This window comes from Trachypithecus francoisi, unplaced genomic scaffold (genome assembly GCF_009764315.1).
Source record: "Trachypithecus francoisi isolate TF-2019V2 unplaced genomic scaffold, Tfra_2.0 Lachesis_group8, whole genome shotgun sequence".
Taxonomy (NCBI): Eukaryota; Metazoa; Chordata; class Mammalia; order Primates; family Cercopithecidae; genus Trachypithecus; species Trachypithecus francoisi.
Window position 1 is genome coordinate 9,727,758 of NW_022681473.1, and position 61,906 is coordinate 9,789,663.

Consider the following 61,906-nt stretch of genomic DNA (forward strand, 5'->3'; position numbering starts at 1 on the left):
TGATGACTCACGCCTGTGATCCCAGCACTTTGGGAGGCCAAGGAGGGCAGATCACCTGAGGTTGGGAGTTTGAGACCAGCAAACATGGCAAAACCCCTTCTCTACTAAAAATACAAAAAAGTTAGCTGGGAGTGGTGATGGGCACCTGTAATCTCAGCTACTCAGGAGACTGAGGCGTGAGAACTGCTTGAACCCAGGAGGTGGGAGTTGCAGTGAGCCGAGATCGTGCCACCGCACTCCAGCCTGGGCAACAGGGTGAGACTCCACCTCAAAAAATAAAAGACTCTCGAGACATCTTTTCATAGAAACTGGGCTGAGGCCCTCGTTTCCACCCATGGGACCCCGGGGAGCGCATAGTTCTCTCTCTGCTTTTCTTGTGAGGATCAATGGTGGAGTTTCTGGTGAATGAAACTGTCTACCTGTTGCATCCGGTCCGGGTCAAAATCGGTAAGACAAGGAGGTGTTGCCTTGAGCCGTGCGATCGGGCTGTTTTTGGACGGTGGGACTATGAGTGAGTTTTCCCTTCCCCTTTCTACCTCTCTGTACTTTCCATGTTTCCACCAGGGAGTGCCTTATTACAAAAATGATGAGAACTAGAAAACAAAAAAATCATCAAAAGGGAAATAATTAGGCTTGAATTGACACGTAAGGTCCTGTTATTGGCAGTCAGGGATCAGGCTGGGAGTTCAGCTGGTAGGTGGCCATTCTTCGGTGCAACAACTATTTATTGGATGGCTTAACGAGGTGCAGGAGAGCTTGGGATGAGAATGGACGAGATCCCTGTCTCGTGGAGCTTCCCCACCCGAGGTGCAGGCGGCCACCAGCCAAACTCCCAGACAGATGGAGGCGCCGCCCCACTGGGATGCCTCAACGAGGCAGTGAGTGTGGAATACGGGCCCCAGCCTGGGGTAGGGGGGATGGGAGGAAAGGGTGGGGAGGATGAAACACACAAATCCCAATCGAATACAGCAAAATGTTTGCAGTTGTCAAATCTGGGCTGTGAATTCTCTGCACTCTTCGATATGCTCAGATTCTTTCACTTAGATTAAAAAGTGGGTGTGAGGTGATAGAATAGAGACAGCAGGAGCGGACAGCTCTGCTGAGGAGTTTGGCGCTGAAAGAGAACCGAGAAATGAGTTGTGGCTGGAAAGGGTGGTCAAGGAAAAGACTGGAGTATTTTTGGTTTGGTTTTGCTTTTAATATTTTGTTTCTGAGGTAGCAGAGGGGGAGAGACCGATAACTGAGAGGGAGAGGAGGTCTGAGAGAAATGCTTCCTGCATTGTAACCTCAGAGGCATTCGAACCAGAGCGACTCCATCTTGAATAGGGGCTGAGTAAAATGAGACTGAGACCTACTGGGTGGCATTCCCAGGAAGTTTGGTATTCTAAGTCCCAGGATGAGATAGGAGGTTGGCACAAGATACAGATCACAAAGACCTTGCTGATAAAACAGTTTGAGGTAAAGGACTCGGCCAAATCCCACCATAACCAAGATGGCGACAGAGTGACCTCTGGTTGTCCTTGCTGCTCATTGTATGCTAATTATAATACATTAGCATGCTAAGAGACACTCCACCGCCATGACAGTTTACAAACGCCATGGCAACATCCAGGAGTTACTCTTTATGGTCTAAAGAGGGGAGGAACCCTCAGTTCCAGGAATTGCCCACCCCTTTCCTGGAAAACTCATGAACAATCCACCCCTTGTTTAGCATATAATCAAGAAATAATTGTAAGTGTAATCAGGGAGCAGCCCATGCTGCTGTTTTGCCTATGGAGTAGCCATTCTTTTATTCCTTTACTTTCGTAATAAACTTGTTTTCACTTTACAGACTTACCTCAAATTTTTTCTTATGTGAGGTCCAAGAACCCTCTCTTAGGATCTGGATCGGGGCCCCTTTCTGGTAGCAGTAACAGTGGGGAAGCTGAATATTTGAATTGGAGGCAAACTTTGATGAGACTCTTGCCACCCTGCCGCCCAATGCCCCTTTAAAAATAGTATTTCTCTACAGTGGCGTTCGGACATTTGTAGGAGCCCTTTGGTGGTTGCCATGATTGTGTCTGGCATTTGGTGCCACAGCCAGAGCAACAGGTGCCCCCATTGTCCAGGACAGCCCCTCACTGCAACACTCAGGTTCCTGTCACCTTGCAAATGTTCTGTGGGACATTCGTGTGGTGCAAAGCCTGAACAATTGTTCGTGCTTAGAAATAAGAAAGATTTGTGCCTATTTCCATATAAAACCAAAGTTCTTTTTTTCGTCCTTTTTTTTTTTTTTTTTTTTTTTGAGACAGGATCTTTTTCTGTTATCCAGGCTTAAGTGCAGTGGCATGATCATAGCTCCTTGCAGCCTCAATCTCCCAGGCTTAAGTGATTCCCCTGCCTCAGCCTCCCAAGTAGCTGGAACTACAGGCACACACCACCATGCCAGGCTAACCTTTAATTTTTTTTTTTTTTTTGGTAGAGATAGGGTCTCACTATATTGCCCAGGCTGGTCTTGAACTCCTGGACACACACAGTCCTCCTACCTTGGCCTCCCAAAGTGCTGGGATTATAGGCACGAGCCACCACGCCTGGTAATTGTTTTGGTTTTCGTAGAGATGGAGTCTCACTAAGTTGCCAGGTCTGGTCTCGAACTCCTGGCCTAAAGCGATCCTCCTGCTTTGGCCTCCCAGAGTAATGGAATTACAGACGTGAGCCACCATCCCCCAGCCAAAACCAAAGTTTCTTTTGTGTATATTTAACATATGCTAGATAACACTTGCTCCTAGTCTCTTAAAATAATTCTCCAGGCCTGTCTGGCACATGTTTTCAAGGGACAGCTGCAGAGGCCAATGGATGGAAGCCAGCACCAGTGGTGGTGTTCTCAGCACTGTGAGGCTCTGCCATGGTGAACAATTCTTGGAGAAGTCCCCAAAAAACAAGGAGCCATCTCCCTTGCTTTGTGTGGTAGCTGCATTCCTGGAAAATCCAGTGTCACATCCGTGTGCCTGTGGGATCTGGAACTGCCACGTGCATGCCCTTTATTTTGTGCCCTGGATGTCTGTGGGCACACAGGAGATTTAAAAATAAAGAATTACTTTTAAACAGAAATAGTTCTGTTTGTTTTCTTTTTGTAAATGCCTTTAGATTTTCTAGTGAACATTAAATATGCATATGAAAAAGGGAGTTTTTAGCAAGTGGAATTCCATTCAGGTTTTATAATGATGACATGGGGGGAGCAAGATGCAAAATTTAAGGAGGTGTTCAGTCTTTTTAAGTTTGCCTTGCCCTTGCTAAGAGCAAGAGTTTCCTAAATGTTATGCCTTAGGAGCCTCTCTCTGGCCCTGCATAAAGATTTACCCTTAGTCTCTGAGGGCAATGAAATGGAATGACTCTATGGACAAATCTAGGAACAACCTTACATCTGGAGCACTGCCTGGGATACTGTGTGTGTCCCTCTGTGGCCAGGGGTAAACACAGCATCCAGTCTATTTTGCTAAGAAGTTAATTTGGCAGGGTTGCTGGATACAAGGTCAACATACAAAAATCAGTTGTATACCTAATCTAGCAATGATGAATGAGAAAATGAAAAATTTTTCATCAAACATGTGAAGAACTTTGGGGATAAAATTAATAAAGTATGTGCAAGACTTGTACATTGAAAACTTCAAAGCACTCCTGAAAGAAATTAAAGAAGACCTAAATAGATGGAGGGATATATCCTGTTCATGGATTGGAAAACTCAATATCATTAAGATACTGGTTTTACTCAAGTTGAGCTGAGGTTTAATGCAACCCCAATTAAAAGCCCAGTAGATTTTTTATAAAAATTTATAAGGTGATTCTAAAATTTATATGGAGACAGAAAAATCCTAGAAGAGCAAAAATAACTTTGAAAAAGATGAGAAAATGTGAAAAACCTAAAATAACATAAAAACAAATGTTTATTTTGTTATATATATAATATTTCAATGAGAAGACTTACTGTAAAGCTACAGTAGGCCAGGCATGGTGGCTCACGCCTGCAATCCCAGCACTTTGGGAGGCCAAGGCAGGGAGATCACCTGAGGTCAGGAGTTAGAGACCAGCCTGGCCACCATGGTGAAACCCTGTCTCTACTAAAAATACAAAAATTAGCCGGCATGGTGGTGGGTGCCTGTAATCCCAGCTACTTGGGAGGCTGAGGCAAAATAATTGCTGGAACCCGGGTGGTGGATGTTGCAGTGAGCCGAGATCACACCACTGCACCGCAGCCTGGGTGACAGAGTGAGACTCCATCAGAAAAAAAAAAAAGCTACAGTAATCAAGGCAGGTAATATTATTATAAGAGTTAACATATACTTGTGGAACAGAATAGAGAATCCAGAAACAGATCCACATACATGGTCTGTTGATGTTTTACAAAACTGCCAAAATAATCCAATGAGGAAAGGATAGAATAGTCAATAAAGTACTGGACCAATCATATATGGAAATGACCATTTCCTCCTACGGTACACAAAAATGAATTTGAAAAACATCATAAGCCTAAACATAAAAGCCAAAACTATAAAGCTTCTAGAGGGAAACAGGAGAAACTCTTCACAACCTTGTGGTAAACAAAGATTTCTTAGGAAGCCCAAATCATGAGACAACAAAGTTTCAATAAATTAAACCTTAAGGAAATTTAAAATTTCTCCTTTTCAAAAGACCCTGTTAAAAAAGAAATTAGACAGCAAGCCACAGACCAGAAAAAAAAAAAAATTTACAATGCATATATCTACTGAAAGACTGGTGGTATACAGAATATAAAGAACCCTTACAACTCAATTTGAAGACAACCCAATTTTTAGAAATGTATAAAAAGTTCAAAGATATGTCACAGAAGAAGATATACAGATGGCCAGTAAGTGCATACGTAAAAGTTTAATATCATTGGTTATCATACACATTTAAGTTAAAACCCTAGGCTGGGCATGGTGGCTTATACACGTAATCTCAGCACTTTGGGAGGCCAAGATGGGAGGATCACTTGAGCCTAGGAGTTCGAGACCAGCCTGGGCAACATAGCAAGACCCCGTCTCTACAAAAAATTAAAAAATTAATTGGGCATGTTAGTGCATTCCTGAAATGTCAGCAACTTGGAGGCTAAGGTGAGAGAATTGCTTGACCCGGGAGATCAAGGCTGCCATGATCGTGCCACTGCACTCCAGCCAGGGCAACAGGGCAAGAACTTGTCTCCAAAAAAAAAAAAAAAAAAAAAAATCACGGACACTACTAGAATTGTTGAAATTTAAAAGACTGATAATTTCAAGTGTTAACAAGGACAAGAAGAAATTGGAGCTCTCATACCTTCCTGGAGCAAATGCAGAATTGCACAGCCACTTTGGAAATAATTTGGCATTGTCTTATAAATTTAAACATATACTTATCCATGCAAACCAGAATCCCACTCCTAGGTATTTACTCAAGAGAAATAAAAACATATATCTCCACAAAAATGTGTACTTAAATGTACATAGTAGCTTTATTCTCAATAACCAAAACATGGATAAATCTCACAGATGTTACACTGAGCAAAAGAAATTAGACACAAATGGCTGCACAAAGTGTGATTTACATTTATGTAAATTTCCAAAAAGGCTAAAAACTAATGTACCGTGACAGAAAGCATTGATGATCAGCAGGGACCAGGGAGGTGGTGATGAAGGTAGTGGTTACACAGGTATACATGTTGGTCAAAGCCAAAGCCTATTGAACCGCACATTTAAAATAGGTGCATTCTATTGTAAGCAACTTATAGCTCAATAAAGTTGATTTTACAGAATTTTATAAACTTACTATTCTTGTATAACAAGCCCAGACATAGCTCCTATCTCATGCTCACAGTCATTAACTCTAAAGTGAGAATTTAGGAAAACGTTTGATTGGGTTGTGAAACAACATCAAGATAAAAGATGTGGATGGGCCTGAAAAATGGTAACAGAAAACACAAATGTTAGTTACAGTTGGTTTCTATAAATACAAGATAATACAAAAGAAAATGGCCTAGCGTGGTGGCTCACACCGGTAATCCCATCACTTTGAGAGGCAGAGGCAGGTGGATCACCTGAGGTCAGGAGATTGAGACCAGCCTGACCAACATGGAGAAACCTCGTCTTTACTGAAAATGCAAAATTAGTTGGGCATGGTGGTGCATGCCTGTAATCCCGGCTACTCAGGAGGCTGAGGCAGGAGATTCACTTGAACCCAGGAGGTGGAGGTTGCAGTGAGCCAAGATCGGGTCATTGCACTCCAGCCTGGGCAAAAAGAGCAAGACTCCATCTCAAAACCAAACAAAACACGCAAATACAAAACCACACACAAAAACAAAACAAAACAAAACAAAACAAAAACAATATAAGTCATTGTTATGGCTTGAATGTTTGTGTTCCCTCCAAAATTCATGTTGAAACTTAGTCCCCGATGCAACGATATTAAGAAGTGTGGTCTCCAGGAGGTGACTGAGTTAGGAGGACACCACCCTCGTGAATGGAATCGGAGCCGGTCTGAAAGGCTTGCTGGAAGGAGTTCATCTCTCTCTTGCCCCCTGTCCCTTCTGCCACGTGAGAACACAGCCTTTGTCCTCTCTGCAGAATGCAGCAACAAAGTGCCATCTTGGAAGCAGAGAACAGCCCTCACCAGGTGCTGACTCTGCCGGCGCCTTGATCTTGGACTTTCCAGCCTCCAGAACTGTAAGAAATAAATTCCTGGTATTTTTAAATAAATTACCAGGTCTCAGGTATTTTGTTATAGCAGCATAAATGGACTAAGACATACATCATCAGGAATAATGTTACCTAGAAGTCACTGTTATTAAATCGGCTATGATTTGCTAAGAGAGGAGTTGGTGTTGGTGAACAAGACTTGTGGAAGACTTTGGATTGCAGAGCAGGTGAGGTGAGTGCAGAGGAGAGAGGTGAGGAGGGAGCCCTGTGTCCCTCGCTGGGAGGACAAGAAGAGCCATGGGGAAGCAGGTGCAGAACAGGAGAAGCTGCTGGTGCCTTGCCCAGATACTCTGAGCTGGAGAAAACTGCAGTCAGCTAGGAGACTCCTCCCTGGAAGTGCCTGGGCGGTCACAGCATCCCTCAGAGGGCAGCCTAAAGCCAATGTCATCCCATACAGGACACAGCGTCTCCACCTCCTTGCCTGTCTGTGGGAAGGGCTCCCCAGTGGGATGGGGCTGAGGCTAGCAGGCTGTGGTGGAAACACCATGTCTGCTGAGCCTCCTCCTGTCTTCCTCCTGCCTCCTCCACTTCCCTTCCCCTGAGAGTCCCTCTCAATAAACCTTGCTCCAGAATCATCATCTTGGCCAGGTGTGGTGGCTCATGCCTGTAATCCCAACACTTTGGGAGGCCAAGGTGGGTGGATCACTTGAGCTCAGGAGTTCAAGACCAGCCTGGCCAACTTGGAGGAACCCTGTCTCTACTAAAAATACAAAAATTAGCCAGGTTTGGTGGCGCATACCTACAATCCCAGCTACTCCGCAAGCTGATGTGGGTGGATCGTTTGAATCTGGGAGGTGGAGCTTGCAGTGAGCCAAGATTGTGTCACTGCACTCCAGTCTGGGTGACAGAGTAAGAATCGGTCTCAAAAAAAAAAAGGAATCCCCATCCCAGGCTCCATCTCTAAGAAATCTGACCTAGGACATCAGGGAACCCCACTCTAGAGCTGAGGGAAAAAAACAGGACAAAGCCAAGGTCTAAGGAGAAGAGTCTGTGGAGGAGAAAGGGTTCATGGCCTCTGAGGCCATGGGCAGGGAGGAACGGCAGCATGGCTGCTCCCTCACTGCGCCCTCAACTCACTGTACGTCCTCGGCTGTCACACCTGCCAGGCCCCTCATCCCCTGCAGGATCAAGCCTTGTGTCCGCGGCTTGCCCTTAGTGCCTCCCACAACATTGTAAGCCTTGTAGCTCCTACCCATGGGCTGCTGCATCCGCACAGCCCTGAATGTCACAGCCACCCTCCCCGACTCAAACCTCATGGAAGCTCAGGGTTGGTTCAATTCCCGAATCCTGCATGGAGCCCTGCCTGCTGCCTTCCCGTCACCTCGGCCTCACATCCTCTCCTCTCATTCCCATCAAGGGAGCCCTTTGAGGTCACCTCTCTCTCTGAGTCACGCCCCCTAAGCCTCGCGAGGGCAGGGAATGTGTCTGAATAACTACAGCATCCATTTATCAAGGGCTTGCTATATGCCAAGCCCTGTGCTAGCGCTCGACGTGGGTAGCAGGGTCTCCCACTTGAGACTGACTGAGGCACCAAGACACCAGATCTTGGACAGAGCGAGGAGTGAGACGGGACTCCCTACTGGCTGTCAGGGCAGGGTGGCCAAAAGGAGGTGTCACAACTCTTCAAGGGCTAGAATTTAAAAGGATCAGGGCAGGGCGGGTATTTGAAAAAGGATTTATTTAGAGAGAACTAGAAGTCCCACCTCCCCCAAGTGCGGTGAGGGTAAGGGGGTGTCTGCCTCCCGCCTCTAGCTTGGAGAGCCTGGACAGCCCAAAGAGCCTGATGGGGGACCCCACAGTTAGAGGCACAGTGATGAGTGGAGAGACTAGGATGGGCTGAATCTGTTAACCACAAGATTCCCCACATCAGAGGCTGGTCATATGATCCAAGGATAATTCCTCCAGGTTCTCAAAAGAGTGGGACGGTGAAGAGAATCCCTGGTGACGTCGTAGCTTCTCCCCAGCCGAATGAACAGAAGCACAGGAGCAGTATTGGCCACTGTATTTGCATTCCATCCCACATCCCCACCAGATTCTCCTCTCTCAGGAGGGTACACCAGAAATCTGGATCTCCCCAGTATTTTTTTTGTTTTTGAGACAGAGTCTCACTCTGTCACCCAGGCTGGAGCGCAGTGGTGCAATCTCAGCTCACTGCAACCTCCACCCCCCGGATTCAAGCAATTCTCCTGCCTCAGTCTCCCGAGTAGCTGGGATTACAGGTGCATACCACCACGCCCAGCTAATTTTTTTATTTTTAGTAGAGATGGAGTTTCACCATGTTGGTCAGGCTGGTCTCGAACTCCTGACCTCTGGTGATCCACCTGCCTCGGCCTTCCAAAGTGCTGGGATTACAGGCGTGAGCCACTGCGCCTGGCCAGGACCTCCCCAATTCTGCTGTTAACTCACTATGAGGAGCAGAACTGTGCCCACCCTCAAAATTCGTATGTTGAAGTCCCAAGCCTAGTCCCTCAGGATGTGACTGTATTTGGAGACGGGACCTGTAGTCAGGCAATCAAGTTAAATGAGGCCATTAGGATGAGTCTGATCCAGTGTGACTGGGGTTCTTATAAGCAGAGGAAATGTGGAGCCACAGACACACCAGGGAGGTGCTTGCACAGAGAAATGGCCACGCGAGTGGTGCAGGACAGGAAAGCCTCAGAACTGGGGCTTAGCCTGGGACAGTGCTTGGCTTTACCCAGGAAAGAATTCAAGGGGAGCTGATGTTCTGCCCCTTGCAGAGTAGGCCTGACTCACAGGCAGTGTGCCCAGAGTCAACAATGCATGGGCTCTTGGCAACTATATTTATGTTCACATAAGCCCACTTTCAATTGCATGCAAATTAAGGGGTGGGTCAATGCAAATTGAAGGCTGGGTAGCAAAGGCGCAGTAACTTCCAGGTCATTGTAGAATGACCTGGGCATTTGTAAACTGTCATGGTGCTTGTGGGAGTGTCTTATGCTAATGAGCCCTGAGGGCAGCCAGAGATTGCTTTTGCAACCATCTGTTGGTTTGGGCCAGTTGGTTTTGGTTTTTCACTTTATCCTGTCTGGACCAGATTCTGTTTTGGTCAGCAGGGTTGTGACCAGAACACAAGTCCTGCTGGTCTCCTACCTCATTAGGACACAGCAAGAAGGCAGCATCTGGAAACCAAGAAGAAAATTCTCAGAAGAAACCAAACCTGCCAACACCTTGATCTTGGGCTTCCAGTCTCCAGAACGGTAAGAAAATTAATTTCTGTTGTTTAAGTCCCGCAGTCTGTGGCATTTTGCTATGGCAGCCTGAACTGACCCATACACTTACTGACTCAAGTCATTTGACCTTCTGTGGCATCAGGTTTCCCATCTGCCATAGGGATGGGCTCTGACCCTCTCAACCTTGCGGGATCAATGCTGAAGGTCCGTTGGGGTCATGAACACAAAAGCCTGTAAGACACAGAGCACCGAAACCTGGGAGACGTGAAGAGTGTGTTGCCCATGGTGCCATGTCACAGGCTGGGGCTGAAGAAGAGCTGGGCTCAGGCACTGTTAGAGCATCTGCTTCTGGTTTGAAATGAGCCCCTAACACCACTTTGGCTCAAAGTAGAGGGGGGCATCCACTGATACAATCTTTCAGAGACTGATTGGTATGAAAACTCTGAAAATGTGCATCACCTTGGACTCAACAACTCTACCTCTAGAAGACCAGCAGAGAAGTGAACTAACATAATGGAAAAATATGTTCATCCCAGTGTTGTTTATGGTAGTAAAAAAAAGAAAAAAGAAAAATGTTTAGCAAGGAATTGGTTAAGGAAAAGTCATGTAATGGAATAATTTTCATCTATTAAAAATTATGCCATAGAAAAACATGTATCAGCATGGAAAAAAATGTTCATAATGTATTGGTGAGAGAAAAAAACAACTGACAACAGAATCATATATAAAAAACACATATTTTTGTAACTCTGTATCTGTCTGAAAATATACATAAAGAAAAAACTAGCAGAAAACATATCAAAATGCTAACAGCAGACAGGTGATTATGCATTTGGGTTAGACTTCTCTTGAGTTTTTCTGTGTTCTTCAATTTATCTGCATTGAATAAGCATTACTTGTTTTTTTGAAAAAAAAATCATGGCCACTATTTTAAAAGAAATAAAAAGATAAATGGCACCTCAGGGTCCAGCAAATAAAAGTCTTACGGTGAAATGAATGACTTTTATGTGTAACACCGTAGAGATCATTTGGACACAAATAAAAAAGACAGATTGTTTATAGAACTGGGGAAGATGTAGGGCAAAGAATCCTCTCACAGGCTTCTGGTGGGAACATGAATTGACAATAATCTTTTTGTAAATCAATTCATCTGTATATATTAAAATTTTAATGTGCGTATCCCTTTGGGCAATAGCATCCTTGGGAATCTGTCCCATGGACACAAAAGCAGCAGTACATGGGGTATGGGCACGTGAGTGTGACAGTGAGTATGCCTGGGTCACAGTGAAAGACCCTCACTCAGGGTGAGCAAAGAACAGTATGCTTACACCATGAACTTCTATGCAACTGTGAAAGAACAAGTGAGTTATACAAGATGGCCTGGGATATTCCTGTAACATGTGAAGTGAGGAAATCAAGATACAGAGAAGTGTTATGATTTGATTCCATTGTCAAAAAGACAAGCATTGATTTTGTTGAAAACTCTACAGTGTATGTGTAGGGACTTTGTGCATGATTAAATAAGCCTGGAGAAAAGATGTTACCACTGTGTACCTGGGGTAGCAGGAGGTGGATGTAGCCAAAAAAAAAGAAAGAAAGAAAAATGAAATAATGATTAACAATTTTAAAAAGTATTTACCAAGACCCAATGCATGCAAAATAATGTACTGGGGGTAAAGAGATGCATAGAGAAAGGCATGAAAGGATATGCTCCAAAACATCAATGGTGGTAATGCCAAAGTAGGAGGATTTCACATGATTTTTACTTTCTTCTTAATACTTTTCCATAATGCTTGATGTTTTTACAATAATCATAAATTTTAACAAAATCATAAAAATATAAATAACAATAACTTATTTGTGGGTGGCAGGAAGCAACACCTCTACTCCCACTTCTCTTTCTCAGCAAACCTATTGAACTAAGTTTGAGAGTGATGCTATAGGGCATTTCAGGATCGAAGACTTCTCTTCATTTCTTACTAGTCCTACTAGTTCAGGGAAAACAGGATTTATACTTCAACTCAGCTGTGCTTTAACTAACTTATTAACAAAGCCTCTGTATTTTCTCAAAAATAAATATCATTTTCCTATTGCCTACATGAATTTGTGATGTAGAGGAATTTTTAAAATGTGAATAAGAAAAAAATTTATACTATTTTCCTTAATCTGAATGAGATCCTGTACCTTCAGTCACACATGCCTGAAGCTGGAGCAACATGGTTCTGAAATCCAATATTTAAAATAAGACAAAAGAAAGAAGACTCAGTATAGGCTGGGCGCGGTGGCTCAAGCCTGTAATCCCAGCACTTTGGGAGGCCGAGACGGGCGGATCACGAGGTCAGGAGATCGAGACCATCCTGGCTAACACGGTGAAACCCCGTCTCTACTAAAAATACAAAAAAAAAAAAAAACTAGCCGGGCGAGGTGGCGGGCGCCTGTAGTCCAGCTACTCGGGAGGCTGAGGCAGGAGAATGGCGTAAACCTGGGAGACGGAGCTTGCAGTGAGCTGAGATCCGGCCACTGCACTCCAGTCCGGGCGACAGAGCGAGACTCCGCCTCAAAAAAAAAAAAAAAAAAAAAGAAGACTCAGTATCCTGGACCCAGCCTCTTTGCTCTTGACCATCAGTCTTTAGCTGACCCTTCTCCATACCTGCACCAACCTAGGGATTACAAAAGGGTCAAAGTGAAGTCTAGACCTGGCCAGCAGGAATGTGCACCAGTCTGGGGGGCATATGCAGGACCCCAGAAGTTTTGGGCCCACTCTCAGCCACCATTTTGATGTCAACTTGACTTGCTGAATAGAAAAATTCAGATATGGGATGGAGAGGATTGGGAGGAGACTTCAGGGTGAGAGGCAGGCCTGAGGAAAAGACTTCCTGAGTGTTAGAGGAGTGATGGATCCTGCATCTGTTTCCTGGGGTTGTCATAACAACTGCCACGGACTGAGTAATTGAAATAACAGATATTCATCATCTCACGGTTCTGGAGGCCGGGGCTAGTTCCTTCTGAAGGATGCAAGGGGGAATCAGTCCCATGCCTTTCTCCTAGCTTCTGGGGGTTTGCTGGCAGTCTTTGACATTTCTTATGCATTACCCCAATCTCTGCCTTCATCTTCACATGACATTTTCCCTTTATATCTGTCTCTGGGTCCAAATGTCCCTTTGTAAAGACACAGTAAGATTGGATGAAGTCCCACCCTAATGATCTCATCTTAAATTGACTACTGCAAAGACCCTAACCCCAAATAAGGTCACATTCTGAGGTACTGGGGATTAGGAATTCAATGTATCTTTCTGGGGGAACACAATTCATCGGTAACAGGGGCTATTTCTGCAGAGCAGTTGCAGACAGGAAGCACAAGATATATAGAGACATCAAGGAAGGCGCAAGAGCAGCACAGGTGCCTCGGAGGGCAGCAGCAGGTCACAGGCACCAGCTTCTGCCCGTTCCTAGGTCAGAGGACCCCGTTAGCCCTGCAAAGCCTGCCATGCCAGCAGGTTGCCCGATGTCCACCCACCTGTGGGAAGACTCACTTCCACCTCCTGCCGTGCCAGGGCCAGCCTGAAACGGATGTTAAACTCCCTGCTCAGGTGTAAGCGTCATGATAAAGCCAAGTTGCAAGGATCCAGTAAACTGATGGCATCAATCAAGTCTTTAGGATGGAGGATTTGTCCCACTCTGCGCAAAGGGAGCTTTGTACTGATATTGATATCAGTGAATTATGTGAACACTTACTATATGTTCAGGATCATGTTGACAAAATGGACTGTGTGATTCTGCCAAAGAAAACCTCTATTAGTGGTTTTTACCCAGAGATGATACACGGGGCTGGCGGTATTTCCAAACACGTGGCAGAAGCCAGGCACAATGGCTTATGTCTGTAACCCCAGCACTTTGGGAAGCCGAGGCAGGTGGAAAACTTGAGCTCAGGAGTTCAAGACCAGCCTGGGCAACGTGGCGAAACCCTATCTCTACAAAAAAATACAAAAATTACCCAGGCATGGTGGCACACACCTGTAATCCCGGATGCTCGAGAGGCTGAGGTAAGAAGATTGCTTGAGTTCAGAAGGTCAAGACTGCAGTGAGATGTGATCACACCACTGCACTCCAGCCTGGGCAACAGAGCAAGACCTTGCCTCGAAAAAGAAAAAATGTGGCAGCCCCTCACCTGCCAGATGACTGAAAAAGAAAATCCCTGAGCCTGGTATATGGATGATCACTGCCTTACTTGGAGAGGCCCTGAGGGACTGTGGAGCAGGAAAATCCTCCCGCTGCACAGGACTTAGAGAGAACATCTCGTTTTCCACTTTGCTCAGAAGGAGAGATGACCAGAAATATGGGTCTATACTGATTCATGGACAGAAGCTGATGAGTTGGCCAGATGGTCGGTCAGTCTGAGAGGTTTTTGTTGTTGTTGTTTGAGAGTCTTGCTCTGTTGCCAGGCTGGACTGTAGTGGCGCAATCTCGGCTCACCGCAACCTCTGCCTTCTGGGTTCAAGCAGTTCTCCTGCTTCAGCCTCCTGGGTACCTGGGATTATAGGCATGCGCCACCACGCCCAGCTAATTTTTGTATTTTTAGTAGAGATGGGGTTTCACCATGTTGGCCGGGATGGTCTCGATCTCTTGACTTTGTAATCCACCTGCCTCAGCCTCCCAAAGTGCTGGGGTTACAGGCGTAAGCCACCAAGCCCAGCCAGTCTAAGAGGTTTTTTTGACCTCCTGTTACCAAATATGAAGGCTGTTTTTTTTTTTCCTCACACTGACAAATTCTCTGACACCACCTATTTGTCCAATCATTCCATCCAGTTCTGACACTATCTACCTGGAGTTAGCATCAGAGTCCACAAGCTGAGGGTTCAGTCCCACAAGACTGGCTCCACTTCAGATGCCAATCCCAATCCTGGGCCCCCCATACTAGCAATAAACCAAAGGTTTCTGCAACCTATCCTCAGGTTCAGTAATTTACTGGAAGGACACACAGAACTCAGGAAAATGTTTTACTTACTATTACCGGTTTATTATAAAGGACACAATTCAGGAAATTCAGGAACAGCCAGACAAAAGAGATACACAGGGCAAGTTGCGGGGGTCAGGGCGAGGAGCCTCCATGCCCTCTCTGGGCATACCCCGCTCCCAGCACCTCCATGTGTTCAACCCAGAACCTCCTCAAATCCCATCGTTTAGGGGTTTTGTTTGTTTGTTTTCTGAGACAGAGTCTCACCCAGGCTGCAGTGCAGTGGCGTGATCTCGGCTCACTGCAACCTCGGCCTCCAAGTTTCAAGGGATTCTTTTGCCTCCCGAGTAGCTGGGGTTACAGGCACGCACCCCCACACCTGGCTAACTTTTTGTATTTTTAGTAGAGATGGGGCTTCACCATGTTGGCCAGGTTGGTCTCGAACTGCTGATCTCAAGTGATTCACCGCCCTTGGCTTCCCAAAGTGCTGGGATTATAGGTGTGAGCCACTGTGCCCAGGCTTTTAGGGGTTTTTATGGAATTTTATCCTGTAGGCATGATCAATTACTAAATCAATCTTCAGCCCTTATCCTTGCCCCAGAAGTTGGGAGGTAGGGGCAAAAGTTCTAGGCTTTGAATCAAGGTTTGGTCTTTTTGGTAAACAGCCTGCATCCAAAGCTATCTAGGGACCTGCCAAGAGTCACCTCATTAGAAATAAAGATGCTTCTATCATTTCTGTCCCTCAGGAAATTCCATTTCAGGAGCTCTGTGCCAGGAACCAGGGACAAAGGTCAAATATAATGTTCTTATTTATAATATAATATTTCTTATTATGCCACAGTCAAGGATTAGGAAAACAAAAATACAGTGTTAAGCCTGGGCAACATGGGGAAACCCTGTACCTAACAAAAAAAATAGAAAAACAGAATTAGCTGGGCATGGCAGTGTGCGCCTGTAGTCCCAGCTACTCAGGAGGCAGACATAGGAGGATCAACTGAGCCTGGGAGGTCGAATCTACGATGAGTTGAGATAGTGCCACTGCACTCCAGCGTAGGTAACAGAACATAAGACCTTGTCTCAAGAAGAAAAAAAAAGGAAGGGAGCATTGGCGTGAAGAAGGTCTGGGGAAGGGGTATGTGGGTGGATCTCTTGGAATGGACACTGCACATGAGGACCCTTGTGACCCATGTGAATGCCACCAAAGGGCAGTCACCACAGAGCAGCTCTCAGTGATGAGATGGAAAAGCACTCCGAGCTGAAGACCTCCATGTGTGGCCGCAAAAGCTCTCACGTGGGTACATTTGACTGGGCACCCATGCAGGCACTGAGCCGGGAATTGATCTGCGTAAGGACGGCCACTGAGCCTCCCCACTAACACCCATGAAGCCAGTTGATCTATAATAAAATGTTATAATAAAATTTCAATTCACTGGTAAAAGGATGTACTAGTCAATGAAAATTTTGGTGTCATTAGCTATCATTTTGAAAGAAACAAAGTTAGATGTTTATCTCACATCATACACCAAAAAAATCCTAATTAAGCTGGGCATGGCGACTCACAGCTGTAATCTCAGCACTTTGGGAGGCCGAAGGGGGCGGATCACTTGAGGTCAGGAGTTGGAGACCAGCCTGGCCAACATGGCAAAACCCTGTCTCTACTGCAAAGACCAAAAAAAAAAAAAAAAAAATTATCTGGGTGTGATGGTGCATGCCTCTAATCTCAGCTCCTCAGGAGGCTGAGGCAGGAGAATCACTTGAGCCTGGAAAGCAGAGGTTGCAGTGAACCAAGTTTGCGCCACTGCACTCCAGCCTGGGCAATAGATCGAGATTCCATCTCAAAAACAAAAAAAAATCCTAATTAGTTCAATGTTTACACATGTATTTATTCATATATATTAGAGAGATTTAAAACATAGGAGGATGCTAGTAGGGCCTCTTTAGGCACAACGACAAACCTAGAAGCCGAAAAGGCAAGGGCTCACATATTTGACTACATAAAATATTTTAATTTCCATACAGCAAAGTGATTATAATTTCAGTCAAAAGACAAAAGACAGATGGGAGAAAATATTTGTAGCATGTCTATTCATTCATCGTTCAACAGATATACAGTGCATACCTACTATGTCCCAGGTACAATGAGTGACGCTTATGAAATTAGATTATTCATAAATTTGCATGTTTTTCTTTAAATCTTTTTTTTTTTTTTTGAGGTGGAGTCTTGCTCTGTCACCCAGGTTGGAGTGCAGTGGCCCAATCTCAGCTCAATGTAAGCTCTGCCTCCCGGGTTCATGCCATTCTCCTACCTCAGCCTCCCAAGTAGCTGGGACTACAAGGTCAAACTCCTGACCTTGTGACCGTCCGCCTCAGTCTCCCAAAGTTTAAATCTTTAATATACATGTAACTAAACAAAGAGTTTAAGTCCAAAATATGTGAACAGATATACCTAAAGTAAAACACCCAAAAAAATTGAAAGTAAAGGCACATACACACACACAAAAATCTAATGTATGTTACGATTCATTTTGCTTGCATATAAAAGTCAGAAAGAGGCCAGGTGGGGTGGCTCACGCCTATAATCCCAGGACTTTGGGAGGCCAAGGCAGGTGTATCACTTGAGGTCAGGAGTTCTAGACCAGCCTGGCCAACATAGAGAAACCGTGTCTCTAATAAAAATACAAAAATTAGCTGGGCGTGGTGGTGGGCACTTGTAATTTCAGCTACTTAGAGGCTGAGGCACGAGAATCGCTTGAGCCAGTAGGTGGAGGTTGCAATGAGCCGAGATCACGCCACTGAACTCCAGCCTGGGTGACAGAGCAAGACTGTCTCAAATAAAATTTTAAAAAAGTAAAAAAGAGTCAAATAAAAAAGTCAAAAACACAGTAAAGCCACTCTCACATTAAAAAGTATGAATGAGGCCGGGCACAGTGGCTCACACCTGTAATCCCAGCACTTTGGGAGGTCCTAGCCAATTCAGTAAGACAAGAAAAAGGAACAGTATAATAATAGTGAGGTAGGAGGCAGAACTCCACTCCAGAGGCAGGGATCAGACATCAAGCCAAGTCGAGAACTGGTTAAAACAGGGACCTGGCAGAAGCAGCTTTCCAGCAGACACTCCCACCAGTGTCCATGTCAGTTTACTGCTGCCACGGCAACACACCTGGGAGTTACCGCTCCTTTCCATGGCAGTGACCTGACAACCCAAAAGTTACTATCCTTTCCCTAGAAATTTCTGCATAAACTGCCCCTTAATCTGCATGCAATTGAAAGTAGGTAAGGGCCTGGCATGGTGGCTCACGCCTGTAATCCCAGCACTTTAGGAGGCCAAGGCAGATGGATCACCTGAGGTCAGGAGTTTGAGACAAGCCTGGCCAACATGGTGAAACCCTGTCTCTACTGAAACTACAAAAATTAGCCAGGTGTGTAGTCCCAGCTATTTGGGAGGCTGAGGCAGGAGAATCACTTGAACCAAGGAGGTGGAGGTTGCAGTGAGCTGAGATGGTACCACTGCACTCCAGCCTGGGCAATAAAGTGAGACTCGATCTCAAAAAAAAAAAAAGGTAGGCATGAATATGACTCCAGCTCTGCCCTGCCCTGCCCTGAGCTGCTACTCAGCACACTGCCTATGGGGTAGCCCTGCTTGGCAGGAGCAGTCACGGAGCTGAAACTCCACCAGAGCTCTAACACTGCTGTTTCAATAAAGCTATTTTCTTCCACCTACCACCAGCTCACCTTTGAATTCTTTTCTGGGCAAAGCCAAGAACCCTCATGGACTAAGCCCCAGTTTGGGGCTCACCTGTCCTGCATCCAAAGGAAAGAAAAAAGCAACATATTGTGATTCTTTGCTGATAATAATATGATTATTGACATAGAAAATCCAAGAACTTCTACAAACTTTGAAAAGTGATAAAGGTTTGGCAAAGTTGCTGGATATGAGATCAATGTATATTATAAAAAATCAATAATACTTCTATGCCCAGCAATACTTGACTAGAAAACATGTTATAAGAAGGCATCGCTTACAATAGCAGCAAAAACCATGGGGAATTGAGATTTCAAGAGAGGGAGTGATGTGCAGGATCTTTATGGAGGAAAGCATAAAATAATTGCTGCAGAACACAGAAGTCATGAATAAATAAAGATCTATAGCGTGTTCATGGATAGAAAGACTCAAAACCATAAACAAAATGATGCTTCCTAGATTAATCTATAAAGTCAACAGAATGCCAATCAAATTCTGAATGGGGCTTTTCAGGGAACTCGATAATATAATCCTAAAATGCAAATGCAAACTAAAGGGCCAAGAATAGCCAAAACAATTTCAAACAAGAACAACAAGTCAAGGTATGAGGAAGGATTTCCCCTACCAGGTATCAAGACTTATAAAGCTGTGATCATTTAAACAATGTGATAGTAACCCAGGATAGACAGATACACCCAGAATACTGAACCCCAGAAATTTGATTTAATAAAATCAGTAAGAAAGTGGGTGGATAAAATAAACCCCGTTGGGTCCATTGGTTGTCCATTTGAAACAAAATTAATGTAGGTTCCAGCCTCACACTGTAGCAGACAACGGGGTGCCCGGGCCACTCTCCCTTCAATCCCCCGACCCAGTGCATATAAATGTGTCCCCTGTGAACACCCATGGCCCTCTGAGACCCCAAGGCTTCCACTCACCTTGCAAGAACAGTAGCTAGAAGAACCAGGGAGTCATTGTCCCAGGAGTAGGGTCTGGTAGTGTTGGTGGTGATGGGCAGAGGCTGAAGGATAATACCACAGCTTCCTGGCCCCTCCAGGGGGACAGTTGTGAGGTGTGTCCTACACCACCTCCCCACCATTCCCAGTGGTGCCTGCTCATCAGTGTACCCTTCCTTGGACTTCTTTCCCTTCCCCTCTTCCACCCAAATCCTTGTCTCAGGATCTACCCCTGGGGAAACCCAGGGTAGATAGCACTGTGCCAAAACCAAGGTCCATAAAGCTCTCAAAGTTAAAAAGCAAAACTGTAAAACATTTATAAGTGGAAAGTACAGGAGAAACCTGCTTTTGATCTCTGCATAGGGGAAGGATTTCTTAAATGCTACGTGAAAAGCATGTCGTAAAAGAAAAGATTGATAAATGTGACTAGGTTAGAATGGAGTGTTTCTGTTCAACGCAAGACACCATCAACAAAGTGGAAACAACAAACCGCCGATTCAGAATAGATATCTGCAGCAAAAGATCGTGACCAGAAAATGTAGGAACATCCTAGGGAGAATGAAAATAAGACAAAAATGGGAAAATGGACAAAAAACAGAAGTAGAAAATCCCCAAAATAAAATACATGAATGACCAAGAAACAAAGAAATGTAGGTTCTGTCTCCATCATGTTTAAGGAAAAGCACATTAAAACAATGAGATCATCACATTTTATCTGCCAGCTTAGCAGAATTTTGGAAGATGGAAACAGCGTCAGGGGAAGAACATACTCAGATTCTTTTGCTGCAAACAGGAATTGGTGTAACCTTTTGGAAGAACCATTTGATGATATTCAAAAACCTTTGAAGTGCTTACTTACACGCAGGACTCAGCCATCTCACTTTTAGAAATGTCCTCTACAGAAATAATAGCATGAGTATATAAAAAAATTAAAGGTTGTTTTTCTAATTTGTTAGTAAATAGAAAAATAAAAAAAGGAAACCTAAATGACTCTCAGTAAAGAATTTTAACTTAAATGAAGGTAGGCCGAGCGCGGTGGCTCATGCCTATAGTATCAGCACTTTGGGAGGCTAAGGTGAGCTGATCACTTGAGCTCAGGAGTTCAAGACCAGCCTGGGCAACATGGTGAAATCCCGTTTCTACAAAAAAATACAAAAATTAGCTAGGTGTGGTGGCATGCACCTGTAGTCCCAGCTACTCAAAAGGCTGAAGTGAGAGGATCACCTGAGCCTGGGGAGGTCGAGGCTGCGGTGAGAGGGAATTGCGCCGCTGCACTCCAGCCTGGGCAACAGAATGAGACGCTGTCTCAAAAGATAAAATAAAATAAAATAAAATAACAAAATAAATAAATGAAGGTCTACTACTCAGCCATTAAAAGGCAAGTGGTGAAATGTGCTCTACACAGACAGCGGAATATTATTTAGCCCTAAAAAAGAAGGAAATTCTGACATATGCTGCAACGTGGTTGAACCTGAAAATGCTAGGCTAAGTGAAAGAAAGCAGTCACAAAAGGGCAAGAACTGTGTGATTCCGCTTATAGGAGGTACCTGGAGCAGTCAGATTCAGGGAGTCAGAGAACAGAAGAGAGGTTCCCGGGGCTGGGGTCGGGGATGGGCCGTCAGTATTTAATGGGCACAGAGCTTCAGTCTGGGAAGATGAAAAGGGCTGGAGATGGATGGATGGTGAAGATGGTTGCACAGCAATGTGCATGTACTTAGTGCCACCGAACTATGCACTTATAAATGGTTAAAATGGTCAGTTTTATGTTATATACATTTTACTACAATGTTTTTAAAGGCAAGGAGTGGATAAACATCTATTGACCTAGAAAGCGCTGTGCATTTGCGCAGTTCACACTCCCTGTGCACTTCGGTGTGGCAGATGAGGTTGTGGGGTGAGGCAGATGCTCTGGCAAGCAAGAAAAATGAGGTCCCTGCGCTCACGGGGCCAACTTCCAGTGGAAGAAAAGTCAGCAAGTGAGGTCATCACAGAGCCATCGTGTTACAGAGAAAATACAGGAAATGGACCAGGGGTGGGAGTGTGGGGCGGGGTGGGACAGAGAGCCCGTGGGAGCCTCTTTGAGAGGGTGGCGTCGATCCAGTGTCTGAGTGCCAGTGGGATTTCCTGAGATTCCCTTCTTACTGCTCAGCTCCCAACATATTCGATTCCATCTCCCCCTTCTCCATGGGGCAGAGAGAGATGCCTGGATTCTGAGGGGTAAATCCTTCTCAGTTAATAAAGAAAAGCTTTATTAAAACAAAAAACAAACAAACAAACAAAAACCAGGGGTTTAAAAAGAAGTGAAATAATTTAGCCAGGATTAGTATTCACAAGAGAGAAAGTAAGCGTTATGTTTACTTTTTTTCTGCTGGTTGGGGGTGCTGTCTCCAACCCTGCAGAGGATTTTAGGAAGCAAAGTGACACCTCAGCATGGCCAGTCCTGAGGAAGAACAGGACAGGCGAGGCGCAGGACAGGCGAGGCGCAGGACAGGGTGATATTGCTTTGTCCTCAGTCTGTGGGGCTCCTTTCTCCCACCCCCGCTTGAGATAAATCTCAGGCAGGCATATGATCCCAGGCAATGTAAGTCATGTCCTCACTTCTAGATCCGAGAACAGCCTTGGTTCAGTAATTATGACACCCGAGACCAGGTGATAATCCAACTGTCCGTCTCACTGAAGGCCGCGGCTCAGCCCACTGCAAGAAAGAAGCTGGCAGTGGCTGCCGGGAATGAAGGTGGAGGTTCTTTTTTTCCTTACTTCTATTTCTTTAAATTGGGGTGAAATTCAGGTTACATAAAATTAACCATTTTAAAGTGTACTGTTTCTGTGCCATTTAGTACCTTCACGATGTTGTAAAGCCACCACCTCTATCAAGTTCCAAAACATTTTCCTTGCCTGAAAGAAAACCTTGTACCCATGCAGCATTGCTCCCTATTCCCCACCGGCTCCGCCCGGGCTCTGTCAATGGGCTCTCTGTCTCTGGATTTTCCTGTTCCGGTCATTGACTGGGGACTGCTCCGCAGGAGATGCTCTCAGGAAGTGAGGGAAGCAGATGAGCAGGGGTGCGGGCCAGGCAGGCACCTGCCCTCAGGTTGAGTCTCAGGTTCTGATCTGAGGAGGCTCTAGATAGTAAACCCCACTGCAGGGCTGTCCCAGCTTGAAGCAACGGAGCTGGTCTTTTGTCCCCTTGATTCATCAGCCATTGGCTGTGGCCTGTCACTGCAGTGGGAAGGGGACTTTACACCCCAGCAGCTCCGTTGGCTGAGGTCAAGGAGAAGACGGGAAACTCCGTGCCACTAACAGCCCCTCTTGCAGCTGCTGATGGACGGACATGTGCCCTGGCCAGGTGAAGGGGTCTGGGCCAGGCACCAGACTGTCCACTACAGCCCGTCCCTTGCACCATTCAGACCTGCTTGCTTCTGACATGGAGTCCACTCCGTGCAGGCCCAGCTTCTCCAGGACGGTCAGAAACACTCCCTGGGGAAACGGCCACAAGGCAGGCTCATGGGAAGGACTAGGCACCCCATTGCTGCCGCTGACCCCAAGGCCTTAACTAATCCATGCCGTCGGCCTGGATCTGTTTCCCTCACTTGCTGAGAGCTTCTCCTGCAGAGCAGTCCCCAGTCAATGACCGGAACAGGAAAATCCAGAGACAGAGAGCCCACTGACGGAGCCCGGGCGGAGCCGGTGGGGAATAGGGAGCAGTGCTAAATCCCTATCATGCTTGTTCTATCAGCCTACACGCATGCCTTTCCCCCAGCCCTTCTTGTTCCTAAACTTCCAATCTTTTTGTTGTTGTTGTTGTTGTTGTTGTTGTTTTGAGATGAAGTCTTGCTCTGTGGCCCAGCCTGGGATGCAGTAGAGCAATCTTGGCTCAATGCAACCTCCACCTCCCAAGTAGCTGGAATTACAGGTATGTGTCACCACACCCAGCTAATTTTTGTATTTTCAGTAGAGACGGGGTTTCACCACGTTGGCCATGCTGATCTTGAACTCCTGACCTCAGTGATCTGCCCACCTTGGCCTCCCAAAGTGCTGAGATTACAGGCGTGAGCCACTGAGTCCAGCCTAAACTTCCAGTCTTGCTCCTTCTAGACTCCTGACTCACTAGCTAAGCCACTGTCCATGAGCCCATGTACCTTCTTTCCTCAAGCCACTTCTCTCTTCACACAAGGTAGATGACCAGGTGCACTGCTGACCGCCTGCCACTGTCTTTGAGGACCACCCTGGGAGGGCTGTGGTGGAGCAGCCACCCGCGTTCAGCTCACAGAAACACGTCCGCTAGGGTGAGACTGCAGCCTATCTCTGCTGGTCACAGGGAAACCCCCCAGGATGTGAGCTGAGGGGAGGCCTTGGTGCCACATGGCTAGAGGCAGGGGGTCTGGACCACATAGCTCCCGCCTTGGGGAACTTTGGGAGCCCAGTCCCTGATGTACCACTTGTACCTCATGATGGATGCCTGGCCTTGTGATTTGGTGACTCATCGGCTCATGGTGAAAAGCTGTGTCCACTTGATCACTTGACGTCCCCTGGTCAGATGCTCAGTTTCTCCCAGTGCTTAGGGACACATCCAGAGCCCTTCTCTGCTGCAGATGGCACGGCGTTGTTCCAGCACCCTCGGGGTCTGCACTGTGGCTTTCCTATTGGGGCCTGCCAGGGACACCACATGGTGACCCTCTCCACTACAGACACCCCGTGCAGCATGGGGCCTGCAGAGTCACGTGTCCCAAGCACAGTTGCTCATAGAACTGCAGCTCCAAGCTAGCAGCCTTCTGTGTCACTCAAGAAACAGGCCAAAACTAGACTCCCAAGTGCTGAGTGTGCCACCTCCAAACTCAAAGAGTCCTGCCAGAAGTCGCGCCTCCTTCCATGTGGTAGGAAGGACAGGTGCAGTAACCACCCTTTACCTTGCAGGAGATAGCCCGGCATGGCCAGACCACTGGCCCCATCAAACCCCCACAGCGTGGCAGCCCCTGAGCCTTCCCATTTACCCCTCATCCTCCTCCCACACATATTCTACCAAAGCTTCCAAGGAACCTGCTGCTTCTTGCTCTGCAGGTCTGGTTAACAAGATGGTGCTCCTCATACTGACCGATGTGGTGGCCTGGAGGCTGCCCCAGTGGGCTGGGTCCCTTCAGACTATGTTGTGATAACAGGAAAATTGACGTAGCCCTGGGATAAGGCTGTGAATGTACACAGCTGCATTCTATATCTCCATGATGACCTTACCCAGCTCCAGCGAACATGCTCCTTATTTGCAAGGACAAGGCAGGAGAATCATTTGAGCCCAGGAGTTCAGTAGGGAGACCCCATCTCTACAAAAAGTACAAAAATTAGCCAAGCATGGTGGCATACGCCTGTAGTCCCAGCCACTCAGGAGGCTGAGACAGGAGGATCTATTAAGCCCAGGAGGTCAGGGCTACAGTGAGCCAGGATTGTGCAGCTGCACTCCAGTAGCCTGGGCAACACAGCGAGATCCTGTCTCTGGAAAAAAAAAAAAAAAGATACGCTTGGGGAGACCACTCTGTTAAATTTGTGGTTCCCCAATGCCACAATGCATCAATGCATATGATTTTTGCAGGGGCCACACTGGTGCATTCAATAGAGTTATGACAAAGACCCCTCCTTCTGCATTCTTTTTTTTGTTTTGTTTTGTTTTTTTTGAGATGGAGTCTCACTCTGTCTCCCAGGCTGGAGTGCAGTAGCACGATCTCGGCACTACAAGCTCCGCCTCCCAGGTTCAGGCCATTCTCCTGTCTCAGCCTCCCGCTGGGACTACAGGCGCCCACCACCACGCCCAGCTAATTGTTTTTTTTTTTTGTATTTTTAGTAGAGACAGGGTTTCACCATGTTAGCCAGGATGGTCTCAATCTCCTGACCTCGTGATCCGCCTGCCTTGGCCTCCCAAAGTGCTGGGATTACAGGCGTGAGCCACCGCGCCTGGCCCCTTCTGCATTCTTAAGTCTCTGAAGATGGCACTAATCTCCATCCTTCCTCCACAAATTCGATATTGACTGTGTCATCCTTTCTGGGGCAGTGGGGAGGGGGATGCAGGAGAAAGGCAGTTTCAGGGGCTTCCATTGGGCCTATTGCCACAGCTCACATGCTATAGGTCAAGGAACCAACATGAAGGCTCTCCCACCTGCCAGGAATTTCTACTCCATTTACACATTCAGGAGCTTGGAGAATGACCACATGGTACGTCTCTGGACACACTGGAGGCCTATTGTGAGATGGACCTAGGCCAGGACTCCATTTATTACCTGGTTCCTATTACATCTTTACGGTTAACATGATGGCCTTTGGGTCCCTGGGTGTCAACGTCAATCTGAACCCTATATCTAAAAGTCCCTGAAAGATCTGGGAAATCCCCTTGTGACACCTATATCCAAAAGTCCCTGAAAGATCTGGTAAATCCCCTGGAGATGCCACACAGCATCCCCTTGCCACACGGCAGTGAGCTGACAGCCTCCATCATGGGTGACAGTGTTTGAGCCAAGGTCATGCTGCCCCAGGCAGCTCCCAGCAGTGACTACCTGCAGCAGGGGTAGGAGGCATTCCTTCCCTACGTGGGACTCCTCTTTGAGCGATCTTGGTTCCAGAGCCTCTGCTGGGCTGGCCAGACTCCCTCCAAGCTGCACTGCAGTCGGAGGCTTTTCCTGCCCAATCCTCCTTCCTTCCCCATCTCCTCTCACAGGTGTCAGACCCTCCTCACAGCCTGAAAATCCCCAGCACCCTTGTGCTCCCTCCTTTACCTGTTACAGGGGCTACCTCCATAAATCACCTGCTTTTCTAACTCCATCCACCCGATTCCCACAGGACCAGAGCTAGCCACGCCCTCTCCCCAGTGTACAGCTGCCAGAGAAAATGGCTAAGTTCCCTGTTATATGTTCGATCACGCCCCCACCATTCCCCCCGGTACTGGGGAAATCCTGATCCCTAGGACCGTAAATGAGACCTTATTTGCAAATAGAGTCTTTGCGGATGATCAAGCTAAGATGAGGTTATTAGGATAGGCCCGAATTCATTATGACTGTGTCCTTATAAAAAGGGGAAATTGGAGGTGGGAGGGTCACTTGAGGCCAGAAGTTCAAGGCCAGCCTGGGCAACACAGCAAGATCCCATCTCTAAAATTTTTTTAAAATTTGGCTGTCATGGTGGTGCACACCTATAGTCCAGCTACTCAGCAGGCTGAGACGGGAGGGTCGCTTGAACCCATGAAGTCAAGGCTACAGTAAGCCATGATCACGCCACTGCACTCCATTCTGGAGTATAGACAGTGCGAGACCGTCTTAAAAACAAAATAATGGTGGGGCAAGGAGAGAATTTGGACACAGAAACAAGTAAGCACGTGGCCAGAACATCATGGGAAGATGAAGGCAGAGGGTGATGCATCTCTAAACCAGGGAGCACCTCCAAGACTGCCAGGGAGCTAGAAGAAAGGCAGCGCAGACACCCCTCATGACCCTCATAAGGAGCCAGCCCTACTGATGCCTTGATTTTGGACTGCCAGCCTCCAGAACTGTGGGACAGTGCATTTCTTTCTTTTTTTTTTTTTTAGACGGAGTCTCACTCTGTCACCCAGGCTGGAGTGCAGTGGCACGATCTCGGCTCACTGCAAGCTCCGCCTCCCGGGTTCACGCCATTCTCCTGCCTCAGCCTCCCAAGTAGCTGGGACTACAGGCGCCCACCACCATGCCTGGCTAATTTGTTGTTGTTGTTGTTGTATTTTTAGTAGAGATGGGTTTTCACCATGTTAAGCCAGGATGGTCTCGATCTCCTGACCTTGTGATCCACCAGCCTCAGCTTCCCGAAGTGCTGCGATTACAGGCGTGAGCCACTGTGCCCAGCCAGGACAATGCATTTCTATTGTTTAAGCCACTCAGTCTGGGGCAGGTTTTGAGAACAAGTTCAGGTCTGGAAACAGCAGGGGATCATTCCTTTCTGTTGGAGCATCCGGCCTTGGCCTTCTGTTCATCCATTCTTGGTTGCTTTTCATTCTATTTGTTGAACAAAACCCTTGCTGGCTGCCTAGACACCTTCCCCCCTGAAATGCTATGTCCTATGAGCCATTTCCACAGGCCGGGCAGGGCAGCTCCCCCATGGCTATCCCAACCCTGCTGTCCATTCTGATCCTCTTGTTTGTGACAGACAATTAAGTGTTGCCCTTTGACCTGTGCTACTCGGGAATCCAGCCATTCCTGTGGCTATGGGAGAGCTCAGATCCATGGCAGCCCACCCCTGCCAGGCCCAGGCCACTGAGGGCAACCCCCGCAGGGCTGCTCAGCAACGCCCATGTCTCCTTGACAGCTCAGACCTTATCATTTGGATAAAGAGCTGGAACCTCCCAAAGAACTTGGCCAGCTGGTGGGTTTTCCACCCTGTTCCGTGGTGAGCAGGTCTGTGCAAATCTACCTGCAAAGACCAAGGGAACTGAGAGGCTGAAGAAAGAGGCTGATAAATCCAGTTCCTTGTAAAGAAATATTTAATAGGGACTTAGGAACAGAAGTGATGTTCCGGGCAGCCACAAAACGGTAGATCCCCACATCTGCCCTGCAGAAAGTACTTTTATAGCAAGTTTTTAGGGTAAAACGTGTGCAGGTGGCCATGCCTCCGACTTCACTGCAAAACTCATATCTACTTGGGGAGTGGGTCAGCTAAGCATCTTTACAAAGTGTTATGTATTGTACAGGCATTGTTTAAAGAGCTTACTGCAGAGTACCCTGGTATGTGGGGGTGAAACATGCATCATCATATGGCGGTTTTAAGATGGCATCACTCTTGCCATGCTGTTTTCCTGTACAATCTACAACAGAAGAGCCATTCTGGCTTGTCCACTTCTCTGAGACTTTGCATACCTTCCTCCAAGGCTGTTTTGTCATCTCCACTTCATCGTCTATGCACTATCACTTCTTCCAAGCTTTCAAGAACCCTCTCAAGTGCCAGGCACTGTGGCTCACACCTGTAATCCCAGCGCTTTGGGAGGCCGAGGCGGACAGATCACTTGAGGTCAGGAGTTCAAGACCAGACTGGCCACCATGGCAAAACCCCACCTCTACTAAAAAAAATACATTAGCTGGGCATGGTGGTGCATGTCTGTAATCCCAGGTACTCGGGAGGCTGAGACAGGAGGATCACTTGAACCTGGGAGGTGGAGGTTGCAGAGCCAAGATTGCACCACTTTACTCCAGCCTGGGCAACAGAGAGAGACTCTGTCTCAAAAAGAAAAAGAAAAAAGAACCCTCCCAAGCAACATATCAGAATCATCTTTCCCAGGGCCTTTTTAGGGGTTAGGAGTCTTTCTGTACTAATTAAGTCTCCAGTCTCCAGCTTCTACGCAGCCTCCCTTGATCCAGAACCTTCAGAGTCCACATCTAGGAATATTCTCCAGACCCGGCTGGTCCCTGCTGGCTTGCTCCCGCCACTCCTCTGCTTTCTAATCCCTCTTGGTCCCTGGCATGTGAAGCACATCCTTGGTCAGGTCATGCTGAGATCTGATCCCAGCTTTGAACCTGGTGGTCAGGAGGGGAGGTGGGGACAGACGCTGGAGAAAGAATGCCTTGTCTTGTAAAGTACCTTCCCTTAGTTTCTGCATGGTCTTTAAGTAAGAGGACCTCTGTCTTCCAACAGAGGGAATGGGCCACTTCTGCAGGCCAGAAGGTACAGGAGAATCTGGGGGTTCAATGTCTCAAGAGTGTCTCCCCAGATAGTCCATCTCAGATATCAGGGACCCCACCCTCCCCCTCAGGGCCCTGACTTTGGAGAAGGGACTTCTCTGGGCTGGAAATTTGGCCTTCTCTGAAGTCCTGCACCTTGTCTTCTGCCTTCTGACCCCTGGCTGTAGAAGAGAAGCATTTCCTTAAATTCTGCCAAGGAATCCTGATTTCACTTTACATTGGTGATCCCTGGCCCTGAACTTGTCATTTTCCCTCTTCTAAGTGTCAGTAGTGTTCAGTGACAGCCTCCCCACTCCACGGCCTTCTCACAGCTATTTTCCCATCTGTCTCTTAACACCAGTGATATTGCATGAGCTGGGCATCCCCATCCACCTGAGTCCTGTCCCAGGTGACCACAGGCGGAGGCCTGAGCAGCTGCTCTGCCACCTCATGCCAAGGGCCTCCTGCAACGGACTCCAGTCACCAGGGGCCAGCGGGGCATCCTCCTGCAGCATCCCGTCTTTGGGGCCAGCTTCCTGGGGCCCCTCCTAGTGCTCCCTGCCTTCAGCTGTCTGAAAGCAGAGCCCAAGACAGGGATTTACTAGAAGGCTCATCAAGACAAGCCCCCCAGGACGTGAGGGCAGAGGGGCGGGGAGGAGAAGGGGCTCGGTAAAGGCGTGGTGCCAGGGTAAATACAGCTCTGGCAGATCTGCAGGGGGCCCTGGGGTTTTGACTGTACCCCAGAGGTATCGCCATCTAGAGGCAGGCGAGGGAACAGCCTTTTGTACAGTTAGCGGTGGGCTGTGGGCGTCTCCTGAACCTACCAGGGGTTGTGGCTCCATTGGCTGAGGATGCTTCTCCAAGGAAGGAGGCAGGGAGCCCGGGAAGCGGGGTGGGGTCGCGACACCGACAGTAGCTGCCAGACCAGCCATGCTGTGCTCAGCTCCCTCAGGCTGTCACTCATCAATCACCATGTCACTATCTCTGGGGCATGTCAGTCACCATCGACGACGTGTCCCCCAAGTTGCAGAGAATGCAAATCCAGCCCTGCAAGAGGCTCTGTTGGCCCTCTCCACATGGGCTTGAGGTCAGGGGTGGGGGCACGTTCGGACTGCCCTCCTGCCTCTCTGAAGAAGATACACCAAGTCCCGGCTCCAGCTCTCCGGCCTCTTTGGTAGCTGGGCGGGTGGCCATCCAGGAGGCCCATTCTCCATGCCCAGCTTGGCAAGGCTCCTCGGGATGCCGGACTCGCTGCCCCTGTTTTCTTATAACTTCAGCCCAAAGGGACCCAGAGTCTGAGGTTAACACCCCGTCATCCCAGCGTGAGCGGCGCCTGACTCCAGCTCTCGACTCCCCCGCCTCCTATCCCCTGCACTGGGCTCACCCTGCACTCCCACCTGCAAATCAGCAGAGCAGAGGCCAGCGCTCCCGACACCCAGCACCACCCAGAGCGAGGCAGGGGGAGCTGAATGGCCGGGAGCGCCATCTAGTGGGTGCCAGGGGCGAGTCCCTGAAAGGGACTGGAGAGCCAGGACTGGGGCAGGGCAGGGTGGTGTCCCAGGGAGAGCCGGGGCCCAGGCGCTGGACAGCAGAGGACGTAAAGGGAGAGGCATGGGACAGCGAGGAGCCAGGGTGCTTCTGGGACGCATGAGACCCATCCCGGCCTGCCCCTGCCCTGGTAAGCAGGTGAGTCGGCTCACGCAGGACTCACCACATCCAGTCTGTCTCCTCTCCAGACTCTTGGGAAAGTGTCACTTAAAATCCATTTGGGCTTGGTGTTTACTTCATTCCAAGGAAAGCCGTAAGGAAAAATTCAGAAAAAGGGCGAGGGTCTCCCTGCTCCACAGTGGCAGGCAGGGGCATAGTGACATTTACCCCCTCCCCGCACCTGGCCTTGAACGTGGCAGGAAAGAGAACTGAGCCACCTGTCACCCAGAGGGGGAGGGGGAAGGTCAGAACTCCAGCCTTCCCACAGCAAACACGCCTGCCGAGCAGGAAGCAAGCGGGCTCCAGGCAGTGCAGACATGTGCGCTCAAACGGATGTTAACAGTCTGGAAGAAACTGACCTGGCTGTTAATAGAAGCTCTCTCGTGGGGAAGGGGCAGAAGACAGAGCTTTCACTTCTCAATTCATACACTTCCCCAAAATGTGGTGGGATCATGAGGAAACTGCACTTTCAGTTTTGACCTCTTTTTGTATTTTTTGAGTTAAAATGCAATTGGGAACAATGGGGCGTTAAGTGCCTTGGTGTGGAAGGCTGCAGCATCACCAGTGAAATGCTGCATCAGACCTGGATAGGATCCACCCTCGACTCAGGGCTGTGCAGACTGGGACCCAGATCCCGCGCTGTGGGAACGGAGCCCTGCTCCACTGTTTACATGTTGTCTCTGGCTGCGGCCTCCTGTGACAGCAGAGTTGAGGAATTGCCACAGAGACTGTTACGGCCCACAAAGCCTAAAATATTTACTCTCTGGCTCTTTATGGAAAAAGTTTGCCAACTATCAAATTGCAAGAAATACAGGGACCGGGGAGCCTGCTCAACAAAGCTAAGGGGACGTGACCAGCAAAATCCAGACCACGGGCAACCATAGGACAAAGCACCAGTTTCTTCAATACATAATTTGCAACAGCAACCTGCTTACCAGAGGCCAGGAAAGGGAGGGGGAAAGGAGGGGATGAAGAAAGGCTGATGAATGGGTACAAATGCTTAGATAGAAGAAATAACATCTGGTGTTCAATAGATCAGTAGGGTGACATTAATCAATTGCACACCTCAAAATTGCTAGTAAAGAATAATCCTAATGCTCCTGGTGCAAGGAAAAGATAAACATTTAAGAGGATGGACATCCCAATTACCCTGATTTGATTATATGAATGTATCCAATTATCATTCACATCCCAAAACTAGATACAGCTAGTGTATTTCAACTTTTATAAAGAAAAGAAAATGGGCAGGGTCTGAGGGCTCACGCCTGTAATCCCAGCATTTTGGGAGGCTGAGGTGGGCAGATCACTTGAGGTCAGGAGTTCCAGACCAGCCTGGCTAACATGGTGAAACTCCTTCTCTACTAAAAACACAAAAATTAGCTGGATGTGGTGGTGTGCACCTGTAATCCCAGCTGCTCTGGAGGCTGAGGCAGGAGAATCACTTGAATCCGGGAGGCAGAGGTTGCAGTGAACAAGACTCCATCGAAAAGAAAAGAAAACAGAAAAGACAAGACAGAGGGAGCCCATAGATTTAAAAGAGGCTGAGCAGTGACAGATAATAGAAGTGTGGATGGTAAGAAAATAAAGTCTCATTTTTCATGGTAGCAAGTGAGATCTCAAATCCGAGATCAGCAAGTGAAGAAAATCAGTAATTAAGAGTAGAAGCCATTTCACTTAGAAATGGAGGTTTAAGAAAAAGATGAGGCCAGGCACGGTGGCTCATGCCTGTTATCCCAGAACTTTGGGAGGCCGGGGCAGGTGGATTACCTGAGGTCAGGAATTCAAGACCAGCCTGACCAACATGGTGAAACCCCATCTCTACTAAAAATACAAAACCTAGCCAGGCATGGTGGCGGGCACCTGTATTCTCAGCTACTCAGGAGGCTGAGGCAGGAGAATCGCCTGAACCCGGGAGGCGGGGGTTGCAGTGAGCCGAGATCGCACCATTGCACTCCAGCCTGAGCAACAAGAGCAAAACTCCATCTCCAAAAAAAAAAGAAAGAGAAAGATGAAACATCTACTCAAAAACTGAAAGTAGGTGCCCCTAATGAGGGGGTTTCGGGAATCAGAGAAATGGAGCAAAGAACTCTTTTTTATTTATATAATTTTAAGCCTAGTGGTAGTGTTTGAATTTTTTAACTATGTATATGTTTAAACAAAATATTTAAATATTAATATTTGAATCCAATAACAACTTAAATTTTTTTAATTGAATTGAATATATGTATAATCTTGGATTAAGGAAAGCCTTTTTAAACATGACCTGAGGCCGGGCACTTTGGAAGGCCAAGGTGGGCAGATCACTTGAGGTCAAGAGTCGAAACCAGCCTGGCCAACCAACATGGTGAAACTCCATCTCTATTAAAAATACAAAAATTAGCCAGGTGTGGTGGTGGGCGTCTGTAATCCCACCTACTCAGGAGGCTGAGGCAGGATAATCACTTCAACCCACGAGGCGGAGGTTGCAGTGAGCCGTGATTGCACCACTGTACTCCAGCCTAGGCAAAAAAGCAAAACTCCATCTCAAAAATAAATAAATAAATATAAATAAATCAAAAAATAAACATGACCTGAAAACTAGAAACTAAATAGTTGAGTTGATCTATGTGGCTGCATGAGAATCTCAAACTTCTCTCTGAGAAAGCTATTATATATTATATATATAATATATATATATAACTATACAACTATATATATATATATAGTTGAAAGACTACTGACAACTGGAAAAAAGATTTGTAACAGATAATACAGATGAAGGGTTAATATGATCGGTTTTTTCCCACAAGCAACAGAAACTGACCTTAGTTGACTTAAGCAGAAAAGGAATGAATATCAGGTATCACCACAGACTCTCCGGCTGGGCAAGAGAACCAGGCTTGCAGACCTCTCAGACAGGAACAGAAATCGTGCTCCAGCTGGTCCAGTAAAGACACCATGGCCACCTTTTTACTGTGTCCTGGGCGCTGCCACGGGTCAGCTGTCATTGCTTTCACTGTCTCTGGAATCAAGTATGCACGGCTTCTGCTACTTCTGGCCAGTAGCTTTCAATTTCATTTCTGAGGCAAGAGCCTCTGAATGGCCGATCCTCAATCGTAGGCCTACAGCCTGCAAGGGAGACTGGAAAAGTGGGCCCCTGGCATCTTCCACTTCCATATCAGAAGTCAGTGAACTCCCCAAACATGGCAGACAAACAGGCACAGGACATGAAGAGGCAACTGACAAAACAAGTGTGGAATTAGCCAGTAAATATATAAAAAGCTGTTCAGCCGCACTAATATAGCAGCTGCTTGTGGTTGCCTACTCTGAATCAATTCCCACCTTCTTCCTGCTGGCAGACCCTGATGTGGTTTGGATATCAATCCCACCTGCCAGTGACTCAGTGGGAAGCATGCACCCAGTTCCCATCAATGAGCTGGCGAGGCAGGTCTGCCAGGGGACTTCCAGGAAAGACTTCTGTATTAGTCAGCATAGGTTAGCTGCTATAACAAGCATGCTCCAAACCTGTAGTTTAACACAAGTTCATCTCTTGCTCATGCAAGTCCAATACTAATGTCCTTGGTTGGGTGCTTCTCCCATGCAGTTTTCTGGCATTGCAGTGACTTTGAAACCTGAGATCCCTCCATCGTGGAGCCCCGCCATCCTCAACATGTGGCCTTCCAGGTCACAGCACATAGGAATGCCACGGAAGGAGCATATGTTCCTTCTGCTCACATTTGATTGGCTAGAACAGGTCACATGGCCACAGGGACCTAGCCAGCTACAGGAGAAGCTGGGAACTGTAGTTTGTGTCAGGAAGAAAATGAACCAGATTTAGCTGGGCAAGGTGACTCACACCTGTAATCCCAACATTTTGAGGGGCCGAGGCAGGAGGATCACTTGAACCCAGGAGTTCAAGACCAACCTGGGAAACATAGCAAGACCTCATTTCTATTTAAAAAATAAAAAATAAAAAAGATTAGCCAGGCATGATGGAGTACACCTGTAGTCCTAGCCACTCAGGAGGCTGAGGTGGGAGGATGGCTTGAGCCCAGGAGGTCGAGGCCATAGTGAACCAAGATCATGCCACTGCACTCCAGCCTAGGTGACAGAGTGAGATCCTATCTCAAAAAAACCAAAAACAAGAAAAGAAAGAAAAAAAGGATGGAAGAGAGGGAGGGAGAGAGGAAAGGAGGGAGGGAGGGAGGAGGGAAGGAGGAGGGAGGAAGGAAGGAAGGAAGGAAGGAAAGAAAGAGAGAAAGAGAGGAAAGGAAGAAGGGAGAAGGGAGGAAGGGAGGAAGGAGGGAGGGAGGAAGGAAGGAAGGAAAGAAAGAAAGAAGAAAGAAAGAAAGAGAGAAAGAGAGGAAAGGAAGAAGGGAGAAGGGAGGAAGGGAGGAAGGGAGGGAGGGAGGAAGGGAAAGAGAAAGAAAGAAAGAAAGAAAGAAAGAAAGAAAGAAAGAAAGAAAGAAAGAAAGAAAGAAGAAAGAAAGAAAAGAAAGAAAGAAAGAGAGAGAGAGAAAGAAAGAAAGAAAGAAAGGAGAGAGAGAGAAAGAGAGAAAGAAAGAAAGAAAGAAAGAAAGAAAGAAAGAAAGAAAGAAGGAAAGAAAAAGAAAGAAAGAAAGAGAGAAAAAAAAAACAAATGAGTCCGATTTAGTGGACACTGAGCGCTGTCCTTGCCACAGTTCCCCTCTGGTAACCACATATTCATTTGGCTCTTCCTTCCACATAGAGGACCCACTCCTTGACTGGGTTCTGATGTTCCTCTCTATGCAAAACTTTTCTTGGCTTTCTGCACCCCACTGGCTCTTTCTGCATCCACCAACTTGGCCACATCTGACACAGGCACTGGGGTCGTGGCTTCTTTGGGGTCCATATAGCTTTTGCCACTGGCCTTCTGCTCCTGCAGCTACAACCTGAGAGTACAAATGGCCCTCCCCAGGCACATCTCGGTGAAGGGTCCCAGTGTGGCCCGGTGGGTTGCCCCCGCCCATGTCTTCTACTCCCTGCGGGTTTGAGCCAGCTGTCAGGCTTCTGTCACTCCACCTGCATAGAAGCCAAGGAAATCGTTGCTTTGGGCAGGCAGGAAAAGGAACCACCTGGCCGGACCAGGGCCTCCTCTGCACACAACACACAGCAAGAAGGCTTCCGAGAGCTCGGCACACACACGATTTCCAGAATTAAAAAATCAATCCAGGGCATGAAGGGAGGAAAGATATGCTAGAGAACAAAAGCTGCATTCTGGCAGATCAGATGGAAGAGCTCGCTCATGATGTCAGACACAAACACAGAGAAACGAAGGCAAGAATCAAAAGGCAAGAGGCTGAAGAATCAGATCTAGACCCTAAATTGTAAGGAATAGTGTTTCTAAAAGAAGAGAAAGGAACAAAAGGAGATGTAGTAATTTAAGAAATAATAGAGTAGAAGAGAGACGTGAATCTTGTGATCTGAAAGGACTCCAGGCAGCAGCAATGAATAAAAAATACACACCTGGCGAGACGTCTGAGCTCCAGGATAAAGACAAGTCTTCGGAGCTTCCAGCCAGAAAGGGCCCTGCGACAACAGAGAGGCAGACTTCTCATTTGCATCCCTGGAAGTGAGAAGGGAGAGAACCAATTTGCCAACTAGTGAGAAAAGGCAGCAGACCAGGAAAAGAAACCAAGGGAAACAGACCAGAAAACCCTCTAACAAGTTGAAAATCAAATTGGAACAAAAGTCTCAAAAGAGTGGAAGACAGAACACGAGAAATAGCAGCCAACACCAAAGTGTGTTTGAGTTACATTTCCATGGATGACAATGTGCCTGAGAAATATCATGTAATTAAAGGAGGGATGATTGAAAGGCAGGAAACATACTATAGGACAAAATGTATGGCCAGGTGCGGTGGCTCATGCCTGTAATCCCAGCACTCTGGGAGGCCGGGATGGGTGGGTCACCTGAGGTCTGGAGTTCAAGACTAGCCCAGCCAACATGACAAAACCCCGTCTCTACCAAAAATATAAAAATTAGCCGGGCATGGTGGCAGACACCTGTAATCCCAGCTACTCAGGATGCTGATGCAGAAGAATCTCTTGAACCCAGGAGGTGGAGGTTGCAGTGAGTTGAGATTGCACCACTGCACCCCAGCCTGGGCAACAGAGCAAGACTCCATCTCAAAAAACAAAAAGAAGAGAAAATATAATAATAAATGGGCTGAGACTGGAACTAAACATTCTCAGCACATCTGCAAAACTCAGAGGTGAAGTTGGGGGCAGCAGCAAGGGAGTGAGGGAAGGGAAGTAAAAGTTCTAGGCTTCTCTTTTGGGGTGGTGTGGGCAGAGCAGCCAAGTGAAACCTTAGGAGGTTGGGTGGTTTTAATAGTTAACTTGGATAGTAAGAGAGAATTCGAGGTTTAAATAAGGTTATTTAAAAGATGCAAATGTGGAGGGTGGTGAGGACCCAAGGTCCCAGGGCAGAGGCAGCATCCAGCTTCATCTGCTGGGTTAAGCCATGCAGTCCTGGAGTCCATGGTTATGGCAGCTGCATTCTGATTCCTGGTCCAGCAGGGTGTGGCCCTGGGACAGCCTCTGGAACGGTGGTGGGCTGAGTCCCCAGGTTCCCAGCTGTGCCAGAAATAGCAATTCCCTTTCAGGCCAGTTCTGAGGTGGCAATCAGTCACTCCTGAAAGCTCAGCGCCACACCTCCTCCTCCAGCTGTTCTAAGCATTGTGTGAGCACCCAATTCCTGGATGAATCTCTCTCTGCTTCCACTGGGTGATTTCTGTTACAAATAGTAACCATAAAATAAGATGAAAAAGATAAAAACGAGTATATCAATTGTCACAATAAATGTGAATGGGTTAAATTCCCCTTTTAACTTGCAAGTTCGAATTGGGGAAGAAAGAAGGAAGGAAAGAAAGAAAGGGAGGGAAGGAGAGAAGAAGGAAGGGAGGGAGGGAAGGAGGGAAGGGAGGGAGGGAGGGACGTATCGAGAAAATCCCATTATATACAACTACTTTGGAAAACCATTTTCTCTCTCTATTACTAAAGCTAGATATACGTCCACCCTATGATCCAACAGTTCCACTCCTAGGCAAATATCCAAGAGGAATGAGTGCATATTTCCCACCAAAAGACATGTACAAGAATGTTCATAGCAGTGTTACTTAATAGAGCCCCAAACTAGAAACTACCCAAACATCCATCAATGGTGGAACAGATACATAATGATGTATTCATGCAATGGACTACTACAGAACCAGGAAAAAAAGAGCAAACTGCTGCTACACACAGTAATACGGAGGAATCTCACTAACAGTAGAAGAAAATAGGCAGACACGAAAGAGCACATCCTGTGGGATTCGGTGGCGATGAAGTTCCGCAACAGACAGTAGAACACACAATGGCAATAGAAGTCAGAATGAAGCTTCCCTCTGGGAGGGGCATGAGGGGCCTGCCTGGGGGCAAGGCATGTCCTAGGCCTTGATGCGGGTGTTGGCTGCGTGGGCATGGGTGTGGTCACCCACAATCAAGTTATCCTCTTAAGAGTGATGCATTTTGCACACTGTGCTAGAGTTGTACCTCAATAAATGTTTCATTCCAGTCATGCCATTTATAGAAAGATAAATCTAAAACAAAATGAAAGGAAATACTGAAAAGGAACTGACTTGCTGGAGAAAATAGAAACCCCCGAAGGAATACCTTTCAAGACCAAATATAACCTCCTTTTGTTACCTGCTCTTTTTCTGCTCTCTGTGGGAGTCAGCAGTGCTTCCTGGGGGCAAGAAGGGGACATCAAAGCTCCCCAGGCCTCCATCCCCGGCCTCCTCCCTGCCTCAACCCATAGAAAACCTGCTTCCCTCCCTCCTGGACAGAAGACAGTCTACATTCCTCCATCGGATATTGAGTAGGCACCCACTGCATGCACCACACTGCACTGCTAGGGCCTTCTCCTCCCTCCCTACCCCTACGCACAGAAATCCTGGCTTGAATTCTTGCTAATATGTCACTTGGGCTACTGGAACCTCTCCCCCAGAGATGGCTTTCAACAGGGTCCCAGGGCCATTCAGGAAGGGTCCTGTCCCCATGAGTCAGCCACTGCAAAAAGGCACTCACCTAAAACAGACTGTTTCCATCCCTGTAGGCATGGGGTGGGCGGGGGGGGGGGGGGGCCGAAGTCCCAACTCGCCACCTCCTACTGCGTCCACACCCTTGCTGTGGCCTTGTCATGGGCAGTGGATACTTCCCTGCTCCTTGACTTTGAGGTTGTCCATGGGATTTGCTTTGACCAATGGCACATAAGCAAAAGTGACCACCTGCCAGGTGCCAAGAAGCTTCGTATGTTCTACTCTGAAAGAAGCATGCCCCAGCTGAGCCACTCGTCCTAGGAGGATGAGAGACCCGTGGAGCTGCACTGCCCCCCTGAGCCACAGACCAGCAGGGAAAAGTGGAGCTGCCTGAGCTGCCCCAGCCAGAAGCCTGCGCCAGCCAAGCGCCAACCAATCCACAAAATCATGAGAACGATCACCATTGTTCTAACCCACTGAGTATGGGGACCATTTCTTACATGACGCTGTTGTCCAGTAGCTAACTGATACATCCCATCACCTGAGAAATGTGTGATTCGGACCACATGAGGGGCACAACACCATGACAACTATTCAGAGGAGGGAGAGATCAATGTGGAAGAATCAAGAAGCTTCCTGAGCCAGGTGCAGTGGCTCATGCCTGTAATCTCAACACTTTGGGAAGCCAAGGCAGGCAGATCACTTGAGCTCAGGAGTTCAAGACCAGCCTGGGCAACATAGTGAGACCCCAACTCTACAAAAAAAAAGTACAAAAAATTAGCCAAGCATAGTGGTGCATGCCTGTAGTCCCAGCTACTCAGGAGGCTGAGATGGGATGATTGCTTGAGCCCAGGAGATGGAGGCTACAGTGAGCCGAAATTGCGCCATTGCACTCTAGCCTGGGCAACAGAGCAAGACCCATCTCGAAAAATTTTTTTCTAAAACAGCTTCATGGAGGAGGCCTCCTGTTGCACGTCAGGTGCCATGTAAGAGGCTCGTGCTTATTTGCATCAGCATCCCTGTGGGTAAGAGCCATTGCACTGGCCCCGCTGAGGTCCCTCATCCTCACATGGCAGCTGAAGCTCAGCCGTCCTCACCAGGGTGCCGACTGCACCCTGTCCCTCCCTCCTGGCCCAGGCCTCTCCTCTGCACACCTTCCTGGCCCTTTCCAGCACTGCAGTTTGAGACCCCTGCAGCCCTGCAGGGAGTGACTATCTGTCCCTTTCAGGGAGGACAGGTTTGGTGCTGGAGAATTCACAGCTTCCCAAGGCTGTCCACCCACATTCCAGAGAGACAGGATCACTGAAACCATGGAACAGGTGAAATTGCCGAGGAAGCCCCTGGAGACAAGAGAGCCAAGGACAGAACCTACGGGGAGACATCAAGTGGAGGAAGTGAGCCCCAGCCCCCAGGAGAGAGAGAAAACGTTCCAGAGGCCATGAGGAGGCCTCGTTTCCAGATGCTGCGAAGGGACTAGGAGAGGAGCCTCCCCCCAGCGCTGGGCAGCAGGAGAGCAAAGTGACCTTTGAGAATTCTGCTTCCCCAGCACAACAGGGCGAGAAGCCGGCTCCAAAGGGCTTTCTTCAAAGACTAGCACAAGCCCCTGAGGGCTCTGCTGATTGGACACATTTCGCAGCCTGGTCCAAGGCCGCTGATGGTGTGTGCCCTCCCAGACAATACCAAAACATGGTCTCCATTCTCTCCAGAAAAATTGGGCTAAAATTGCGCTGTTTCCTCTTTTTTCCCCTAGGTCACTGTATTCTGCTTCACTCCACATTCTTCTGTATAAAAGAGACCAAAGCTTATGAACAGGGTTGGGAGATGTCCCAAGGAAAAAATACTTCAAAGCACTTTGGTTTCTCTAGCTGTGGAATGGTTGCTCCCTGGCCACCTGGGTCCATCAGTTCCTTTCTGGGAAAGTCACAGGGGAATTGGCCAAAATCCTGCTCAGACCCGTCCAGTCCCACCTCTGCCCCAGATACCAGAGCCCCTGGGGCAGCGGGGACATCAGTGGACTCACATTGCCCAATGCAGCCACTGTGCAGAGCCAAATTCGTGTTCCAGAAGTTGTTAAAATATCCTCAGAAAACAACAAAGATGGCCGGGCATGGTGGCTCACACCTGTCATCCCAGCACTTTGGAAGGCCGAGAGGGTGGATCTCTTGAGGCCAAGAGTTCCAGACCAGCCTGGCCAATATGGTGAAACTCCGTCTCTACTAAAACTACAAAAATTAGCCGGGCATGGTGGCGCATGCCTATGGTCCCAGCTACTTGGGAGGCTGAGGCAAGAGAATTGCTTGAACCCAGGAGGCAGAGGTTGCAGTGAGCCTAGATTGCACCACTGCACTCGGCACTCCAGCCTGAGTGACAGAGCGAGACTCCCTCTCAAAAAAAAAAAAAAAAAGAGGCTGGGTGCCGTTGCTCATGACTGTAATCCCAGCACTTTGGGAGGCCCAGGCAGGCCGATCACTTGTGGCCAGGAGTTCTAGACCAGCCTGGCCAACATGGTGAAACCCCATCTCTACTAAAAATACAAAAATTAGCCGGGTGTGGTGGCGGGCACCTGTAATCCCAGCTACTCGGGAGACTGAGGCAGGAGAATTGCTTGAACGCAGGAGGCAGAGGTTGCAGTGAGCTGAGACCGCACCACTGCACTCCAGCCTAGACAACAGAGCGAGGCTCCGTCTCAAAAAAAAAGAAAGAAAGAAAGAAAAGAAAAGAAACACAGAAGAGAAAACAACAAAGGCACTCCCATGTTGTGAAATCGCCCCTCCATAGCTTGTGGGTGTCCCTGGCCTCCCGCCTCTCCCTGTCTCCTCTCTCCTCTCTTTCCTCTCCTCTCTTTCCCATCCTTCTAACTTTATATCACAAAAGGGCAAAAACAGGGCTCATCTCTAAGGGCAGGGGAGACTGAGAAATGGACCCTTTGGGGGCAGCATTCCCCTCTGGAGGCAGGAGGAGCAGGACGGTCCACCTGGCAACACTCACAGGCTAGAGAATTTTGCTCTTTGACAAAAACAGCCCTGCTTGCTCCACAGTGGCCTGGGGCTGAAGGTCCTCACCTGGCATTTGTGTTGCCTTCTGTCAATCACCTCAGGGCCAGAGTCCAGCATTTAGGATGCTCTCAAGAATGCAGAAAAAATGTAACCAAAACACCCAGAGGTGAGGCATGATCAGACATGTCATCAAAGCCATGCTCTTTCTGTCTCTCTGCACGGTCCTCCTGCCGTCAAACCTCTGTGGTCGTGTGGTGGCCACCAGCAGCAGCTGGCTGCCTGGCTCCTTGATCACGATTAGTGGGGGAGAGGGTCAGTGGTGTGTAGGTAAGCCAGCTCTTTGGAGTGGGGACTGGTGTGATGAAAGGCTCTAATTTGCAGTATGTGCCACATTCTGTGGTATAAACACTCTCCCCATGGCTGATTTTTTTTTTTTTTTTTTTTTTTTGAGACTGAGTATTGCTCTGTTGCCCAGGCTGGAGTGCAGTGGCGCAATCTCAGCTCACTGCAACTTCCCCCTCCCCAGTTCAAATGATTCTTCTGTCTCAGCCTCCCGAGTAGTTGGGATTATAGGCGCCCGCCACCACACCCGGCTAATTTTTGTATTTTCAGTAGAGACAGGGTTTCACCATGTTGGCCAGGCTGGTCTCAAACTCCTGACCTCAGGTGATCCGCCAGCCTCAGCCTCTCAGGGTGCTGGGATTATGGGTGTGAGCCACTGTGCCCGGCCACCCCATGGCTGATTTCAAGCCACTAATCTGACTACATAGTGGGGAGGAGAGGCACACACTAGATGCCCACACAGCTCTGGCACAGAAATCCCATGGGACAGAGGACAGCATCACATGGATTGTTTAGACCCGTCAGGGCCCATCCCTGGAGGCTCTGTCAATTCCCTCCAACTTATTTTAACAAGGGCAGGAGGAGGGAGGAGAGGTGTCAGGAGAGGCAGCGGTGAGGGTCACAACCCAGTCCTCTCATCTTCCTTGCATTTCCTTCACAACATTCCTGCCCAGCCGGCCTCTTGCAGTTTCCAGCAACTACCCTAACACTGAGCCCAAAGACCAGACCCCACTCAGGGCAGTGGGCAGTGGCCGATTCCTGGCTTGGAGACAATGAACCATGAGGCTGACAGCCAAGGAGACCTCAGGGATACCTGGAATAGCAAAAGCCAGCATCCCATAGAAGGCGCCAGAAACCCCCTCCAGGGCCTTTGTCATGCCTGTGTGGTGGGCAGCCTGCCTGCCTGACAATAGCCACAGCCATTGTCCAATGCAGTCCCAGCCTGGCCACCCCCAGGCAAACAAGGGACAGCCGGGGACACTCACTCTGCACTAGCTTGGGGTCTCTTGGTCCACCTCTAGAACCCACTGAAGAGGGGAAGACAGTGCAAGGCCGGAGAGAACAGCCCTGCATCCCTGAGCACCTCTGTCCTAGTTCACCACCATGTTGTGAGATGACACATTTTTCTTGCAAGTCCAGAGCTTTGGGAAACCAGACAGAGAGCTTTGTAAGAGGTGGACACACCTACCCGAAGTTGGAGGCTCCTGCACCTGTGCCGGGGAGAGGATGGTGGATCTGAAAGGTGCCCCCTCAGCCGCCCGCTTCCTGGCCCAGAGCCACATGGTAGGCTCTCAGTGATGCTTCCCACATCGTCTGTGCAGAAAACCTGTTTCTCTTTGCTGCCAGCAAAGCTAATTGCTGAGTTAATTGGCAATGTGTTGTTAGGTGAAAAAGAGCAAGTTATAAAACTGTATGTATAGTTTGACATTATTCTCAAAGAAATATATGTATGTATGTTCATGTGTGTTCTGCATGTGTATGCATGTATGTGTTCATGTGTATATGTGCATGTGCGTGATGGAGAAGTGTCTCTCTGTGCAAATATAAATGGACATAGAAAACAAGAATAGAGGCCAGGCATGGTGGCTCACACCTGCAATCCCAGCACTTTGGGAGGCTGAGGTGGTTGGATCACCTGAGGTCAGGAGTTCGAGACCAGCCTGGCCAACATGGCAAAACCCTGTCTCCACTAAAAATACAAAAATTAGCCGGGTGTGGCGGCACACCCCTGTAATCCCAGCTACTCGGGAGGCTGAACCAGGAGAATTGCTTGAACTCGGGAGAAAGAGGTTGCAGTGAGCCGAGATCACACCACTGCACTCCAGTCTGGGTGACAGAACAAGACTATCTCAAAAAGAAACAATAATAACAAAAAAAAGAATAAAGAAAAGAAAACAAGAATAGAACAGGAGTGCTCACCGGGAACAATTTTTCTCCCCACCCCAGGCGACATTTGGTAATGTCTGGAGACATTTCTGGCTGTCACAGCTCAGGAGGAAGGTGCTTCTGGCATCTAGAGGGTAGAGGCTAGGGGTGTTGCTAACCACCCAGCAGTGTACAAGACAGCCCCGCAGCAGAGAACCGGCTGGCCCCAAGTGCCAATGTTGCCAAGGTTGACAGACCCTAATCTAAGCAGTTGCCCCAAAGGAAGGAGTCACCAGGAATCATTAAAAACGTAAATTCTTTTTTTTTTTTTTTTTTTTTTTTGAGGCGGAGTCTCGCTCTGTCGCCCGGACTGGAGTGCAGTGGCCGGATCTCAGCTCACTGCAAGCTCCGCCTCCCGGGTTTACGCCATTCTCCTGCCTCAGCCTCCCGAGTAGCTGGGACTACAGGCGCCCGCCACCTCGCCCGGCTAGTTTTTGTATTTTTAGTAGAGACGGGGTTTCACCGTGTTAGCCAGGATGGTCTACAATCTCCTGACCTCGTGATCCGCCCGTCTCGGCCTCCCAAAGTGCTGGGATTACAGGTTTGAGCCACCGCGCCCGGCCTAAAAACGTAAATTCTTAGCCCTTCCCCAGGTCTACTGACTCAGACACTCAGGACGGGGCCAGGAAATCTGTGTCTTTAACAAGCTCTCCAGGTGATTCTAATGCGTGCTCCGGTCGGAGAGCCACTAGTCTAAGAATAGACATCTTTTATCTCTGAATAGGGGCACAGTGACTTTTATGTTTTTCTTTTTCTCTACATTTTCTAACATCTCTGTTTTAGAAATCACTGCATATTACCCTTGTGATCAGAGAAAATATAATCTAAGGTCTTAATGAATCCATGACAGTGAAGTTTCCTTGTTAACTGGGAAGAGAACAGAAGTTTCCCAGACCAGCATGTTAATCCTGGCTCCATTTAGGAAAATAGCTATGTGACCTTGAATGAGCAAGGTGGGCAGAGCCTCAGCTGCCTTACCTGTGAAATGGGGATTACAATGCTCCCTGCCTCGCAAGGTTCTTGGAGGGATGTGTTGAAATCCCAGGCAAAAGCACCCAGTGCTGCTCTGAGTTCCTGAGAGGTGGCCAGTAGGTCCATCCAAGCCCACCTTGGGCAGAGGTGATCTTGCCCTGATGTGAGCTAGGCTCAGCATGGACAAGGACCTCCCGGGCCCATCCTGGACCCCTCTCCTTCTAACCAGAGCTCACACGGCACAATCATTGTGGGGAATGGTGTTCCCTCCCCACGTTCGTAAGAGCTTGGTTTGCTTAAGCAACACCTCCTAAATGTTCACACGTATCCAGCCATTGTTTCTGATGAACGGGACACTGTGTTCAGGGGTATTTCCTCCATGCATCCATTAAACCAGATGCTGTCGGATACTATTACAGAACAAATGAAGTCTGTCCCACACTGGGGAGAATGCCAAAGACAGCACCAGCTCCACTGCCCAGGCAGCGACTGCATTGAGCACTTCTATGAACATGCACGACCGACCACATCTAGACCAGCCCCACCCAAAGCCAGTCCAGCCAATCACAACTCAGATCTGCCCTGAGTGCCCCAGGTTGGGGTGGGGGGCAAGGGGTCCCACACACAATCAGGACTCAGGCACCAGCCTGGAGTAGGACTCCTCCATCCTTTATGCCTTATGGGTCACCCAACAAATCCAGGTGCACAGTTGGAGGTAAATAATAAAACAACAAGGCTGTTCTCATTGCCAGAGCAACTCCCAGCAGGACGGGGCTTGGCAAGGGACGAATGTCTGAATCAGTTCTGCAGTTAGATGGCAGGCGGCACTTTGCATGACCCTGGACAAGTGGCTCGACCTTGCTGGGCCTCCATCCCTACATCTGTGAACCGGGATGAAGGGCAAGCCCATTGAGGGAGCTCTTGCGAGAATCTGTGAGGTCACCGGCCTGCAGCACTGAGCAGCCCTCAGTCGGTCCTGCACATAGTAAGTGCTCATTAAATGGTGGCTCTCGGCCGGGCACAGTGGCTCACGCCTGTAATCCCAGCACTTTGGGAGGCCAAGGCAGATGAATCACCTGAGGTCAGGAGTTCAAAACCAGGCTGGCCAACATGGTGAAACCCCATCTCGACTAAAAATACAAAAATTAGCTGGGTGTGGTGGTGCATGCCTGTGGTACTCAGCTACTCAGGAGGCTGAGGCAGGAGAATCGCTTGAACTCAGGAGGCAGAGGTGCAGTGAGCCAAGATCGTGCCACTGCACTCAAGCCTGGGCGACAGAGCAAGACTCCATCTCAATCAATCAATCAATCAATAAAAATAAATAAATAGTGGCTCTTAACTGCCCCAGGCAGCTCTCGCACCACGTCCAGGCTCGCTCTGGAGTCACCTCTAATCGCTAGACACAGGGTCTTTGTTCATTTTCCTTCTGAAGGATTTGGAATTCAGGGCACTATCCCCCCACCCTGGAATAAGGCAGGGTCCTCAGATTCAATGTTGTCACAGATGAAGGCCCAGGACACAACTCTGAGCAAAGTCATCCTGTCCCTTGGAGCTCCTGGGGAGACAGCTTTACATGCAGCCCTCAGCCCAGAACTAGGCACTCCTCGTGGCCCGAGGAAATTTGGGGTAAGGGGTCTGTCTTTGAGAGGAAGGGGTGAGGATCTACAGGCCCTGGAGAGGGAGCCAGCGTGAGGGTGGGAGCAGCCACCCCACAGGGTCTCACACCCTTCGCCTCCCCTGAGGACCCATTTTAGTGCCTGCCCAAGCATCTGAGCTGGCTTAGAAGGTGACAGCATCTGGCTTTTAGCAAGAGAAAGAAACAAGGATCCTCAGAGGGCCTGATGATTACCTGGTGGTTTCCTTGGAAACCAAGTCTCCTGTTCACCTTCCACCTCTTATCTGTCTTCCTCTTTCTCTCGTACCTTGATCTGGGCCAAGAATCCAAGAAGGGTCAGATCACCACTTTCAAAGCAGAGTAGGCCATCCATGAAAAGGAGAGAATCCCATAATTTCCCCATCTTTCATCTAGGGACCATATCTCAGGGTAACCAAGCAAATAAATGTGAGAGGAACGATGGAATTAGAAATTCATTTTTGTAACTTCTAATAAAGTGATCGATTCAGGCAATGGTTAAAACATGTCGGGGAAAAAACTTGATTGGTGTTCCCAGTTAATAACGAGCCATCCCTAAATATGGTAATGAATGACAACAATTTCATATCACCTCTCACATTCAGAGTTGACTGAATATGAGCTGACAGGGCTCAGCTGGGCAGATCTCACCTGGGGCCTCTCATACAGTTGGAGTCAAATGACAGCTGGGACTGGGGTGATTTGAAAACTCAGCTGGACAGGATACCCAGGATGTCTTCAGCAGTCTGGTGTCGGTACCTCGGCTGACACTGCAGGAGGCAGCAGGGGCTGGCAGGTCTCTGTCTTTCTCTCTCTCTTTCTCTCTCTGTCTATCTCTCTCTCTCTTTCTGTCTATCTCTCTCTTTATGTGCCTCTCCCCATGGTTAGCTTGGGTTTCCTCACATCATGGCGGTACAGAATAGTCTCACTCCTTCCATGGCAGCCAGCTTCACCCAGAGTGCCTGTTCTGAAAGACTGGAGACTTTCAGAGGACAAGGCTTCTATGACCCAGCCTCAGAAATCACACAAGGTCACTTCACCACACCCTAGTGGGCAAAAGAGAGTCAGCCAGCCAGCCCAGATTCAGCCCTGGGGAGGAGACTACCTAAGGGTAAGAACACTGGGAGGCACATTCGTTGGGGACCATCTTTGAAGATAAGCTACAAGACAAGGAACTTTACCAAGGACGGGCAGAGCTGTCACCCTCTGAACCCACAGGTCCTTTTGACCATCACAAAAAGAGAGACAAGCCGACCAGACATGCCCCCGATAAGACAATGAGAAGCACCCAGAACTACTCATGTCCTGTTCTTGGGGAAAGAAAAGGTGAACCTCATTCTCATTGAGCCTCTAATACTGACATCCACTTACAGGAAGCATAGGGGAGGGAGGTGAGTCCAACGCCATGAGGAAGCAGACAGAGGAGTCCAGGATGTGAAGCAACCCTAAGGAGAAGTAGCCAGGTTTCTACAATAAGTCAATTCCATTAAATTTATAAAAGGAAGGGTGAGGATCAGCCCAAGACTGGAAGGACCTTAAGAAACTTAAGGACCTGGGCAGGTGCTGTGGCTCATGCCTGCAATCCCAGCACTTTGAAGGCCAAGGCTAGAGGATCACTTGAGCCCAGGAGTTTGAAAACAGCCTGGGCAACATAGCAAGGCCTCATCTCTACAGAAAAATTTAAAATTCCCCAGGTGTGGCAGCACTTGCCTGGCTACAAGTCCCAGCTACTTGTGAGGCTGAGAGAGGAGGATCCCTTGAGGCCAGGAGTTGGAGGTGGCAGTGACCCATGATCGCACCACTGCACTCCAGCCTAGGTGACAGAGCGAGACTCTGTTCCCAAAACAAATAAATAAATAACAGACCTAATGACCAAACACTGCACATGAGTCTTTTCTGAATCCAGATTCCAACAGTATAAAAAGCCCATTTTAGGGCAAAGAGGGACATTTGATTATGGACCGGGTATAAGATGGCCCCAAGGGGTTAATATTGACTTTGTTAGGTGTGATTATGGCTTCGTGGTTATGTAAGAAAATATCTTTTTTTCAGAGGAAGATACAAAGGTGAAGCCACATGATGATTGAGATTTTATTTTAAATGCTCCAACAGAAAGAAACAGAAGAAAGAAAGAGGAGGTAGTGGAGCCATGTGGCCACATCGTTCTCATCATCTAATCTGGGTGACTGATGGGTATATGCGGCTTCATTGTTCCGTTCTCTCCACTCGTGTGTGTGTTTGAAATAGTTTGTAATAAAAAGAAATGTTTTAAAGGGGAGCCTTGGAGAAGGAGCCTTTTATCCCCTACTGCTCCTGACAGTATGGCCTCGCGCTGAAATCATTTGTCACCGTAAAGCTCAGCTGCCCAGACCTCGTCAAGCACAAATGCAGCTTTTCAAAGTCACCTTTCATGAAGCCAGAGGCCACGTTTCTAAGCTGTCAGCGGCCACCCCTCCTATTGTGAACTAGGGTCTCTGCTAAGCGAAATGGCAGATTTTAGCTCCCAAAGAACAGCGGGCCCTCCCGCCGACTCAGGATCACACGTCCCCTGGGTCTGTCCCCATTGTGGGGTCGACATCGGCATCAAGCAGACCCTGCAGGCCACACGCTATATCAGGGAAGGCTTAAAGCAGACAGAGGGAAGGAGGTCATATACATGGCACATACGAGTCCACATGTTCACACCCCCTGAAACACAATGGTGGGAGAGGGAGAGAGAGAGAAGGTGAAGGTGGCGTTGGGGGATTCATTGGTTGTGGGTAGTCGCCTCCTGCAGGCTGGATGTTGCTTCTTCCTCTGTAAAAAGAGGGGGCCAGAGCAGTGGTCCCTCACCTCCTGGCTGACCCAGGAGAGACGTCTCAATGTAGATTTGGAACCCTGCCTGTTTTTGAAATTCCCTGGTGATTCCAAGGTTACGGTTGGTTGTAGATCAGCTGTTGGGGGCTCCAGGGCCTAAGTCTGTGGAGTCTGGGCCCCGGTGGTGCTCAGATGGGATGACTCAGACCTCTCCTGGGAGAGAAACCAGTGGAGAGGGCAGATTGCCAGCCTGCTGATCAGAAGCCCGGGCCCAGCCCCGGCCAAGCAGAGCCACCATTTCTCAGGGCCTCCTCCGCAAACCAGGAGTCGGTCACAAGGCCGGGGCAAGGTGCCTACCTCTGACGTTCCGCAAATGGTAGAGGGTGAGAAGTAACATACGGAACCCCTGTTCGCCCCACCGTGGCTGAGCCTCAGTGCCTTTGGGTGGCTGGCTCGGCCTCTGACACCAACACGCAGCAAGGCACAGCAACTTTGAGTGAGTTTGATTTCTGATGGGCAGGCCTGAAGCTTATATCTGCTTTCCAAGGAGAGCCCAGGCTGAGCCAGTGTCTCCTCTGGGAGATGTCATCTGAGCCCCGGGTCTCGCCTGAGCACACAAGAGACAGAGCTTTACAAGGGAGACACGTGAGATCAAAGTGTGACAAACGCTGAGGGGACAAATGAGGCCTGTGTTTGGCTGCAGCGAGGGTACGGGCCCTGCCTGGGCTGCCCTTGGCCCCAGAAAATCTCGGGACCTACTACATAACCAAACAATGCAACCTAAGTGGATCTGCCAAAATGAACCCAAGTTGCATTCTTTCCCGTAACTAACCAGGCTACAGAATCTAATGTACCGGTCTACCTTCCAGTTGGGTGGTGACTCGGGGACATTCTTGTGCACACACATGTAGATGCACACAGAGTTCAATCGAAAGATGCCAAGCCAGGTCGGGTGAGGTGGCTCACGCCTGTAATCTCAACACTTTGGGAGGCCGAGGCGGGCAGATCCCTTGAGATCAGGAGTTCAAGACCAGCCTGGCCAACATGGTGAAACCTGGTCTCTACTAAAAATGCAAAATTTAGCCACGCGCGGCCTTCCTCAGTCCTTCACTCCTGTCGGGATGTCAGGACTCCAGGAACGCCGTCCAAGAGCCCCACGGGGGGACTCTGTCGGCCTTCTTTGCCGGAGGCCGACAGACCTCTTCCCCACACCTTAGGTGACCAAAATAAACTTGCAGTTTTGCTCCTACAAAAAAATAAATAAATAAATAAAAATAAAGAAAGATGCCAAGCCACACTACAGACAAACCAGGGGCCCTGCCCACCCTCACCTGACTGGGCCCACCTTCTAGGGACTGCCCCTGTCCTTCACCAGGAAGGAGGGAGAGACCATCTACAGACTGGCCCAGACCTGAACCAGCAATCCATATATTGTGTCACATCACAAGCTGGTGACATCACTGGGAGGAAGCTCACAGGAGCCAGAATATTCTTAAAACATTCCTATTTCTAAAATAAAAAATACTCCTTCCTAACAGAAGTTCTTTCAATGTGGCAGGATTATAGGAGATGTTTCTTCTTTTTCTTTTTTCTTCCTTTCTTTTTTTTGGCTTAACTACATTTTCTACTCTTTCTACAACAATCATGGAGAGCTGTTTCCATAGAGACTTCAGCACTACCATTTGGCGCCAGATAATTCTTTGCTGCAGGGGGGATGCTCTGTGCATCGCGGAGTATTTAGCAGTGTCTGGGCTCTTCCTGTTGGTAGTCAACCGCATGCCCTTGGTGGTGACACCAAAGATGTCTCCAAACATGGCCAAAGGTCCCCAGGGAGGTAAAATCACCCCCAGCTGAAAGCCACTGGCCTGAAGAATGGCTGCTGAAGCCGAGGGTGAATAGCCAGAGGTGGAGGCAGCCGGGAGGGTGAGGACGAGAGCGAGCAGGTACTTAGTGCTTCCCCAGAGCCAGGCGCCACACTCCACACTTCCCAGGCATCGATCATCTGACCCTCATGAGCACTCAGTGGGGAGGGCCTCTCATCGTCCCCATTCTAAGGAGGCCAAAGTCATAAGACTATTAAGAAAGAACATCATGAAAATCAAAAGGAGAGAGATTCAAGGAGGAGTCATCAGCAGCTAAAGTATAAGGAGCTCTTTCAAATAAATATAAAAGGTATACCAGCAAATTAGTAACTTAGGTGAAATGAACAAATCCTAGAACAAGCTTGTCCAGTCTGCAGCCCAACACAAATCTGTAAGCTTTCTGAAAACATTATGAGATTTCTTTGCCATTTTTTTTAGCTCATCAGCTATCGTCAATGCTAGTGTATCTTATGTGTGCCCCAAGACGATGCTGCTTCTTCCAGCGTGGATCAGGGAAGCCAAAAGATCGGACACCCCTGTCCTAGAAAGACACAAACTACAGAAACTGACTCTAGAAGAAACAGAAAATCTAAATACAATGATGACAAGTAAAAAGATTGGATTGATCATAAGAAAACTATCCACAAAGAAAAGCCCAGGCCAAGAAGCCTGCATGGGTGAATTCCACCAAACATTTAAGGAATCACTACCAACTCTTCACAAACTCTGCCAAAACGTAAAGAAGAAAGAACACTTACCAACTCAGTTTGAGGCCGCTATTACCCTGATACCAAAACTAGACAAAAACATCCTAAGAAATGAGAACTACAGACCAATATTTCTTGTAAATACAGATGTGAAAATTCTCCAGAAAATACTAGCAAAAGAAATCCAGCAACATATAAAAAGTGCCAGGTGTAGTGGCTCATGCCTGTAATTCCAGCACTTTGGGAGGCTGAGACAGGAGAATCTCTTGAACCCGGGAGTTCAAGACCAGACTGGGTAATAGAGTGAGACCCTACCGCAACAAAAAAAATTTAAAAATTAGCCAAGCATTGTGGCACATGCCTGTAGCCCCAGCTACTTGGGAGGCTGAGGTGGGAGAATTGCCTGAGCCGCTAGGTCAAGGTTGCAGTGAGTTGTGATCATGCCAAGGTACTCCAGCCTGGGCAACAGAGCAATACCCTGACTCAAAAAAAGAAAGAAGAAAAGAAAGGAAAAGAAAAAAGAAAAGAGGCCGGGTGTGGTGGCTCAAGCCTATAATCCTAGCACTTTGGGAGGCCGAGACAGGCAGATCACGAGATCAGGAGATTGAGACCATCCTGGCTAACATGGTGAAATCCCGTCTCTACTAAAAAAAAAAAAAAAAAAAAAAAAACTAGCCAGGCAAGGTGGCGGGCGCCTGTAGTCCCAGCTACTCGGGAGGCTGAGGCAGGAGAATGGCGTAAACCCGGGAGGCGGAGCTGAGATCCGGCCACTGCACTCCAGCCTGAGCGACAGAGCAAGACTGTCTCAAAAAAAAAAAGAAAGAAAGAAAGAAAAGAAAAAAAAGTAAAGAAAAGAAAAGAAAAGAAAGGAAGGAAGGAAAGGAAAGAAAGAAAGAGGATTATACATCATGACCACGTGATGAAAGGTTGTTTTAACACCTGAACAAAAATTAATACAAGTCACCCTTTTAGTAAAATAAAGGACAAAATCCCATTATCATCTCAATAGACACAGAAAAACTCATTGACCAAATTACCACCTCTTTATGAAAAAAGCATTCAACAAACTAAAAATAAAAGGGAGTTTCTTCAACCTAATAAAGGGTATCTATGAAAAATCCACAGCTAACATCATTTTGTTTTTGTTTTTGTTTTTGTTTTTTTTCGAGACAGAGTTTCACTCTGTCACCCAGGCTGGAGTGCAGTGGCGCGATCACAGTTCACTGCAGCCTCCACCTGCCACACTCAGGTTATTCTCCCATCTCAGCCTCCCGAGTAGCTGGGACTGCAGGTGAGTACCACCATGCCAGCTTATCTTTTGTATTTTCTGTAGGGACGAGGTTTCACCATGTTGTTAAGCTGACATTTAATGGTGAAAGACTGAAAGCTTTCTCCCTAAGATCAGGAACAAGGCAAGAATGCCTGCTTCCACCACTCCAATTCAATGTTGTACTGGAGTTCTAACCAGAGCAATTAGACAAGAAAATGAAATTTAAATCCCTGGTGGTCTAGTGGTTTGAGAAAAAAAAATGAAATAAAAGCCATATATATACAGAAAAAAAGAAATAAAACTATCTCTATTTGCAGATGACATGATCTTGTATATTATTTAAGCCTAAGGAATCCACTAGGCCGGGTGTGGTGGCTCACACTTGTAATCCCAGCACTTTGAGAGGCCAAGGTGGGAGGATCACCTGAAGTCAGGAGTTCAAGACTAGCCTGGCCAACATGGCAAAACCCTGTCTCTACTAAAAATACAAAAATTAGCCAGGCATGGTGACAAGTGTCTAAAATCCCAGCTACTCGGGAGGCTGAGGCAGGAGAATCACTTGAACCTGGGTGCTGAGGTTGCAATGAGCCAAGATCACACCACTTCATTCCAGCCTAGGTGAAAGAGTGAAACTCTGTCTCAAAAAAAAAAAAAAAAAAGGAATCCACTAAAAAACGTTACTAGAACTAATAAACAAGTTCAGCACAGTTGCAGGATACATGATCAATATATAAGAACCAACCCAAGCACAGTGGGCCGCATCTGTAATCCCAGCTGAGGGAGGCTGAGGCAGGATTGCTTGAGGCCAGGAGTTCCAGATCAGCCTGGGTAACAACATAGTGAGACCCCCATCTCTAAAAATAAAAAATATGTATATAAGCCAATTGTATTTCTATATACTTGCAGTGGACATTACAAAATGAAATTTAGAGGCCAGGCCTGGTGGCTCATGCCTGTAATCCTAACACTTCTGGAGGCCTAGGCAGATGGATTGCCTGAGTTCAGGAGTTCAAGACCAGCCTGGGCAACATGGTGAAACCCCACCTCTACCAAAATACTAAAAAAAAACAAACAAAAAAAGCCAGATGTGGTGGCAGGTGCCTGTAGTCCCAGCTACTTGGGAGGCTAGGGCAGGAGAATTGCCTAAACTTGGGAGGCGGAGGTTGCAGTAAGCTGACATCACACCACGGCACTCCAGCTTATGTGACAGAGTGATACTCAAAAAAAAAAAAAAAAAAGGGAAGAAAGAAAGAAATTTAAAAAGAAGTTTCATGTACAATAGTATCAAAAAAAATTTTTAATTTCAGAATAAATTTAGCAAAAGAAGTACAAAACTTATACATTTCCATACATGTATATCTCCTAGAAATCAAGGTGTGAATAGACAGTGACAGGTTGCAATGATTGAGCACCTACTGTGTGCGAAGCCTGTGCTTGGCACCAGATACATATTTTCTAGTGTCATTCTGTAGCACCCCTGGGGTTAGTGTTTTTACAGAACCACTGACTTTCTCAAAAAGCCCTGGGGCCAGACGTGTTTCAGAAATCTGATTTCTTCCCATTTTAGAAAGAGAATGTGATGCATACACACTGTGCATTATATAACATCCCCCAGTGGGCCTGGGGCACTACCCTGCGATCAAACGTGTTAATATTTTCACAGTGAGATGTATGAATATTCACACTGAGTGGAATAAATAAAGGCCGAAGCAGCTTGTCAGCAGCTCAGGTCATGTTTTGCAGAGCTGAGTCTAACCGTGTCTGTTTGCTGGGGAGGATCTGCCTTCACCTCCTCCACGGACCCCTCTCTACACATACTCTGGAAACTTCCGCCACCTCAATTTCCCACTTCCGTCTTTCCATATAAAACCTGTCTTTGGCTGGGAACGGTGGCTCACGCCTGTAATCCCAACACTTTGGGAGGCCGAGGCAGGCAGATCATGAGGCCAGGAGTTTGAGAGCAGTCTGGGCAACACAGTGAAACCCTGTCTCTACTAAAAATACAAAAAATTAGCCGGGCACTGTGGCACGCACCTGTAGGCCCAGCTACGTGGGAGGCTGAGGCAGGAAAATCGCGTGAACCCAGGAGGTGGAGGTTGCAGTGAGCCGAGATCGCACCATTGGACTCCAGCCTGGGCAACAAGAGTGAAAACTCCATCTCAAAAAGAAAAAGAAAAAGGAGGAAATACCCACTTATCATCTACCTCAGGAAAAAGGCTCTGATCTCCTAACCTGTTCAAGGTTTCGCCTCTTCTGGGAAAACAAAAGGCCAGACGTGACAGGGCAGATCCTGTTTTGAGTCCGAGACCTGCCATCGATATCCTGTTCCAGAATCTGTGTGCATCCCGTTGCCTGTTATTTCCAAAAACTTCTTCCTTGGATGCTTTGAGAGAATCCCCTCTGAATCCCAGCGTGAGCCTCGTCTACCTATGCTGGGTGCCTCTTCAGAGGCTGCTTAATGCCTTCATTCAACAAATATTTATTAAACAACTATGACATGCCAGGAATTCTTCCAGGCACTAGGACTGCAGCTACGAATAAAACAGACAGCACTTCTGCCCATGTAAGCTTGAATTCTAATGGAGTGAGAGATAGCAAGGAAATAGATGTATGACATAATGTCAGGTGGTGAAAAGCACTGCGAAGAAAAATAAAGCAGAGTCAGTGTATAAAGAATGGGGACGCTTTTTTTTTTGAGACAGAGTCTCGCTGTCTCATCCAGGCTGGAGTGCAGTGACACAATCTCGGCTCACTGCCACCTCCGCCTCCCAGGCTCAAGAGATTCTCCTGCCTCAGCCTCCCAAGTAGCGGGTATTATAGGCATGTGCCACTACACCCGGCTAATTGTTTGTATTTTAGTAGAGATGGGGTTTCACCATGTTGCCCACGGTGGTCTCCAACTCCTGAGCTCGGACAGTCCGCCTGCCTCAGCCTCCCAAAATGTTGGATTACAAGCGTGAGCCATGGCGCCCAACCTAGGACCCTATATTAGATTGTCACAGATGGCCTGTCTAAAGAGGTGATATTTAAGTGGCAACCTGAACTAAAGGAGAGCAGCAAGCCATGAAGATATCTGACAAACAGAAAAGAACACTCCAATGCCCTAAGTAGGAAATGGGCTTGAGGAAAGGGGAGAAACTGGGGCACAAAAGAGTCAAGCAATTCTGGTATTTAGCCAGAACTTCACCTGTTTCTTGTTGTTTGTTTCTTCGAAACCAGATTTCCACTCCCAGGGAGGAGTGCAGTGGCATGATCATGGCTCATTGCAGCCCTGACCTTCCAGGTTCAAGCAATCCTCCTGCCTCATTTTTTTATTTCTTTGTGGAGTTGAGGTCTCACTATGTTGCCCAAGCTGGTCTCAAACTCCTGGGCTCAAGTGATCCTCCTGCCTCGGCCTCCTAATGTGCTGGGATTACAGGTATGAACCACTGTGCTCGGCCAGGAACTTCAACTGTTAATTGAAGCCAAGTGGCCTTAGAGGGTGTTGCAGATGAGGACTTCAAGGAAAATGGAGAAAGTATGATTGGAAACTGGAGGAGAGAAAATTATGATTGTTATAGAGTCTGAAAGTGGCAGCACTGTTATCTGTAGTAATGTGGAAAGTAGAAAATGTACTTAATGGGCTAGGTGATCTTGTTAGGGAGATTTCCAGGTAGAATATTGGAAGTGCCACTTCACTTCTTCTTCCTGTTTTAGTAAAATAAGATAGAAGAGAAATAAACTAAAGGAAGAACTGTTCAACATAAAGGTGCCAGGACTTTCTGGTTCTGAAAATTCCCATCTTCTATAGATGGCAAACAACGCTAAATTTGAGAAACAGTTTCTGGGGAAAGATCAAATCCAGGACAATATCAGGAAAACATAGTCTGACGACGAAGCTAGAGGAGTGACTATAAACCCTTTTATTATATCATCAGAAAATGTAAAGGGTGCTTCAGAGAATCATTCATAATAAGGTTCCCAGGAAGTTTAAAGAGATTCCTCAGCAGCCAGGCGCGGTGGCTCAAGCCTGTAATCCCAGCACTTTGGGAGGCCGAGACGGGCGGATCACGAGGTCAGCAGATCGAGACCATCCTGGCTAACACGGTGAAACCCCATCTCTACTAAAAAATACAAAAAACTAGCCAGGCGAGGTGGCAGGCACCTGTAGTCCCAGCTACTCGGGAGGCTGAGGCAGGAGAAGGGCATAAACCCCAGAGGTGGAGTTTACAGTGAGCTGAGATCCGGCCACTGCACTCCAGCCTGGGTGACAGAGCGAGACTCCATCTCAGAAAAAAAAAGATATTCCTCAGCAGTGTCAGCAGAATGCCAAGGTAGAGACAAGCTTATCTCAAAGAGACTTGTTAAATAGAGCAAACCTCAAAAAGATTCATAGGGGACCCAAAAGGGCTTTACAAGAGTTGTACTGGCAGAAGCACTGCTAGTTTGGACTGAAAGAAACAGGCACAATACAAAATAAAGATAAGACTTTGGATTTCTTTTCTATAGGTAAGAAGAAAGCTGTGACAACCAATCATCTGCTAAGATAAGCCACCTTTCATGAAAAAGAAAAGATGACTCAGCTTCTAGACAAAGCCAACAGTCCCTAGGGCAGAGCCAAGAGCCAAGGCGAATTATTTCCAGCCCTTAAGTCCTAATGAAGTAACTTCCAATGTGTGGTCTGCTAGATTTAAGAATTGCTATATACTAATGACTCCTGTATGCCTCCTTTTATTTTTTTCTAAACAGGACTTCACTATGTTGCCCAGGCTGGCCTTGAACTCCTGGGCTTAAGTGGTCCTCCTGCCTCTGCCTCCCGAGTAGCTGGGACTACAGGCATGCACCACCACAACCAGCTCTATGTACCTCTCTTCTCAAATTGGGAATGTCTATAATGGTTATCTTATGCTTTTTACACTGTTGTATGTTGCAGGGTGCGGGGATACAGATAACTGCCTCTTTAGTTCACATGTCTTCAGATCAAGCAAAACTATTCTCAAGAGCTATACTTGAGGAGCCTTATCTGAGAAGCCTCATCTCTACCTGATTTGGGTGATGAGATTCTGGACTTTGAGCTTTAATAAGATGAGACTTTTGGAGGCTGTGGGAGGAGGTGAGAGGATTCACATGTGGAAAGGATATAATTTATTGGGGGCCAGAGGGTGAGCTATGATGGACTGCCTCCTACATGGCCCCATATGATGTCCTCTCCTGGTGTTTACACTGTTATTTAGTTCCTTCCGACACTGAATAGAGAAGACCTGTGTAGCCAATATGATATTGTAGAAATGATGGTGTGTGGCTTCTGAAGCTTTAAAGACATTGTGGCTTCTGTCTTGTTCTTTCCAAGGTTACTTACTCTGGAGGAATTCAGCTGCCATATTGTGAGGACACTCAAGCAGCCCTGTATATAAGCCACATGGTAAGGAACTGAGGCCTCCTGCTAATAGCCAGTCCCAATTCCCCATCTATGTCAGTGACTCATCCTGGAATCAGGGCCTCTTGGCAGTGCAGCCTATAAATGTCTGCAGCTCTGACCAATAACTTGGCTACAATCTCATGAGAAACCTCAAATCTGAGCCATCCTGCTAAGCAAACCACTCCAGAATTACTGCCCCACAGAAACTATGTGAGATAATAAATGTTTATTGGTGCTTTAAGCCACTAAGCTTTTTAATAATTTTTTTTAATACAGACGAGGTCTTGCTCCATTGCCCAGGCTGGTCTCGAACTCCTGAACTCAAGCCATCCTCCCAACTCAGTCTCCCAAAGTGCTGGAATTACAGGTGTGAGCCACCACTCCCAGCCTGTTTTTTAATAATTTGTTGTGCAGCAATAGATAACTAATACAAATGGTCATCCATTCTTTATTTAAATCCTTCCAGGATCAGATAATTCATCTATTCATTCATTCAACAGTTTAATAACTGTTGGTATCTACTCTGTTCCGGCCAAATAGTCACCACCCTTCCCTGTGGGAGCATGGTACCTCCTTAAGCCCATCAAGTCTGAAGACATACTTGATCATGTGATTTCCCATGGCCAAGAAAATGTGAACAGAGGGATGTAAGCCACTTCTGAGCAGAGGCTTTAAAGTCATTTCTCAGTTCTGCTATCACTGTTTTTCCTGTGCCTCAGAACCAGCAGTTTCATAGCTGATCTTTCAGCCTGAATCCTGGAATGAAAAAAACATAGAACAGGCTCACAGCTACTGCAGGCAATGTGCAACATTAACAAGAACAGCCCTTTTTGTTATAATTATTATAAGCCACTGAGTTTGGTACCTGTTTGTTACTTGGCATAACCAAGCAAAAGCTGACTGATACAGTCACACTGCATCCAGACCTGGTGGGATGACTTTTTTATCTGAGTCTTCTTTATCCTGGCTTTTCTCCTCAGAATGCTTCCTGGTTCCTAACTGTTTCTCAAAAATGTGCCTCCCAGGGTCAACATGATGGAGTCTGATCGGCCCAGGGCATGTTGGCCTTCCTTTCCAAGACCTGAGTGTCAAACACTCATAACATGGCTCCTTGAGACTTGGGAAACTTTGCTGCCTGGCAACCTTACAGTCTGCAACACAGAGCTTCCCACATATAGCTAGAGAAGAATGCCTCCAGGGACCAAAATGACGTCATGAGTCCACATTCTAAAGCTTGAGAACTTGACCCTGAGGACAGATTCTAACCTCCTTAGAACCTAATTAGGCTTCCCAACCTGCAATCTAATGAGCTTGGTGATGTGGCTGCCAAGTTTACAGCAGATTCGAAGGTATGAATTAAAGAGAAATCAAAATGCCAGGCAACCCAGCAGAATCGAGGAAACAAACAAGAGTTGGCTGAGCGCCAAACAGTGTCAGGCACGACCCATTTCACGACCATCTGTAAAACAGGTATTAATGTGCCCATTTTACAGGAGAGGAAACTGAGGTTCAGAGAGGTCACTAATTTGACAAAGGTCACAAGCTTGTCAATAAGGATTCAAATGGGCATATGGTAGACACGATATGAATGGCAGTTCCTGGTGCTGATTTTGGCACTGGTGCTGGTTGTAGGGAAAGCAGAGCCAGTGGGGAGGGAGAAAACCATGAGATGGGAGGGTAGGGGGAGATTTTCAGTGGAACAAGGTCCCAGGTGGAGAAGAGATGAGCCCTGGGGTATGGAAGAGTGGGGTACAGGGGAGGAGGGAGCACCTGAGAGCCCAGGGAACCCTGGAAAACCATCCCCACCTCAGAGAGGGACTTCCTTAGGGCAGGCTGTCCCTCGCTGTTCTCCCCAGAAGGCCAAGCCCTAGCCTGGGCAACATGACCTGGCTACTGCACCGCACTTCCTCCCCGGGCTCACACAGCGTCGGGCTCTCGCAAGACCATTTGTTGAGCTCTAGGAGTCTGGACCGATTGGCACATACATATGGACCAGGACAACAACCAGTGCCAGGTTTATTGCTGCCAAGCCAGAATGGAGACTGCTTATGCCCGTGGAATTGAACTTGCCAGTGCCAGCCCAGGCACAAGAGCTGGACAACTGCCCCTGGTGGGGGCTGCCACTTGGAAGAGAGCAGAGGTGCAACTGGCAGACAGGAGGGCCCAAGAGAGCAGCTAGTGATCCCTCACTCAGGACCCTGCTTCTGTCCAAGATTGCCTGAGTCCCATTTCCCCCCGAGGAGGCACAGAGAGAGCCCCAGTCATTCCTTCACCCGTTCTCTCCAGGGAAGGCCAAGAGGCTGCACATTCCCCTCAGGACAGACAAGTGTCCAGCCCAGCACTGCATGTGGGCACAGACAGGAGGAGGGGCTGGGGCACCAGCACTCTCCATGCAGACACCTGACTAAGACCAGGACCACCTGGCATTTTGGAAACCTTGATGAACACCTTCTCAGAGTTTATCTAAATTATTCTTTTAACTTTTATTGTGGTGAAATATGTATAACATAAAATTTGTCATTTTAGCTATTTTTAAGTATACAGTCCAGTGACATTAAGTACATTGTTGTGTGACCATTACCACCACTCAGCTCCAGAACTTTTTCAACTTCCCAACCAAAACTCCACACTAACCCCCATTTCCCCCTCCCCCAGCCCCTGGCACCCACCATTCCACTCTCTGACTCTATGCATCTCACTCCAGCTACCTCCCATAAGTGGAATCCTACAGTATCTGTCCTTTTGTAACTGACTCGTTGCACTTAGCATGAGATCCTGAATGTCCATCCGTGTGTAGCATGTGTCTGAATTTCCTTCCTTTTTAAGGCTGAGCAATATTCCACTGTATGGATAGACCACATTTTGCTTAGCCATTCATCTGTTGATATGGCTTGGCTGTGTCCCCACCTAAATCTCATCATGAATTGTAGCTCCCATAATTCCCACTTGTGGGAGGGACTCAGTGGGGGAATAGTTGAATCATGGGGACAGTTTCCTCTGTGCTGTTCTTGTGGTAGTGAATAAGTCTCATGAGATCTGATGGTTTTACAAGA

At 47.7% G+C, this 61,906-nt stretch overlaps 2 long non-coding RNA genes across 2 annotated transcripts; both read right to left on the reverse strand.

The window, feature by feature from the left end:
- Window positions 1–28,038: 28,038 nt before the first annotated feature.
- LOC117081126 lies at window positions 28,039–30,645 on the reverse strand. Its single transcript, XR_004436106.1, has 2 exons — window positions 30,049–30,645; window positions 28,039–29,796 (listed from the first exon to the last, which is right to left on the reverse strand). It is a non-coding gene; the product is annotated as an uncharacterized LOC117081126 (long non-coding RNA).
- Window positions 30,646–36,402: 5,757 nt separating this feature from the next.
- LOC117080451 lies at window positions 36,403–59,971 on the reverse strand. The gene is made up of 3 exons (XR_004435832.1): window positions 59,719–59,971; window positions 59,455–59,609; window positions 36,403–36,497 (listed from the first exon to the last, which is right to left on the reverse strand). It is a non-coding gene; the product is annotated as an uncharacterized LOC117080451 (long non-coding RNA).
- Between the last annotated feature and the right edge of the window lie 1,935 nt (window positions 59,972–61,906).